The 72,089-nt window shown below is 39.1% G+C and overlaps 2 protein-coding genes across 2 annotated transcripts; one reads left to right on the forward strand and one right to left on the reverse strand.

The window, feature by feature from the left end:
- Nucleotides 1-1,217: 1,217 nt before the first annotated feature.
- LOC126354446 (glycerophosphodiester phosphodiesterase 1) lies at nt 1,218-33,695 on the reverse strand. The gene is made up of 6 exons (XM_050004134.1): nt 32,416-33,695; nt 32,073-32,248; nt 31,857-31,962; nt 25,795-25,887; nt 15,313-15,542; nt 1,218-2,671 (listed from the first exon to the last, which is right to left on the reverse strand). The coding sequence occupies exons 1-6, from the start codon at nt 32,800-32,802 to the stop codon at nt 2,521-2,523; spliced, it is 1,143 nt and encodes a 380-aa protein (XP_049860091.1). The 5' UTR covers nt 32,803-33,695; the 3' UTR covers nt 1,218-2,520.
- On the forward strand, nt 33,537-37,909 carry LOC126354445 (dynein regulatory complex protein 11). The gene has a single exon (XM_050004133.1). The coding sequence runs from the start codon at nt 34,300-34,302 to the stop codon at nt 36,727-36,729; it is 2,430 nt and encodes an 809-aa protein (XP_049860090.1). The 5' UTR covers nt 33,537-34,299; the 3' UTR covers nt 36,730-37,909.
- The last annotated feature ends 34,180 nt before the right edge of the window (nt 37,910-72,089 follow it).

The raw sequence follows: 72,089 nt of genomic DNA on the forward strand, positions 1-72,089 counted from the left end.
GGTACACACCCTTCCTTTTGTGTAAGCTTTTTAGACACACGACATACTGAAATTCTGTAAGTAACATTCGGCACTGTTATGCTGTACCTGTTAAATCAAACAAACCCCTTTTCAACAAAAATTAAGTAAACTGTATGTTGCAGATTGTTCTTTATTAATGTTTGACTAACCTGCTTTTGTTTGGTTAACTGCATTTTGTGCCTGTCAGTCACAGATGTCTTCCGACACAATCCACATATATTATAAAGGTGTGTGTGTGTGTGTGTGTGTGTGTGTGTGTGTGTGTGTGTGTGTGTGTGTGTGTGTGTGTGTGTGTGTGTGTGCAGATCAGTCACCTCCTAAGCTACTGGACTGATTTCAACCAAACTTTCTACACACAACAGGCAACAATTGTCATGGGATAAGAACTATCCACCTATCACTGTTCAACAGATATGACGTCAAAGACTGAGGATATGTGAAAAATGCCACATCATGCATGAAGTTTTAATATCTTTGTTCTTTACTACTAAGATACTCCAAGAGGCGAGTCAACTTACAGAAATCCCTGACACATGGCAACACTTGACAGCTTTGAACTGATAAGAGCAAATGGCTATAGGCAAAAACTATACCCATATATAGAGCTATTTAAAGAGGTATTCTATGAGACGTTTACAGAATCATGTTTTAGATACATGAAAGCACCTGTGCCCAGTATAAAGAAACTATCCGGGATTATGCTCCTTAATTTGGGTACTGTACCTGCATCATGCATATTTCTTTGTATGACTGTTTCATCATTTACGAGGCATTCCCATGAATGCAGGGAAATGAAATCTTATGAAAAAAAAGGTACATTACAATCAGCGATTAATGAGCCAACAAGTTATAAACACTGACCAGCTTAAAATTATAATGTTTCATTAATCTGACTGAAGCCTCATTAGTGAGAACATCCTCACAGATATTGAAAATTTTATCCTAAGTTGATTATTTAATACCACCACTAGAGAAATGCAACTGAACTCTCACTGCAGTAGTTCTGTGTTTGACGAACAATGAAACTTCCCTGAACTCATACACAGTACATGAAACTGATTGATTTACACTCATGTTATCAGCCCCAGCTGTCAGACTAAAGTAAATTAACAGCTTCAACATTTCTTCTTTACATCATTTTCAATTAAAAATTTTGGAAGAGGTATATGTCATAGGTCAATAATAATTAATAATGATTAAAGTTGCTCCAAAAATTTATTGGTTTGCTATAATAATAATAAAAAAAGAAAGACAGGCTGAATGCACATTTTCTCACAAATGCGATGACTGACGAAATTGCACTTTTGATGCTTTTTATATGCAGTTTAAATTGTTTTGAAGTAAGTTATGAAGTAATGAACATATTTAAAAGTAAGTAAGGTTAAATGCACATAATATTGCCAAACACGTGTTCTTAATTATAATGGTAACTTTTTTTGGCTTCAAATAAGTTAATGATGTCTCCATAATTGCTTTGATCTGCTGGAACTACAATCTTAATTTTAGCTTTGCAAGAAATCAATTTTCACAACGAAATTAGAACAAAAAAAAAAAAAAACTTCCACCCAGTAAGCAGCACAAAACTTAACCAGCCCTTCTTTGTGTATTGTATACGAGTACACTGTTTTTGTTGTTGATGCTGCTGCTGCTTGGTAAGTACAAGTTGTTCTGTTTTTTATTATGACTAATGCAAATATATAATAAATACTTAAATTCTTTCTTCCATAGGTAACTAATGGCAGTCTTTTGTACATGGTTATCTGTGCTTCTAAGCACAGTTTTTGTTCCGTAATTCTCCCTCAATTTGCTGAAGAGTTTATGTAGAAAAATAATCTTATACAGTTCCAAAGCCAGGACTATAATAATTTGTACTTATTGTAAACAATATCATTCATCACATAAAATGCAAAAAGCAGTCTTCTGCTTCGAAGACATATGATACTAAGCTCAGCTGTAAATTATAAATTAAGTATTAAAATTGAATACAATTCCATTCTTCCATTTGTGACAAATGAATTTTTCCTCCTTAAAAAGCCATACTGTTTATTATGGTACTTTAACACCATACTTAAAACAGATCTGAGCTGCCATATAAAGAGAAAGACACCTCACTCAAGAATAGATACTCACATGCAGAGTTCAAGGCACATCTCAAATGCATCATTTATAGCCTACAAAAATGCTTTTTAAGCAACTAAACATTCAAAATGAACATTTTAAGAGTGTAACTTAAAAAAAAACTGGTCCACCAAAGAATCGTGCATCAAACTGATTAGCCTTCTCCATCCCTATTAATAGGGTCTTTCCTTTTTTTCACAAAACTCTTTTTTTTCCCAATTTCTATAAGAAATAAACTTACATTTCATTGAATCACAGTTATATGGCTTCATAAACTAATACATGTGTATAATTATAAATAAAACAAAAAATGTGAAATCCTCTCACGACATGCTTAACTACTACCATGAAAACTAATGCACAAAAATCGGAATAGAAATATTAACTGGTCAGTCTGTTTGGTTCGCCATCAAGTGTATCTGTCATATATGTAACCTTCAGTATTCTGGAGAAAAATTGCTTCTCCAGTGGATGATTGACAGTCCATGGAATAACACGGACTCCTCGTTCTTTCCATTTGCGGACAGTCTCACTGGAATAATTATTAAAAAAATAATTAAATTTCTGAACAAGTGAGTCCATATAAACTTTCATGAAACACAGTTAGCTTTTTTCACACTCCTGAAAAAACTTTTTTCCGACTAATTTCATGCACTACTGTTCCCAAAATTACAGGAACAATTCCCAGATGTTTAAAAAAAAGATAAGAACAAAGCAGAAGTGTAGCCTTCATATACTGGTAAATGGCTGTTTCACTGTGCCTTACACACTACTCCACATTCCACACACAGCTAGCCAACTACCAATGCCATACTGTTCTCTAAGAACAATTGTAAAATAAGTCTGGAGCACATCACTCACACTGCATTTACTCATAATCTATCACAATTAATAGACTTCATCAACGGTAAAGTACATTGTCTCAATGAGCATCTGCAAGTCTTTACAACTGCTTCCTTCTGAGTAATGAGATCAGGAGAAGCACAAATTTATACATTTGTTCTTTCTACTGCAAACACAGTTAATATTTTAAGAATAACTGCCAATGATGGAGCAAGAGGAAAAATACTTAATGCGTTATGGCAACCATTTCATTTCTGAGGGTATCTAGGTTAAAATCATGTTAACAGATGAAACCTTTTGCACACCACATTTTTGCCACAAATTTTCTTATTAACCTTAGGTTCAAGATTTGCTCTGGACAATGGAAGTTTGGTCTGAATCCCACCCAATATTCACCAATTTTTTGTTCAAGTTGTTTATGTGCTCAATCGAGAAGAGACAGAATTTTGATACAACTGATACTAGTGAGATTCCCTTGCAGTTATTTACATCTGCTCCATCCGTCTTCTTGTGCAACTGATGAATTACCGCATTTTTCCAGTCTGGACTTTGTTGTTTGTCAAACATCTTGCGTGAATTTGGCAATTTCTTTTATGGCATTTGAGCTTGCTAATTTGAAGATTTCTGCTACAGTTCCTCCCTCCCCCAGTGCTTTATTGTTTTAGAGTCTTTTGATATGTCTGGCTGTTTTATTTTCATCTGATGAAATGAATTTGGATTAGTGTCTTCAGGTACTTGTTGTGGGAATCTTTATTTGGTTATGGGTGATTAAGCAGTTCTTTGAAACATCTCCAAAGTTTCTCACTATTTTCTTGATTGTTAGAAGCACAATTGTCTATTTCCTTCTTGAGGGAGACTATGGTTGATATCCTGCAAGCTTAGTTTTGAAGTTCTTACAGAAATTTCCTGTGGTACTTCTTTCAACGTATTTCTCAATTACAATCAGTTGATCCTTTTTCTTATTTCCTCTTGGTCTTTCCGATTAATCCGAGTGTCTCTTTCCTCACTTTCAAGACTGTTTGGTTGTTTTCTGTCTTACACGTTCCAATTGTTGCATGCATCCATTTAGACCGACTTTCATATTCACATTCCTCATTCCACCAAGGATGGTTTTTCCTTTTCTGCAGAGGAATTAGTGTTAGTGTTGTTTCTATCAACTTCCTTTTGAGCCACTGCCAACTGCTTGATTGCTTTTTCTATAATTCTCCTGTGAAATATGGTTGGATCCTGCTGGTATCAAATTTGAGTGTGTTTGTGTTATTAACCACTGAGGTTTTAAGCAGTTTTATTCTCACCAGGTAATGGTATTTGTCTGCATTTGCACCCTTTATGACTTCCAAGTTCGTAATTTCTCTGCGGTTTGAATAATAGATAGCTACATTGTCAATTTGGGAGTCACCAATGTGAGTTCAGCGACTTTCATGTCATCTTATATTGCAAATAAAAACTGGAGAGATGAAAATTCCTAACAGCTTAATTTATCTGCTTGAGCTGTATGTGACATGAAAGCATATTGCACAGCTTTTACCACAGAGTTAAACGTTTAAGCCACTGAAGTTATTACTTACAGCCAGTCATCTGGAACTCTGAAATCCCCAAATCCAACGACTGCATTTCAAGTACTGGACCTGTTATCAGCTACAGTGAGAACGAGAAAATCAAAACAATCCATGAAGGCATTCAAGCAGCATATTTTCTCCTCTTATGACCTGCTATTCTGCAACCCCTGCCTGCATTCCACAGTGACGTGACAAAGCTGCAAGTACTAGTTTCCGTTGTCTGACAGCTTAGATGTTATTTTTCCATGACAAATCTCGTGCCTCAGTTCCAGATCAGTTCCTACTTTGTTAGAATTACATGGGTAACCTAACAATGTGACCTGCAGCCTAAGCAGCTTCCCAAATACAATCTACTGGTCTATAAATATAAGGTTCATCCCACTGCTTCAATGACACCTTAAATGCATTACAATCTACACTGGCTTCCTATTCTACCAGCCAAATTTACGATGTCATTACTTTGGAAAATAGGTAATTCACTGGATCTATGACCATGAACTCTTTATTATACTGCTTACCATGTGTTTCACTTTAACAGCATCATCAGATCTTATGGATACAAGGTATCTAGTCAAAGTTAACATCTTGCACGACATCGAAGGATAAAATCTCTTTTTTCAAGATTATTTTTTGCAGCCTATGCTCAACTTTTGTGATGCCATGTTAAGATGCATTGTCCATTACAATAATGTGGAGGGCTCCAAACTGGAAGAATCTCTCTTGACCATTTAAAAATTTCGACATCCATTTCTTCACGATTATGTCCAGTTTTCTTCTTTTCAAAACCTAAATCACCACCTCCCACAAAACTTCAGTTGTTACCTGTATGCACAACCATTAAACTTTTCCTTTTTCCATTGTTGTTGTTGTTGTTGTTGTTGTTGTTGTCGTCGTCTTCAGTCCTGAGACTGGTTTGATGCAGCTCTCGAGGCTACTCTATCCTGTACAAGCTGCTTCATCTCCCAGGACCTACTGCAACCTACATCCTTCTGAATCTGCTTAGTGTATTCATCTCTTGGTCTCCCTCCACAATTTTTACCCTCCACACTGCCCTCCAATACTAAATTGGTGATCCCTTGATGCCTCAAAATATGTCCTACTAACCAATCCCTTCTTCTAGTCAACTTGTGCCACAAACTTCTCTTCTCCCCAATCCTATTCAACACCTCATTAGTTATGTGATCTATCCACCTTACCTTCAGAATTCTTCTGTAGTACCATATTTCGAAAGCTTCTATTCTCTTCTTGTCCAAACTAGTTATCGTCCATGTTTCACTTCCATACATGGCTACGCTCCAAACAAATACTTTCAGAAACGACTTCCTGATACATAAATCTATATTCAATGTTAACGAATGTCTCTTCTTCAGAAACGCTTTCCTTGCCATTGCCAGTCTACATTTTATGTCCTCTCTACTTCGACCATCATCAGTTATTTTACTTCCTAAATAGCGAAACTCCTTTACTACTTTGTGTCTCCTTTCCTAATCTAATTCCCTCAGCATCACCCGACTTAATTCAACTACATTCCATTATCCTTGTTTTGCTTTGGTGGTCATCTTATATCCTCCTTTCATGACACTGTCCATTCCATTCAACTGCTCTTCCAAGTCCTTTGCTGTCTCTGACAGAATTACAATGTCATCGGCAAACCTCAAAGTTTTTACTACTTCTCCATGAATTTTAATACCTACTGCGAATTTTTCCTTTTGTTTCCTTTGCTTGCTCAATATACAGATTGAATAACATCGGGGAGAGGCTAAAACCCTGTCTCGCTCCTTTCCCAACCACTGATTCCCTTTCACGCCCCTCGACTCTTATAACTGCCATCTGGTTTCTGTACAAATTGTAAATAGCCTTTCACTCCCTGTATTTTACCCCTGCCACCTTCAGAATTTCAAATTGAGTATTCCAGTCAACATTGTCAAAAGCTTTCTCTAAGTCTACAAATGCTAGAAACGTAGGTTTGCCTTTTTCTTAATCTTTCTTCCAAGATAAATCGTAAGGTCAGTATTGCCTCACGTGTTCCAACATTTCTACGGAGTCCAAACTGATCCTCCCCAAGGTCCGCATCTACCAGTTTTTCCATTCGTCTAAAGAATTTGCGTTAGTATTTTGCAACTGTAACTTATTGCACTGATAGTTCGGTAATTTTCACGTCTGTTAGCACCTGCTTGCTTTGAGATTGGAATTATTATGTTCTTCTGGAAGTCTGAGGGTATTTCGCCTGTTTCATACACCTTGCTCACCAGCTGGTAGAGTTTTGTCAGGACTGGCTCTCCCAAGGCCGTCAGTAGCTCTAATGTGAAGTAGCTCGAATTGTGAAATGATTTGGGTGAAGGTCACGGTTAAAGCAGGCTCAGACATGGTAATTGGATGTCTCTATAGGCCCCCGGGCTCAGCAGCTGTTGTGGCTCAGCACCTGAAGAATAATTTGGAAAATATTTCGAGTAGATTTCCCCACCATGTTATAGTTCTGTGTGGAGATTTTAATTTGCCGGATATAGACTGGGAGACTCAAACGTTCATAACGGGTGGCAGGGACAAAGAATCCAGTGAAATATTTTTAAGTGCTTTATCTGAAAACTACCTTGAGCAGTTAAACAGAAAACCGACTCGTGGCGATAATATATTAGACCTTCTGGTGACAAACAGACCCGAACTATTTGAATCAGTTAATGCAGAACAGGGAATCAGCGATCATAAAGCGGTTACTGCGTCGATGATTTCAGCCGTAAATAGAAATATTAAAAAAGGTAGGAAGATTTTTCTGTTTAGCAAAAGTGACAAAAAGCAGATTACAGAGTACCTGACGGCTCAACACAAAAGTTTTGTCTCAAGTGCAGATAGTGTTGAGGATCAGTGGACGAAGTTCAAAACCATGGTACAATATGCGTTAGATGAGTATGTGCCAGCAAGATCGTAAGAGATGGAAAAGAGCCACCGTGGTACAACAACCGAGTTAGAAAACTGCTGCAGAAGCAAAGGGAACTTCACAGCAAACATAAACATAGCCAAAGCCTTGCAGACAAACAAAAATTACGCGAAGCGAAACGTAGTGTGAGGAGGGCTATGCGAGAGGCTTTCAATGAATTCGAAAGTAACGTTCTATGTACTGACTTGGCAGAAAATCCTAAGAAATTTTGGTCCTATGTCAAAGCGGTAGGTGGATCAAAACAAAATGTCCAGACACTCTGTGACCAAAATGGTACTGAAACAGAGGATGACAGACTAAAGGCCGAATTACTAAATGTCTTCTTCCAAAGCTGTTTCACAGAGGAAGACTGCACTGTGCTTCCTTCTCTAGATTGTCGCACAGTTGACAAAATGGTAGATATCGAAGTAGACGACAGAGGGATAGAGAAACAATTAAAATCGCTCAAAAGAGGAAAGGCCGCTGGTCCTGATGGGATACCAGTTCGATTTTACACAGAGTACGTGAAGGAACTTGCCCCCTTCTTGCAGCGGTGTACCGTAGGTCTCTAGAAGAGCGAAGCGTTCCAAAGGATTGGAAAAGGGCACAGGTCATCCCCGTTCTCAAGAAGGGACGTCGAACAGATGTGCAGAACTATAGACCTATATCTCTAACGTCGATCAGTTGTAGAATTTTGGAACACGTATTATGTTCGAGTATAATGTCTTTTCTGGAGACTAGAAATCTACTCTGTAGGAATCAGCATGGGTTTCGAAAAAGACGATCGTGTGAAACCCAGCTCGCGCTATTCGTCCACGAGACTCAGAGGGCCTTAGACACGGGTTCACAGGTAGATGCCGTGTTTCTTGACTTCCGCAAGGCATTTGACACAGTTCCCCATAGTCGTTTAATGAACAAAGTAAGAGCATACGGACTATCAGATCAATTGTGTGATTGGATTGAGGAGTTCCTAGATAACAGAACGCAGCACGTCATTCTCAATGGAGAGAAGTCTTCCGAAGTAAGAGTGATTTCAGGTGTGCCGCAGGGGAGTGTCATAGGACCGTTGCTATTCACAATATACATAAATGACCTGGTGCATGACATCGGAAGTTCACTGAGGCTTTTTGCAGATGATGCTGTGGTGTATCGAGAGGTTGCAACAATGGAAAATTGTACTGAAATGCAGGAGGATCTGCAGCGAATTGACGCATGGTGCACGGAATGGCAATTGAATCTCAATGTAGCGAAGTGTAATGTGATGCGAATACATAGAAAGATAGGTCCCTTATCATTTAGCTACAAAATAGCAGGTCAGCAACTGGAAGCAGTTAATTCCATAAATTATCTGGGAGTACGCATTAGGAGTGATTTAAAATGGAATGATCATATAAAGTTGATCGTTGGTAAAGCAGATGCCAGACAGATTCATTGGAAGAATCCTAAGGAAATGCAATCAGACAACAAAGGAAGTAGGTTACAGTACGCTTGTTCGTCCAATGCTTGAATACTGCTCAGCAGTGTGGGATCCGCACCAGGTAGGGTTGATAGAAGAGATAGAGAAGATCCAATGGAGAGCAGCGCGCTTCGTTACAGGATCATTTAGTAATTGCGAAAGCGTTACGGAGATGATAGATAAACTCCAGTGGAAGACTCTGCAGGAGAGACGCTCAGTAGCTCGGTACGGGCTTTTGTTGAAGTTTCGAGAACATACCTTCACCGAAGAGTCAAGCAGTATATTGCTCCCTCCTACGTATATCTCGCGAAGAGACCATGAGGATAAAATCAGAGAGATTAGAGCCCACACAGAAGCATACCGACAATCCTTCTTTCCACGTACAATACGAGACTGGAATAGAAGGGAGAACCGATAGAGGTACTCAGGGTACCCTCCGCCACACACCGTCAGGTGGCTTGCGGAGTACGGATGTAGATGTAGAATGGAATGTTGTCTACTCCGGGGGCCTTGTTTCGACTCAGGTCTTTCAGTGCTCTGTCAAACTCTTCATGCAGTATTTTGTCTCCCATTTCATCTTCATCTACATCCTCTTCCATTTCCACAATATTGTCCTCAAGTTCATCACCCTTGTATAAACCTTATATATACTCCTTCCACCTTTCTGCCTTCCCTTCTTTGCTGAGAACTGGGTTGCCATCTGAGCTCTTGATATTCATACACGTGGTTCTCTTCTCTTCAAAGGTCTCTTTAATTTTCCTGTAGGCAGTATCTATCTTACACCTAGTGAGATAAGCTTCTACATCCTTACATTTGTCCTCTAGCCATCCCTGCTTAGCCATTTTGCACTTCCTGTCAATCTCTTTTGAGACATTTGTATTCCTTCTTGCCTGCTTCATTTACTACATTTTTATATTTTCTCCTTTCATCAATTAAATTCAATGTTTCTTCTGTTACCCAAGGATTTCTACTAGCCCTCATCTTTTTACCTAATTCATCCTCTGCTGCCTTCACTACTTCATCCCTCAGAACTACTCATTCTTCTTCTACTGTGTTTCTTTCCCCCATTCCTGTCAATTGTTCCCTTATGCTCTCCTTGAAAATCTGTACAACCTCTGGTTCTTTCAACTTATCCAGATCCCATGTCCTTAAAATCCCACCTTTTTGCAGTTTCTTCAGTTTTAATCTACAGTTCATAACCAATAGATTGTGGTCAGAGTCCACATCTGCCCCTGGAAATGTCTTACAATTTAAAACCTGGTTCCTAAATCTCTGTCTTACCATTATATAATCTATCTGAAACCTGTGAGTGTCTCCAGGCTTCTTCCATGCATACAACCTTCATTTATGATTCTTGAACCAAGTGTTAGCTATGATTAAGTTATGCTCTGTGCAAAATTCTACCAGACTGCTTCCTCTTTCATTTCTTTCCCCCAATCCATATTCACCTACTATGTTTCCTTCTCTCCCTTTTGCTACTGTCGAATTACAGTCACCCATGACTATTAAATTTTCATCACCCTTCACTATCTGAACTATTTCTTTTATTTCATCATACATTTCATCAATTTCTTCATCTGCAGAGCTAGTTGGCATATGAACTTTTACTACTGTAGTAGGCATGGGCTTTGTGTGTATCTTGGCCACAATAATGCGTTCACTATGCTGTTTGTAGTAGCTTACCCGCATCCTATTTTTTTATTCATTATTAAACCTACTCCTGCATTACCCCTATTTGATTTTGTATTTATAACCCTGTATTCACCTGACCAAAAGTCTTGTTCCTCCTGCCACCGAACTTCACTAATTCCCACTATATCTAACTTTAACCTATCCATTTCTCTTTTTAAATTTTCTAACCTACCTGCCCGATTAAGGGATCGAGCATTCCATGCTCCAATCCGTAGAACGCCAGTTTTCTTTCTCCTGATAACGGCGTCCTCCTGAGTAGTCCCCGCCCGGAGATCCGAATGGGGGACTATTTTACCTCCGGAATATTTTACCCAAGAGGACACCATCATTTAATCATACAGTAAAGCTGCATGTCCTCGGGAAAAATTACGGCTGTAGTTTCCCCTTGCTTTCAGCCGTTCGCAGTACCAGTACAACAAGGCCGTTTTGGTTAATGTTGCAAGGCCAGATCAGTCAATCATCCAGACTGTTTTGTTGCTCCTGTAACTACTGAAAAGGCTGCTGCCCCTCTTCAGGAACCCCATGTTTGTCTGGCCTCTCAACAGATACCCCTCCATTGTGGTTGCACCTACGGTACAGCCATCTGTAACGCTGAGGCACGCAAGCCTCCCCACCAACGAAAAGGTCCATGGTTCATGGGGGGGGGGGGGGGGCGCCCCTTTTTTCCATACGGCTTTTTATTCCCCGTGATAGACCTGCTACGAAAGTTTGCCTCTTACCGGTAACTGCTTCATCAGTGCATACTTTCTGTGTTCTGCATTAAACCAAGTCTCTTCGGAATAATAAAATTTATGTTTCTCGGGTCTCAATCTGACCACGATAATGTATTCTTCACAAAGAACGTCTGTCAAACTATTTCATTCCCTATTTTTGAACTGGAAACCAATGTCTCTTAGCAGTTTGTATAATGATGTCCTCTCCACAGTGGGGAAGTCCTGATTGTCATTTCCCATTTTAAATACCTTAATTACTGTAGTTGCCTCATTTTGCAACTTTTTGCATCTTCTGAAGCAGAAATTTTTTTCAGTATTCTGTTTTTATTTCTGAAGGCTCAATACCCTGGATGCACACATACCAGTAAACTCAGAAGTCATTTCTGCCATCTGCTGTCTCGTTACCAATGAAGATTTCTGCGCAAATTTTTGCAAAACATTAAGAACAAATCTGCTCTCACCACTTTTTAATGTTTTTCCATGCTTGTGTTTCACTACAGAGCAGGAAGCAACATCACCCATTTTCACAGTATGTATTAACACAACAACAATCAAGACACTGCATACAATAACAGACCATGAGACTACACAATATTTTAAAATAAAAACTACATAGCTAAAGTATCATTAAGAAAAATGTGGATTACTGTTTTAGAATATTTCTGATTTTCATTGACAGTACATAGTAGTAAGGTATCTAATACATAAGTAGGACTTACTTCCAAGGTAGTACCAACAACAATGTACTTGTGCTACAACTGCTGGCCAGTCATTGCATTTACATTTGTTCACATCAGGTTTATTCTGATGATGAACTAAGTGTAACCTAAGTTGGAGCATAGTTATAGTAGTACACCACTGATCATTTAGGTAGACTTATTTCATACAGTTCATGAAAATTTAATTGAAATTAGGAGCACACAATGATTAACACACATCCCTGTACCTTTTAGTAGGTAACATGCCTCTTACATAATACTCAGATATTTTTGGAGTGAAATTTAAAAAGCACTCCTTTTATATAAAAAATTTAAACAGTGAAATCTTTGCATGAAAATTACTTTCAAAGTATCAGACGCAACCAAAGATTTCTTTGATATGGAAACTTCGTACTTGATTTAGTTTGAGTCAATGTTTCAGCAAAGGCTTATTGGTGGAGGTGAACACTTTTAGTACACACCGCACAATGACACTTAACATTATGTTTTCCTGTAAAATGAAATTTCCTCAGCACAATTAAATGTAAGAAAGGAATCAGCAAAAATTGCTGCCTCAGTAGTAGTAAGTAGTAGTAAGTAGTAGTAGTAATAGTAGTAGTAGTAATAATAATAATAATAATAGTCAATGTTTCACATCCATACGTGGCTACACTTCACACAAATACCTTCAGAAAAGACTTCCTGACACTTAACTCTATACGCAATTTCTTTTCTTCAAAAAAAAGCTTTGACATTGCTAGTGTACATTTTATATCCTCTCCAATCATTATCAGGTATTTTGCTCCCCAGATAACAAAACTCATTTACTACTTTAAGTGTAGCATTTCCTAAGCTAATTCCCTCACCATCACCTGATCTAATTCGACCTCACACCATTATCCGCATTTTGCTTTTTTAGTTATTCATCTTATATCCTACTTCATAGACACTGCCCATTCCATTCTCTCCAGGCCCTTTCCCGTCTCAGAATTACAAGGTCGGCAAACCTCACACTTTTTATTTCTTCTCTATGGTTTTTAATTTCTACTCCAAATTTCTCTCGTTTCCTTCACTGCTTGCTCAATATACAGATTGAATATAATCGGAGAGGGTTGTACCCTGTCTCACTCCCTTCTCAACCACCGTTTCCTTTTCACGCCCCTTGACTCATAACTGCCGTCTGGTTTCTGTACAAATTGTAAATAGCCTTTAACTTCCTGCATTTTGTATTTGCCACCTTCAGAAGTTGAAAGAGTCAACACTGACAAAAGCTTTCTCTAAGTGTACAAATGCTAGAAATGCAGGTTTGTCTTTCCTTCATAGTAAGGCATAGGGTCAGTATTGCCTCGTGTTCCAACATTTCTACGGAATCCTAACTGATCTTCTCAGAGGTCGGCTTTTACCAGTTTTTCCATTCATCTGTAAATAATTTGTGTCAGTGTTCTGTAACCATGACTTGTTAAACTTATAGTCTGGTAATTTTCACACCTGTTGACACCTGATTTCTTTGGGATTGCAATTATTATATTCATCTTTAAGTCTAATGGTATTTCACCTGTCTCATACATCTTGCTCACCAGATGGAAGACTTTTGTCATGGTTAGCTCTCCGATGACTATCAGTTGTTTTAATGGAATGTTTTGTACTCCTGGGGTCTTTTTTGACTTAGGTCTTTCAGGGCTCTGTCAAAATCTTCACACAATATGCTATATCCCATTTCATGTTTACCAACGTCCTCTTCCATTTCCATAATTTTGTCCTCAAGTACATCGCCCCCTGTATACTCCTAAAACCTTTCTGCTTGGCATTCTTTACTTAGGACTAGTTTTCCATTGGCACTCTTTATGTTCATTCAGGTGGTTCTCTTTTCTCCAAAGGTCTCTTAGTTTTCCTATCTTACACCTAGTGATATAAGCCTCTACACACTTACATCTGTCCTCTAGTCATCCTTGCTTAGCCATTTTGCACTTCCTGTCAATATCATTTTTGAGACATTTGTTTTCCTTTTCACCTACTTCATTTACTGCCTTTTTATGTTTTCCTCCTTTCATCAATTAAATTCAATATTTCTTCCATTACCCAATGATTTCTACTAGCCCTCATCTTTTTACCCACTTTTTCCTCTATGGCCTTCACTATTTCATCTCTCAAAGCTACCCATTCTTCTACTGTATTTGTCTATCATTGCTGAATGCTGTCTCCGAAACACTCTACAACCTCCGATTGTTTCAGTTTATCGAAGTCCCATCTCCTTCAATTCCTATCTTTTTGCAGGTTCTTCAGTTTTAATCTACACTTGATAACTAATAGATTGTGGTCAGAGTCCACATCTGTCCCTGGAAATGTCTTACAATTTACAACCTGGTTCCTAAATCTGTCTTACCATTATATAATCTATCTGAAATCTTCAAGTGTCACAGGCCCCTTCCACATATACAACCTTAATTCATAATTCTTGAGCCAAGTGTTAGCTATGATTAACTTATGCTCTGTGTAAAATTCTACCAGGTACCTTCCTCTTTCATTTCTTACCCCCAGTCCACATTCAGAAACTACTTCTCCTCTTCCTTTTCCTATTATCGAATTCCAGTCCCCGCGACTATTAAATTTTAGTCTCCCTTAACTATCTGAATAATTTCTTTTGTAAGATCATACATTTTTTTTTTCAATCTCTTCATCATCTGCAGAGCCAGTTGGCATATGAACATGTACTACTGTGGTAGGCGTGAGGTTCGTGTCAATGTTGGCTACAATAATGAGTTCACTATGCTGTTCAATCCCTAATGCAATGCATATGCATGTATCATAGAAAAGAATCAAACCAAACTGCTGGGAGTCCCAGAAGACCAGGTTTAATTGTTTGTTATTTTAGTTGGCCTGAGTGTTTTTCTAAACATTTTTCCCCATTTCTCATTTTTCCCCATTTCTCAATACTAACTCCAATCTCTGCAATGGTTCATACTTTAGCTCCAACCCAACGGCAATAGCTTTCATATTGACATCAGTCATCATTTACGGGTGAAACATTTCAGGTCTTATATTCATGGCAATATCATCTTTTCAAATGCCGATTCACTACCTGAATACATAAGCTGCATAGCTCGCTCTAACTGGCTTCACTTATTGCAATTGTCCCTGCAACCTTTTTATAAGTGGATTTTGTGAGGCTAGCCCTGAAACCATTTGCCCGCTCACTCACACACAAAAACAAACAGATACTAGTTTACAACATGTGTTTCACATGTTAAAGTTACAGAGCAACACATCATTGATATTTTAAACGTAATTATGAACTTACAGTGTAACATTGTCCTTCTGCAGGAGAACAGCAGAGAGGCCAAGAATGTAATATGTAACATTATGAAGTGCCCAGTCACTGGCAGCATCAACTAATAAAGCCAAGATATGAGAAATTAGGCCATTGAAACGTGGATGGCTTTCACCAAAAGTGCCATCATATGATTGATACGCATAAAAATTTGGTCTCCAAGCCATGGAACAAACAATATTTGGGTCTGCTCGTCGTATCTGTAAAAATGAAGTAAAGAGTCTCAAACCAGAATAATAGAGGCTACACATATATGCATATACACTGATCAAAAGTATCCATACACCCCCAAAAACACGTTTTTCAAATTATGTGCATTGTCCTCCCACCTACTGCCAAGTACTCCATATCAGCAACCTCAGTAGTGATAAGACATCATCAGAGAGCAGAATGCGGCACTCCGCACACTTGTGGACATCGAATGTGGTCAGGTGATTGAGCGTCACTTGTGCCATACATCTGTACGCGTAGTATCCACAATCCTTAACATCACTAGGTCAACTGTTTCTGATGTGATAGTGAAGTGGAAATGTGAAGGGACACGTACAGCACGAAGTCATACAGATTGATCTCGTCTGTTGACTAACAGAGACCGCCGAAAGTTGAAGAAGGTCGTAACGCGAAATAGGCAGACATCTATCCAGACCATTACACAGTAATTCCAGACTGTGTCAGTATCCACTGCAAGTACTATGACATTCAGCAGGAGGTGAGTAAACTTCAATTTCATGGTTAAGCGGCTGTTCATAAGCCACACATTGCCAGTAAATGGCAAACGACGCTTCACTTGGTGTAAGGAGTGCAAACATTGGACGACTGAACCATGGAAAAAACATTGGGTGGAGTGAAAAATCACAGTATACAATGTGGCAATCTGATGGCAGGGTGTGTGTATGGCAACTGTCCAGTAATCGTCACCTGTCAGTATGAGTAGTGCCAGCAATAAAATTCAGAGGGGGTGGTGCTATGGAGTGGTCTTTTTTTTCGTGGAGGGGGGCTTGCACCCATTTTGAGAGGCACTATCGCAGCACAGGCCTACACTGATGTTTTAAGCACCTTCTTGCTTCTCACTGTTTAAGAGTAATTCGGAGATGGCAATTTTATCTTTCAACACGATCGAGTACCTGTTCATAATGCGCGCCCTGTGGTGGACTGGTTACACGACAATAATATCTCTGCAATGGACTGGCCTGCATGGAGTCCTGACCTGACTCCTACAGTACACCATTGGGATTTTTTGGAACGACCACTTCGTGCCACGCCTCACCGACAAAAAAAAAAAAAAAGACATTGATACCACTCGTCAGTCCAACACTCCATGATAAGTGGGCTGCAATTATCAAGAAACCTTCCAGCACCTGATTGAACATATGCCTGCGTGAGTAGAAGCTGTCATCAAGAATAAGTATGGGCCAACACCATATTGAATTCCAGCATTACCAATTGAAGACGCCATGAACTTTTAAGTTGTTTTCAGCCCGGTGTACGGATACTTTTGATCACATAGTGTAGTAGGTAATGACCACATGATGGTAAGTACATTAGTAAACACAACTAGTTCCACATTATTTGCAGGGAGACCATACATGTCTTCCTCCATAACTTGTTGGATTCACACAATATTTTTATTAAGTAAAGTTACAGCAGAATGCAAATAATTTATGATCAATGGGGGCAAATCACAGAACAGCAGAAGCATTGAGTCACTGAGGAGCACACACAAAAGAAAACTTGCTAGCTTCCAGAATATAAATCCTTTCTTTTAAGTAAACATAATAGAACTGTTACCAATATCCGTTGTTCCATAGCAGAACGTCTGCCCCCAGTAGATGAGTGGTCAGCGCGACAGAATGTCAATCCTAAAGGCCCGGGTTCGTTTCCTGGCTGGGTCGGAGATTTTCTCCGCTCGGGGACTGGGTGTTTTGTTGTTCTAATCATGATTTCATCCCCATCGACATGCAAGTCACCGAAGTGGCATCAAATCGAAAGACTTGCACCCAGCGAACAGTCTACCGACGGGAGGCCCTAGTCACGTGACATTTATTCACAGCAGAACAGTTCAGTTTGGGAAGACAAGATATTTTTTAAATTACGAGCTGAGCATTGTCTCTGCAGTGGGGCCAATGCAGCTACAGCCACGCATGCGTCTTAAGCAAGTACACATGGTAAGCAGGCCAGCAGAAAACACCAAGCTCAGCACTGCAGGGTATAAACGCAAGCAATTCAGCTGTAAGCGTGTTACACAGAGTTAGCCATGCCTCCATAACATTATGCATGAAGCAAGATTTGCATCTTCATTCACCACGAGTTTGTCATGAGTGCTAACATACCAGAAGAAAGCTTCCTGGCAGAGTAAGACTGTGTGCCGGAGTGAGACTCGAACTCAGGACCTGTGCCTATCGCAGGCAAGTGCTCTACCAACTGAGCTACCCAAGCACGACTCGCGCCCCGTCCTCATAGCTTGACTTCTGCCAGTACTTCGTCTCCTACCTTCCAAACTTAACAGAAGCTCTCCTGCGAACCTTGCAGAACTAGCACTCCTGAAAGAAAGGAAATTGCGGAGACGAGGTTCTGGCAGAAGTAAAGCTGTGAGGAGTGAGTCATGCTTGGGTAGCTCAGTTAGTAGAGCACTTGCCCACGATAGGCAAAGGACCCAAGTTAGTCTCGCTCTGGCACACAGTTTTAATCTGCCAGGAAGTTTCATATCAGCACACAGTCCACTGCAGAGTGATAATCTCATTCTGATACCAAAAGGAATTGTTATGCAAATGTAGTAGTGGGAGAGAATGCTGGCAATTAGGAATAGAGGAGGAATATTATGAATAACATCTAATAGCGAAAAACTGTAACAAATATGTCAGCTAACAGACAGGTAGTCACTTGATCAGAAGGATCAATAGTGTTTACCCTGTCACATGCAATTCTGTGCTTACTGTTAGATAACAATTGTGCAAGATTGTTCCAGTTCTCCTGCACATCTCCGCTACGCTAATGGGCAAGGATGACAGCATCTTCATGAGCTGCCAGGACACGTCTTTAAAGACCAGAATGATAACTGCTGCTACAAGCCACTGAGTAGACTGTCAGCACAATACCGAGCTGGAGCATGAGCTGCTGTAACACCGCTGCCTCCAATTTACCAGCAACTTGCTGAATGGCAGGATCACTTAACAGCATGACGACATGACATTAAGATAACGCTGTCACTTGATAGGCAGTAGTGCCAGTCAACAACTGACAAACAAACAACATGGCAACATGCAGTGCCCAATAGGGCAAAAGGATTGGGCATTATGGCAGCCAACAAAGCTTGTGAGAAAGCGAGAGGAGCTGCGGAAGGGATTGAGCACTCCTACATCCTCTCAAAGGTACACACGAAGGACCACAACAGCAGACAGATCTGAGGACCTTAGCAAAGTATATTGTCCAAGACAGTTACAAGTATGTCTGATGGAACAGGTCTGTCACGTTCAAGTCAAGCAAAGGAATTTAGTGTAATGCATTGCTTTACTTATACTGAAATGTCTGAAGTTTTATAACAACTAGGTTACCACCTCCTGTTGTAGAAGAACACAACTGAAGCCTCTGTGTGTGTCTAGATGTTGGGAGAGCTGAGGCTGGAGTGACACATTTGATACCCCTGAAGCTGTGAAAATCATTCAGAGAGTGATAGTGGAGACAATGAAATCGATATTGTCTAATACAGACAAACAGCATGTAACATTCGGGACAAGCTCTTCAATGTGATAAGACATCTGACAGGTTCACAATAACACCCTTAACAACTGTAAATAAGTACTCAATAAACTGAAAATAGCTCCATTACATAAACACCAGCTCAGTTAAGGTTTTCGCTAACTCACATAAGAGAAACAGGCAGGAAATGATAGGGAAGTCTAAACTGAAAAAGGACCATCATTCACGGTGGAAATTGCCTTTCCTGGAAGAACGCTAGTTACCGTACACGACAGAATATATTTCCCTCTAGCAGTGTAGAACAATGTGCAGCAATTTACATGTATTCTGTTTATAAGCTTTTCTTGTATTCCATGTATTGTTTTGCATTTTGGGGAAAATAAATGCCACACACACACACACACACACACACACACACACACACACACGTCTGCAAACTGCAACCCCTTCTCCCTCCCAGTGATTCACAATGGAGCAGCAGATGGTTGGCATAGTTTCATGAGACATGTAGATGCTTCTTGTGAGGCAGTCTGATAGAGTGGGGACTCCCATAATCAACATTCAGTAGCCAGACCTACAGAAGGAGGAAGTGCATCCCCCCCTCCCCTCTCCATCTGCACTTTGTTACAGCCCTGCAACAATTTATCCCTTAATACGGCTCTGCTGCACTTTGATACAGTAAACACTTTTTATACTCAGTTTTATCCCCTGCATTTGAAGATGAACAATTTTATATCATTAAACATTTCTAATCATATGCAATATTTCCATCCCCTGTACTGCGGAAACTGTTAGTCCTAGGGGGAAAAAATGAACAGCACCTTTTTGGTAAATTTAATGTTTGCCTTTTTATGTGAAACATTTTCACTAGAACCTGCAGTTTGAGTTATTTGAGAAAAATCGATAGAAAGTAACAGAACCCCCACCCGACTCCAGTGCTCACACCTCACTGGTCATGATTTTCCGTATGTTGTTCAGGACATGCCTTCCTAACACTGTGCACAAGGCCTCTCTTGGTCTTTGTTGATAAGGTTAAAGTGAAAATATCCACAGATCCCCATCTTATAGAGTGTAGAGACTTATAAGAAAATGTATCTACGGGTAATTGTAAAGGCAAAACTTCTTAGAAACTACAGCATAGTAAGAACGTCAGGCAACACATCAAAACCTATTGGGTGGTTTAAAAAGAAAAATGGATTTCAATTGTGTATTCAACACACACTTTGAAAGATAGAAGCACAACATTCAAGTCACAGGATAGTGAAAATTTCAAAGTTTTGTCAAAGCTGCACCATTTGTAGCAACATGGTGACTACAACACACGAGAAATTAACGTGTGTGTTGGAATTTGCATAAAGTCAATCCGCAGCTCAAGTGCAACATGTATTCCGTTGTTAATTCAGCAAGGGACTGCCTCTACACAAGGTTATTTGTGACTGGCATACAAGATTCTTGGAAGTTGATTGCATATGCAAAGGGAAGAGAAATGGTCAGCCACACACATACGAGGAAATGTCAAATGTACAGAGACACATTCACCCAGAGCCCTCTGATGTCCGCACGATGGGAAGGCCAGGAACATCAACATCCTCAAACAATGAGGTGTGGCGTGTTCTGGAATGATGCCTGCATATGAAGCCTTACAGGTTGTAGCAACTGCTTCCCGGTGACCTTAAATTCTGCATTTCAGTTCTCCAGGATACTGGAGGAGACACTTTTCCCAAACAACTCATATTTTCACACGAATCAATGTTTCAAGTGTCAGGTAAAGTAAACTGCCATAATGTAAGAATATGGTGTCATAAAATCCTGATGTCATTGCCAAACATGAAATAGACTCACCAAAACTGCATGTGTGTTGCCCCATTTCTGTTCACTAAGTTTATGGACCTTTGTTTTTGCAGAGGAATACCTGGATATGCTGCAAAAATTGGTTGTTTCTTCAACTTCACAAAGATTCAAACGATTATTTTTATGTACGATGATGCCCTGCCTCACTTTCAGCTCGCAGTGTGGCGTTATCTTAACAGCATCCCACAATGATGGCTTGGAAGGGGTGGACAGCAAGATCTTTTTCATCATTTTTGGTCCACCCTACCACCAGACCTCACAACTTGCAATTTATTTTCCAGGTTTACTTAAAAGACAGTCTTTGTCCCAACTATAGCAGCTACTCTTCAAGAGTTGAGAAATCGAGTTGTTGAAGCTGTTGATTCAATAAACAGGGACCTATTGATTTATGCCTGGAATGAAATGGACTATCATCATCATATATCTATATGGATATGGTGTCTGTTCTTTCGGATATATCTGGAAGAACAGACACCATATCCATATAAATATATAGTTCTGGCAATACCGGCCATGAGCTCCTTCTGTGCGGATGCACACATATTCCCCAAACTCTTACGGGGCTTGTGGAAGGCATTCTTTCCAAGTAATGAGTGTGTTGGGGTGGGACACTACAGACGTAGTGTGCGGATGTACAAGGTGAGAATGTGAGTCTCGCGGGAGACGTACGCGAGATAGTCCCTGCAGTCCCACTATCCTCTTCGCCCTTGGTGGCGTCTGCCATGTACGCAGGAGATCCCGGGTTCGGCTCCCGGTCGGGGCACACATTTTCACCTGTCCCCGTTGATATATATCAGCGCCCGTGAGCAGCTGACGGTATTATTAGAATTCTAATATCATTTCCATGTTTCTTGAGCAACACATGGTGTTCATGTTGAGTATAGTGTACTGCCTTTGCGAACATAGAGCTTTGAACCTTTCTCCATCCAGTGACGTTAGCAATGTGTTTCTACTTTCAGCATCTGTAATAAGCAACTGAAATCTGTTCTGTCTTTCTTAGTCATCATGTATATGGGAAACTGTAACAACTCAAACAGGAAAGAGACATGAAGAGCAGGAAGTTATACTTATTTGGTCTACAACTTTACTTCTACCGTCTTGCAATAGATGTCACTAGCTAGCTACAAGAGGTGATGGTGTTGGTGCAGATAATTGTCATAAAATAATCTTAGACATTTGTAAACGCCATCAATATAGTGGTTGATTTGTGGTTGCATCATAAAGTTATTCGCGATTAAATAAATTAGCTTACAGCCCCAGTTCTCATCGTTTGTGAGAAGTTAATTTTTTGATTTAACGTGAAGAACGTGCGACTGAGGGTCACAAAATGTTGGGTAAGACCTACGTCAAGGTACGTATTAGTGAAATAATACGCAGAGAATCATTTCAATGCTTCAAGAACGCTGGTTTTGCACTGAAGACTGGCACTGCAGTGGGAGAGAGGTTTTCGAAGCTCCTGAAACCGATAGAAACAGTCACAGGAAAGCAATTAATGCGCCTGAGTGAAGCACTGAAAGACAAACGGCTACAGTACAGCAATAGACATGAAAAAGCAATTTTGCAGCCCGACAGAGCTCAACCCCATGTCACAAAACCTGACAGAAGTGCTTGGAAACATTAAAATTGAAAGTCCAGCCACACCCATCAAATTCTCCTGCTGGCTACCACCTTTTTCGGGCAATGACATACGAGCTGATTGACTAGCACTTCCAGTCATATGAATAAGTGCAAAATCGGAACGTTTTATGGAGCTCCTTAAAAGATGCCCAGCTCTTCCGCAATGGGATTCGTATGCTGCCCAAAAGATGGGAGAATGTAGTGGCCAGCAGAAGCCAGTACTTTGAATCATAAATGTTTTGTAAATTTTTCACAATAAAGCCTCTAACTTCGAGAAAAAGTGGCAGAAGCAAAGTTATAGACTTAATACAAATGGTAATAACATTAATACTGGTAGAAACGATCTTTGAAATTACATTAATGATAACTTAAGAAATGCTTCCCTAACACAAATTTAATTTCACAGATCAGGATAAAGTTAAGTATCGCACAGCAGAAAACTACGTGATGTTAGCTCTATTTAGCAATTATGAAGTAGTAAAGTTGCTTACAAATGCAACATGTCAGCAGGGGAATATGAAGTGCCAGTGTAACTTAATCCCTCTTATTGCTTCACAAATTGCAACATCCTTGATGTACACTTCTAATTCATTGTTCACTGTACAAGTGCTACCCACCAATCAAAAGTTTTGAAAGTGATACCTTTATTCAAGAGTAGTAATTGATAAAGTTGAAAGTTAATGTACCATGTTGCCCCTATCAGCATCCTGCACAGTATCTCAGAATGATACAACAAATCGTGTACTTTACTGTTCAATAGCTGATCACAGTTAATCAACACAGCTTTCAATCTGGTAGTACAGGAAAACCATTAACGGTTTACACAGACGGAAGTACTTAGAGATGTAGACTACAACATTGTTGTACGAGTTAATTCAGATCTTTCTAAAGCTTTTGATACTGTTACTCATGAAATTCTTTTACATAGCTGGGATCAATGGGATAGTGAACAAGTTGTTCCTATCATATTTACAAAATATGTTCACAGGTTGTGGAACCAACTTCACCTCATTTTAATTACAAAATGATGTTAGTATCTTGAGCAACAGAAGTCAAAATAGAGGGTAATATGTTACACCTCCCATCCTCATTATATAAATGACATTAGGACTTTATAAAACTGCAGCTAGTATCACATTTGCATTTGATACTGGCATACTAGTGAGTGATGTTACGGAATCTCCGTCTACAACTGATTAAGTCCCTGCATCCATGGTTCACTATCACTCCGTGTTTAGAATACAAATTACATGCAATTTGGAAAACTTATCAAAACAAACATCTCCAACTGGCATGGGACAGAAATAAGTTAGAAACAGTATGACACACTAAACTTTTAGGAATATATGTTTATCGACACAAACTGATAAACCATGTAATAAAACTCTTCCAGGAATTCTATTCTGCATGTTGTGCTCTGAGAAACACTTCAAAGTATGCTCCTCAGAAGGGGCTACATTGGCTTAATTTTGTTACTTTCAGTCCCTTGTAGCTTATGCAGTAGTTTCTTGAGGTAGAACTAACAGTCATTTCATTTTTACATTACAGAGAAGTGCTATTCAAACCTGATCACATAGCTCAAGGGCTTACTGCAAGCCTCTAACTACAAAGTTATGTGCACTTATAGCACCCTCTCCTCAACAGTGGATCCCTTCAAATAAGGTGACCAAAAACTACTATTTCTCCAAGACATGTGAGCTATTTTGGTGGTGTTCTATGTAAGGCATTGCCACCACACAAAGAGGCTGGAGTAGGACAGTGTTTCTACAGTGTGAATATGTTAGCCTACAGAAATACTTTTATTGTTGCATATTCTTTCAATATTCTCACAGACGTGCCATCACCTATGCTGAGTGTGTCTGCACAAGTATGCTTCTGCTGTTGGTTTCCTGTTTTCTTGTTTGACATCAAGTGCGATACGTCACCTCAGAGAAACTATCTTTTGCAACATTAGTTGTGATCAATACAGTATTGGCAGGTGACCATGTGTTATACTTTTCAGCAGTGTTGTATAAGACATTCATGTGTTTACATGTTCCAGAAATGTATTACATCAAAGTTTGATGTTTTAGTTAAAACATTTATCTTACTACTTCTGCATCTTGTACTCTCCTTGTAGAGCATGTATAAGTAGCTTCCTTTTCTATCACATACCAAGTGAGGTGGCTATGTCAGTTTTAATGCAATCTACTCTCACTCTAAAGGAGTGAAATTCGTATCCCATCCTGCCACCATGACTTAGGTTTGCGTGGTTTTTTCTAGTTGCTAAGGTGAATGTTTTATATAAATAATTAATAAATAAATACAATTTACATATAAAACAAATGAGAGATTTCTCAGTTACTGCACAGATATCACTAATACTCACTTCCTTATACAGTGCCAGCTTACAATGAATGTACTTATGCCTCTGGCCTTTGCAGCCAGAGCTGGTTGTGTGTGTGTGTGTGTGTGTGTGTGTGTGTGTGTGTGTGTGTGTTTTCTGATGAAGGCCTGTTGGGCCAAAAGCTTTGTTTGACAGTGCCTACCCGTGCCTCAGCATCTCCGCTATACAATGAGTAGCAACTACCCTTTTCATAATTTTGTCTTTATTCGATCCTTTATTTTTTTAATGTTTGGTTTTGTACTTGTATACATTTATACAACAATGAAAATTGAATGCTCACTAATTTCTATAATAATGAAAAACTGTATTTACTGCATCACCATAGTATAAAACTGATCACATGGCATTACAATGATCTGTCTTAGCTTCTCTTCAACAGAACGAGAATGCTGACAACCACTAACAAATATGGTTTCCTCTGTAACTGCTCCAACAGCTAACCAGTTTGATTTTCGTTACATCAACAGTAAATAAATCATTACAAGCAGCACCAATAACTGCAGCATTGCGACAGATTTTGTAACAGGCTACAATCTGGTAAAATGCCATCAATTGTGCCTTTCCAAAATCCACATCCTCTCTCGAAGTTCCTTTGCTTGGATGTGACACTGTAGTATTACTGTTACGTCACTGGAACTGCTACTTAGTGTCAAGTATCATTTTCCAACTTAATAAACATTATACCAAAGATTGTAGAGGAATATTGCAAAGTCTTTAAAACCAATCGCAACACAAAATGTGTAAAATACTAGCTAAAGCTTTAGCTTACAGAAGAAAATGCATTGTTCTATTTTCTTACAGTCATCATGTATGAAACAATAATGGTTAAGTATATTGGATTAGCTTATTTTATCAAGCTCGAATTAAATACTGAGAAACAATATCAACATAATTTTACTTACCATGTAGATTAAGTATGGATTAAATGATGATACCACTGCAGTCTTGTACAGTCTACTGTTCTTATCAAATGCATCCAGCACAACTGGAACAAGCTGAAACATCAAATGTTTCCAAGTCAAATCACCATTACAACTAACTGCACCATTTCTTGATCAGATAACCAGGATAGAGAATCTAAAAATAGGAATAAGATGCAATTCCCTTTGTCTGCTGGGAGAATGAAAGTCTCAGAATATTCTCCGAGTTATTCTCCAAAGAAGAGAAGGAACTACTTAAACAGTTTTGGAAAGATTTTGAAACAGCCATCCTACTAGCAAACAAAGGGAACAGTATGGTCATGTTAACATAGCAGTATATATATATTTTAAAAAAAAAAAAAAAAGTACGTCCTATTTAAGTATGACACCTACAAGAGGACTGGAGATGATCCTGCAAACTAAATGAAGAGGACTACCTACCTACTCCAACACATATTCCCAGATCGTAAGACGGTGATGAGACTGTCCACTAGCCACTGCACTACCTAGACTTAAAGGACAACATAATGTCTACTAGCTACGAATATCACCCCACTCGACTGTTAGCAACACTGGTGCACCAACATATGAATTAGCAAAACACCGAACAGCAATGCTCAGCCCCCGTATGGGCCTACTGTCACCAGTGGTGACCACTATGTTTATGGAGGCATCTGAAGAAGCAGCCCTGGAGTTGGTAGTCAACACGACCTCACACTTTTCTCAATATATAGATGATATGTTCACAATGTGACAACACAAGGGGTCTAGCCTACAAGACTTCCTGCAATGCCAGAATTCAATGAACTATTACATATAATTCACATTGGAGTTCTGCATGAGCTCACCAATCTAAGACCAGACCACACACCAGAACACTGTGCCTACCATTAACTGATGAACAGATTCATATTTGTATGCCTTCAGCTGTCCTGCCCCTTCACAACACAAAGATGTCCAAAGCACCCTAGCGCACTGAGCATATGAAACCTCAGACCAGGATCATGTAGCAGCCGAATCGCAGCTCCTACAGGCTGTGTGCAAAAACAACTAAGACCATAAGCGCACGTCACAACTTTATATCATCAAGTAGTAAAAGAATAAGGACTTGCTCGTAAAGAAAGGCCCACAAAATATGCTGTAAAGACACCACAGGTCTGGTATCAAAGATTAAATGTCCTCTGCCATATTGCTACGACAGATAAAAAGTAAAACCTGGTCGACAGCCAGTGAGTCCTTCACTACAGCTACCTCCAACAGCAGACATACATGAGAATATAAGTGGTAAAAAAAAAAAAAAAATAAATAAAATAAAATAAATAAAAATCAGTCAGCAAATGGCAAACAAAGGTTGACAATGAGCACAATGTGGTGGGGGATCATCACTTAATAAATGGTAATCGCTACAATTTAGATGTCCAATACGCAACCTAGCTAAAACGATCTTGCGGCGAGAGGGCCGAGATGAAGTCAGCCAAGCCACTGGATGATGATTAATTCATCAGAGACTGTTCCTGCAAATAGAAAACCAGTGGTGATGCCACAGTAACACCACCTGGTGACAGACAGCAACACAGGTATCATCCGAAGGGACGGAAGAATTACTGGACAAAGTTAGAAGGACTGCAGCCTTGGCAGTAGCGTCAGCCGCTTCATTTCCCCATCAGATCGTTGTGACCAGGAACCCACATGAACATCACACTGGCTCCCTAAAGAGTGAGACAATGGAAGCTTTCTTGGACATGCTGCACTAAGGGATGGACTGTACAGTCCACAGGGGCTCTCAGAATCAGAGTACACGACAATTAAAAAGCCTGTGTCACCTGATGTACTGGGTGGCCTGATACGACAGCGAAGAGCTCTGCTGTAAAAATTGAGCAGCTTTCTGACAGCCAATACTGAAAATGGCCAGTGCCAAACACAAAGGCAAACAAATCACGGTCAGTCTTACAGCCATTAGTGCACACAAATGTACTATCACTATGTTCCGTGAGAAGATTGAGAAACTTACGACAGATCGAATCCAGAGTAGTTTCCTTAGGAAGCAGATGAATTACAAAATGTACATAAACCACCGCAGGATGAGGTGATGAATGATTCACAATTATCGAGAATGTGGCACGTAGTGTGAAGCAATAGTCAAAAACAAACTCCAGGAGGTAACAGAAGGATGGGCCCCATACTGGTGGTCACAGGAGTCATCAAAGAATGAGGCACAGGATGCGAGGCCGGGCATCGCAGACGAACAGCACACACATCTGCTCAAGGGAACTAGTGTAACAGAGGTAGTTTGGCAGCTTCTGCATAGAGACTCAACCAGGCTAGTGTAAAAGACATCAGTGGCTGAACAGATTCCAAGACTAAGATGGATGGACATGTAGATGCATGAACGAAACTGCCATAGCCTAGTTTTGAATGGACAATGGATCAGTACAAACAGTGGAGGGCGATACAATTCGCTCTCCAGGAAGCACCACTTAGAACATAGCACATCAGGTTTGGAATGTATGGGCGGACTGTGATGACTTCATAGCCTGCTTTGATCTTTGGTGAAAGCACTTCATCATCATACGGACTGCTGTAACACTTGGATCAGAGAGGTAAGTTTGGATTTCTCCGTCGAATCAGACCGTCGAGCAGCCTAGTGTAAGTAACACCACACAAACCATTCAGCGTTCGATGGGACTCAACACTAACAGGATAGCCACGCAGGAGCGAAGCTGCAAGCAGCTTCTGGGCTTGAAAGGTCACACTTGGTCTCGAAAAGCAAAGTTCTATTACTCAAACGAGAGCAGGATTTCACAGGGCCTGCAACTCCATCAACACCTTTCTGAATAATAAATGGATTAACCATAGGAAAGGACTGACCTTCAGTACATGACGCCATAAGGAACTAAGGTGCAGTTTGGAGAGTCTTGGAATCTTTAGCCTCACTCTGTTTATGTTTAGTAGACAGGGACGGAGATGGTGATTGGCTCAGTGCAAAAAATCCTCCATGACACCCGATGGTGTGCTCTTTCCAACTGAACCCTCACCCGTGCCCCCTCCACCCCAGAAGGGGCATCACCCGCCTTAGATGATTGTTCACACCTCAGATCACACCTGACCTCCTGACAGAGGGACCAATTGACAATTTGGGAAGGTAACAGCTCGGGCCATCACCACTCCCTTGGCCTGGCCTGTACCAGGGGTATGTGTGACCCTACCTATCGACCTGGGGCTGGGAATTCTGCATTACCCTGGCACCTGCTACACATCAGATGTGTCAGGCGGCCTTCATGAGCACACAGGGAGGACGCAGCAACACAGAGGAACCTCAAATGCCAATGCAGAGGAAGGATAGGAGACGTAGAACAAAAAAGAAAGAAAAATGCAGTGGAGGCACTGTTCTGATGTCAGGCTACTACAACTTCAGAACACATTCCAAAAAATATCCCAGACATGTTCTCCTGGGAGGGAAAAACAAATAGCAGGAAGATAGACATGCAGCATGCAACGGGAAAAGGCTGGCGCCCCTTGGTAGCCAAGCACAAAGTCATCAAAGAGTGGTGAGCCCCTTGACGGGGTGAGGTGGGGTGGGTGGCGGGGGAATCACAGTCTGATGAAGATAAAGAGAAACCTGTTGCAATGGATGGTGATTATCAATTTGTTGTGAGCACATTCAGGAGGGGTGGGGGGGATGGGGGGGGGGATGCTACTCTGGAAACCTAACACGGCAAGTGAGTATTCCACCCACCAGCCAAGGCAAAAACCTTGTTGCAATCAAACAATGACCTACATCATCATAAACTGAGTCTATCACATCTTTTGGCAAAGTGAGAAAAGTTGTGTAGACCGCACGACCTGTAAAGTACAAGCCTAAACACCACACAGACAACAGACCACCAACAAATGATGCTCTACCACAGAACGCTGCATCTCCCAAGGACATGACATGAGGTACGACGACACGAAGTCATTTTAACAGTATCACCTATTGGGATTTAATTCTGAAAGATCCTTTAGACATCTGACTACATGACAAAAGACCACAGCTTTCAATAAAACACGGCATGGAAACCAGCTTTGAGCATAGTCAAATCACAGTGTCAATCTACATGAAATCTGCTCCTGTCATGGCAATTTAGGAGGAAGAGAATGCACTGTCGCTATACTGGCCGAGACCCGCACCTGAGGACATTGGATCAAGCCCCAATTTCACTCTTCCACCACCACACCAGGTCCACATCCTTCAACTAGATGAATGGAGGCAGTAGGCGATGTGGGATATAAATGTGGTGCCAAGAGGAGACAAGTCATCAAGTACGTCTGAACATGGAAAAAATATCAGCTTGCTGAAATATCATGCATTTTGGAAGTTACCACCCAGCTGAATATATGAGAAATATTCCAAACACTCCTATGACAGGAAAACCTAAATATCATAGATTTGTGTGAATCTGTAGTTGACGTTCATATTCACATTCCATGTAAACACGTAAGGTTATTGATTAACTTTAAATACTGTGTGTTGTATCTTGGGGATCGGTATGGAGGTACCAACAGGTATACTGAATCACCGAATTTATCCAAAAAACTGATGGCACAACTTGACTGGAAAAAGGAATCATAAAATGTATTAATGAAGGAAGTTTAGGATGTAGCACTGAAGAGGGAAACAAAGAGTCAACTGCAGTAGGCAGGCTCAAATATGTGTAGGTTGCACAGAAAGAAAAATGCTTACAGAAGACAGTAGCAAGGAAAGTTGCAGGAAAACAGTCTTCAGACCAGCAACAACAACATTCTTATACTCTAACAACTCTGCAGCTTGGTGAAGCATAAAATGTGACTTATCCCAAAACATTACGAGTAACTTGAGTACAGAGTGGTGTAAGCTGATTGCTCCTTGGGGGGCGGGGGAGAGGGGGGCTGTGAAAATTCAATTTCCTTCCTTTAAGTCCAGAAAGATTTCAGATCCAAAAACACTTTAACATGTAGTTTTACAGGTAATTTTCTTAAAGTTTTATTATAGTAATTACTTATTGCCTTCCAAGCACACTGCCAATTAAAGATGAGGCCATACTGGAGGGAGTGAACACTATCAAATTGGTTAATGAGCAATGAAAATCTGAAAACTTAGCCAACTAAAGCTTTCTGCATAATTAGTTTTAAAAACTTATCAAATAAAAGTAAATTAACAGAGTTAAATTGGGATCAAAGTACCAGCAAAGAATTACACTAAATGATTAAAAGAGTGACTACATCCCCATGTCTTAAGTCATTTAAGGGGCTTACCTGAACTCAGGATCAGATGCACAGAATACAGGAACTATTTCTCTGTAATGATTTAACAACCTTTCCTAGATACACGTGAGAAAGTTGACCGAAGTTGCTAAGTCTTGAATGATAGATACAAATGCTGCCAATTCAAAGTTTGTTTCAATGCTACTGTTCTTAGCTATGTAGTCATATTATTCAGCATGCCCTTGCCTTCATTCAAGCTACAAGGGACCAGCTGTTTCATGGGGAACATAGACCAGGGACCAGCATCACACTTTCCTTGTATATAAAACTCACTAACAAGTGAGAGAACTGTCATGTGGCTTACAAACAATTACGAGAAAATGGGGAGGGGGGGGGGGGGGAGACTGACAGTAGGGATCTGTTATACAGAGAGTTAACATCTTGTTAATTCACAGTGAACAAAACACAGGTTACATATTTATTAAAAACTATGTTTCTTTTATTTTTCACAGCTTTGCATACCATTAAATGTGAAAGAATGGCAATTCAGTGTGTCCTCAGAGGCAAACAAAGGAACAGAAAGCCCCAGAGTAGAAAACCACGTGCCAATATTTTCTGCTGGTGTGGTGGACCAGATATTCACTATCACTTTATAATTCACATACGTTTAACTTTTACATACAACCAAGCACATAAAACTAACCTGCTACAATTCAGAGTGCACAAAGTACACATGTTTTAAAAATTACATACTGATCTGAAATTGTCACTGCAAAACACTGTTTGGAGGTTGTTTACTGAGGGCCTTAAACTGATCTTACCTTTAAATCGTCTCCCTTCAAGTCAAGAAATACTCTTAGTCCCAGTTTAATGCATTCCTGAATGGCTTCATCTAGCAAGGCAATTCTCTCTCCCTTGTATCTGTCACTGTAAATTTAATCAACTAATAACTATACATGAATCCACGAAAAAATCATACTTGTAAAATATCTATTACAGGTTGAGGATTTTATCAAGATTGTCTAATAGGGGCTCACCTGAATGGATGTTTTGAAGAAATATCCAGATTTTTCAGTTTGGCCCAAGTCATATCTTTCACTTCACCGGTGGCTGTCGTTATTCTATCCACAGTATCATCATGAAAAACAATAGGAACACCGTCCGATGTAAGAGCAACATCTATTTCTACAGCACTGCATCCTTTTTCTTTAGCCTGCAAAACATACAACGCACATTACTAGTCCAGAGTAAACATAATCCACAAACTGAGTGGACCATAATTGTCATTACGTCAATATGCGTATTTAATTTTATTAATAACGGGTAATCTGGAGTTTAGATATCTGCATATATACAAAATTAAGAAGTACACATATTTACCCTCCTCAAAGCAGACAAACTGTTTTCTGGAGCATCTAAACCCGCTCCGCGGTGAGCAACTGTTCTCATAACATACCGCTCATTATTAGATTCGTTTGTTCCGTTGCCGTTGCATTCAGCTAACGCCCACGGATCGCATCCTAATACATCTTCGACTAGTTTTGCATCAGGTGGGGGAATTCGTAAATACTTAATCCACAATGCCAACAGTATAGGGGCGAGAAACGAAATTGGTACTGTACAGCACACTGCTTCTGATAAACACAAATAAAGACCATACAAGTAAGTCCAACATTTAAAGCAACTCAATAACATTCCCGGCAAGCTCATGGTAACAACACAAACTGCACCGGCGTACTCTAGGCAGTGTGACAGTAATTGCCTCATACACGTGGATTCCTACGCTTTTATAGTTCTCGCCATCGACCACACGCACTTTGAGCGCAAATAATTAGTTACTATAAGATCACACTGCACTGGCTTCAACAAAGATTATGCACATAGAAGTTATTTATGGCAACCATGTGCGCTTTTGTATGTATACACATTCCACAACAGGCGCGAAATACGAAATATCCACGTAGAATAATGAGACCGAAACAACTTATGTAGTCCATAGAATCGTCAATTACACGTGTTATTAAACAGCAGGCTGTCTATCTTACTACAGAAAGTACATTTTCCGAGAGGTGGAAAGTAGTTGTGGGTTAACAATAGCACTAATTCTTTAGTTTTGTCATAAGTATCTGTATTTCATAAGTGAATTTTTCAGGGAAGATTTAAAGTTTATACAGCTAATGGCTTCCACGTCATAATATCGATTCTAGTACACCATCAATTTTTAGCACCTTTAAAATGTGGCCTAAGTTTTGACGGCACACAACATTATCAATGGAAACATTTTCGAACTAAGAAAATGTGCGCAAATTTAGCAATTCGCATAATTAGTATGTTTAAGCATTTAGTCCGAAATTTAACAATCAGCAACACATTTTACCGTCTTATATGCGTAGTAAGGTTAAAAAATCTTGGCACCACACTTCTTTCATCAAATTACTAGGTACTTCGCTAAATCTTGAGTGCCTTTCACGTTTAACAGCGACTATCGAATTTTAATTTTACAAAAACTTGGTTCCCAATGTTTGGTCAAAAACCTGCTGGTATCTGCCATGCACTATCACTCACATGTAAGCTAGTTATAAATTTAATAAGAAACGTTGGCGTCACTTAGAATTTATTATTGATCAGCAGCAGCTGGGAAGGGCAATGAACAGGCTACTACTCTTGTTACTGTAGCAACATGCGTTATTGATGCAACATAGCATCTGCACAGATAATGAACCACTGCTGTGATTGGAGACAGTGCTTTACTTGGTATGGTGCCATCAGGACATATGTTTAAGTATTGTCATAAATGTGTAAGCAAATCAGTAAATGTTGTGTTTAGTTTTTAATCTCTGTTGCAGTAGTTTGAAATTATCACCTGTCCAGTACTCAATTTACAACATTTCACTGGATATTTTCAACATTCTCTTGTACCACATATGGAAATAGAAAGAAAAAGAAACACACTTTTATGAATTAACTGTGTAATGTTACATCTGTGTGACTTTGTAAAATATGTAATATTGTGTAGTTCCGTGGCAGATCTTCAGAATTAGCAGGCGTTTTACAGTTTGCAGAACTCATAATCCAGTGTACATTTAGTTTCTGGTGTGCAGCTTGTTAAGAGTAATATTACTGCACACACATCTGCCATGTTGTAACTACAATCAATGCTACCACATTTCAGGAGGAATTTCTTTGATTCATAGTCATTTCATTGTGAAAACCTACAAAATTATCAATTTATACCTAATATGTATTTCATTGCAATATGAAAGAATGTCACATAAAACTTACAATTATCTGTGGTCTGAAACTCAGAGGACAGTAGATGAAACTACCCAGACAGATATTGTATTGAGTGCTGAGAAGCCACAGAAAGACAAGAAATTAGCACAAGTTTCTGTTTCTGAATTATACTTCAGGTATGTAACTGTGGTAAATAGATTAGACCAGTGTTATGATCAGATAGTACAGCCACAGAAGAGACTTGTCATTCGTAAATTGCTAGATGCTTCAATTGGGCGTTTGTTGGAATTGAAACATGAGCTTGTCAACCTGGACTTATCAGAATTCAGTTATAATGATGATGTTTTAATGAAATTAAAATTGTCTCCCACAGAAGCAGAAGTAAACATACCAGTACATTATAGACGAGAGAGAGAAAATGAGATTAAAAAGAGAAGAAAAGATATGGATGACATTCTTAAAAAATTAGGTTTTTATGAAGAAGAAGTAATTGAAGAACCAATGACAGAAATTGAAGCTGTTCGCCTGTTACAGAGACATGAAAGGGCACGGCAAGGACGACTTCGCTTTCAGTTCATGAAAGAAATTCGACTAATGAAAGAGAAAGGGAAAGTGGAACCACAAGAAGGAAAAGCCACTGATGGTGGTTCAGCCGCTCTGAAAATTCAGAAAGTATGGCGCGGTTACATCACACGGAGAAAAATGAAACAAAGAAAACTGGAAGAGATGCTCTTAATAGGGATGTTGCAGCCTAGTTTTACTGAGACCAGCGAACGACAGAGAGCCGAAGAAATTAAAGAAATTAGGCGTCAGCTGCAATCTGAGTATCAAAAGGACTATGAAAGGTCACTTGTGGAAGAGAAAGAAAAGATAATAAGTAAAAGAGGTGGCACTATGAAGGAGGAAATTGCAGATGAAATCCGTAATTGGTATATAGAGTATGAGAAAGAGACTGGGAAGTTTCCCGAAATTCCTTCAGAAGAATCGGGAGGCTCTGCACTGATATTCCAGCGCCAAGGAGCAGAAAGTGAAATTAGTAAATCCACTACAGCCTCTTCAGTAAAGAGCAAGAAAGGTAAGAAGGAAAAAGAAAAAGAAGGAAAGAAACCAAAAAAGGACGACGATGAAGAAGATCCAGGTTTTAAAATGACGCCATCCAATTTTCTGTCCGATATAATGTCTGCTAGTGAGGAGTACCAAGAAACATGGAAAGACAGAGATGAGTCAAACAATCCTCGCCAAACTGCTGACATAGATATGATAAGAATGGAGAAAACAGCTGAAGTGGAAAGTGAATTGCGCAAAATAGTTGACCATTTGATGAGAAAAGAACTGGAAATTCTTCAAGCTGCTCTAGACAGGGATCGTGCAAAGAAAGGTAAAAAGGCAAGAAAGAGTGCCAAAAAGAAAGGAAGAAGTGGTAAAAAGAGCAAAAAGAAAAAAGAAAAGGATTTAACACCTGATAGAACTTTGGAATCACTTTTTGAAGAATTGATAACAAATGGTATTATAAAAAAATATCCAGAAATTCCTCTTTCTTCATTTCATGGTGAACATTCTTTAGCTGCACACGATTTAAGGAAACAAGGAAAGGACCCACCACCTTCCCTTGGTGACGTTCGACAGATTATAAAGGAGTATTGCATTTTACCTCTAGGCTCAAATATTATTCATCAAATGGCACCACTGGTAAAATCATTAATGATAGTTGGGCCTCATGGAAGTGGAAAAGACATGTTAGTTCATGCAATATGTACAGAAGTTGGTGCAGTCTTTTTTGATTTATCTCCAGCAAACATTGTTGGAAAGTACCCTGGAAAATCAGGTCTCATCATGTTAGTACATTTAGTTAATAAAGTCTCTCGCCTGTTGCAGCCTTCTGTTATATATATGGATGGTGCTGAGAAACCATTTTTGAAGAAAGTTCCCAAAACAGATAAGACAGACCCAAAACGTTTGAAAAAAGACCTGCCAAAATTAGTAAAAGGCATTGCACCAGAGGATCAAATAATGTTGTTGGGTGTATCACATTGCCCATGGGAATGTGATCAAAAAGCCTTGGCACAAACTTACAATAAATTTGTCATGATTCCCCCACGCCCTGATTATGGTAGTATCTCTTCATTGTGGAAAGAGCTGTTATTTCAGTTCAGTGGAGTAAATCGTCAGTTTGATACTGCAGCAATGACTAAACTGTCTGATGGCTACACAGTAGGGTCAATATTAAAAGTAGTGCAAGATGTTATGACATGCAAAAGAGTCTTGCAACTTCGAATACGACCTCTTACACATGCTGAACTTATTAATGAACTATGCAAACAGGAGCCAGTGTACAAAGAAGAGGAAGAATCATTTATGCAGTGGTATGCCAAAACCCCTATTGGGAAGAGAAAAGCCCGAGCCCTAGAGATAGAAGCTGAGCTAAAGGCTGAGAATCAGACACAACAAACAAAAAAATGAAATGCAATAACGAGTTTCCTACAAAAAATTGATAAAACTGTGAGCCTAAAAGTTTATAATAATGTATGTGGGAAGAAAATAAGTCATCATTCATGGCCTAGAACAAGGCAGTAGGTAGTGAATTATTAAACTGAAAAAAAGTAGAAGTGTCAAGCTCATTTCTGTTTGGGACCAATTAGAAACCACCCACTTGGAATCCTACAGTTGATGTTCTGCATACCATTAACTATTGTAGCTAACTTACATGTTTCACCTTCTGATTTATGTTGCACAGTTCACGACTGTATCATTGTACCAACTTTTCATTTGAAATATGACCTCTTTTTGACATGTCATAGTGTATGCCATATGCAAGATTTCTTAGTGATTGTTAGATACTATTCTGAAAATCACTTTCACTGGATTCAGTACGTCACCACCAAAAAAAGACAGTATCATAAAAATACCTCCAAGAAATGCATTTTCTGTATGTAAAAACAAATGTCTAACGATAATAGATAAGTTTGCCGAACTGCAAACCATTATTAAAATGTTAGAATAACTAGGATCAGTTATTTATAAACCATTTGTCAATGTACTCTTTTTGTAACTCTTAATAATATGCTGTTTTAATCTGTAGACATTCTTGATTCTTAAATATTACTGCTGTGTTACAAATTACTTTTTTTGACATTACTTTCATGTGTGGCAGAGATGCAGTGTTTGATCTTATCTTCATTTGTATCACCAAATAACTGTGTCCACTTGTACTAACTTCATACTGGAATCTCATGTTTAAACTGTTGGATAATCTTTCTTAGGTGGCAGTCGAAGCAATACATACAGTGTGTCACAATATTATGTAATTTAAGTTCATTGCAATTTGTATTACCATTTTAGTGCATTGTATTTCTCATTATGTAAATTTGTTCATTAGTTCATTATATAAATTTGAAGTCAATCCACTTATAACTCACAACTGCTCATCAGAAGTAGTCCCAAGGAAAGGCTACCCACTAATGTGTATTTGATACAGTAATAGACTGTCTTAGGCTGTCTGACTGGAACTACTAAAGTCTTCTGTTTAGAAAATAAGTGGCAAATGGTATCTATAATGATTTAATTTGTTGGTCCTGTATGTCAAACTTTATTAGTTACTTGTATGTGATCTCATAGTTACATGCTTATTACTATATTTCAGTAAAAGATGATACAGGAATGAATTTATGTAATAAAAATGATTTTTTTTATTTATTCAATATATATTCATATGGTTTGAACATTAAGTTGTGCATGTTAATATTATACAAGGTATATTCAGAAAGTAAGAACTATTTCATATTTAATTGCTGACAGCTCAGAACAGCATTTTATAAATCCAGTGCCATCTATTAATTGATTATGAAGCCACAGAAGTGATTGTTTTGATTGAGTATTGGCTTGACTGTGAGTGAAAGTAAACAACAGTGGCTTCAAAACTCGTTGCTTATGCCCGCTGCAGTTTGCATGCTGTTATTCAATTTTTGTGTGCTTTAATTCATCAGGAGTTGACCTACAGCAATGAGATAATGATGTCAATATTTTAAAAAGTGGCTCTACAGGTGTTCATGATGCAGAGCATAGCACCAGGCCAGTTTCCAGACTAATGAAATTGTGTGACAATGAGACCAAAAGCTGCAATCTTGTCAATGATTTGTGCTTTGACTCATGAAATTCCTCATATTGGACACACCATTATTTACAGAACGTCAAGGGAATGCTTCTGTGGACCAAAAATGCTTACTAGCCAGCATAAAGAGCAAAGAATGTCAAGCAAACGAGCATTTCTATACCACTACTGGCCATAAGGAGATAAGTCATTTTCCTACATTCTTACAGGTGAGGAGACACAGATATCTTACACCAATGCTAAATCAAAACAGTAGTTAACACAGCAGCAATATTCAACTTCACAAAGCTCATAAATATTCAAGAAATCTCCTTACTCAGGCTGAAAAGATGGCTACTGCTTTCTGGTATGAAAATGGCATTCTTTTAGCTGATTTCTTGGGCCATGAATCAACAATTGCATCTGATGTGTCTTGCAAAATACTTATGAAACTGAGGAATGTCATCCAAAATTGACAACATAAGTAACTGTCATATGGGATGGCCCTCCCCTATGACAATGTGTGTCCCAACACCACTGACCATACCGAGAGCAAAATTCAATAATTATATTAGGAACTTGTTCAGCACCCGCCCTACAGTCTCAAACTCACACTTTGTGACTATTACCAGTTCTTGCACTTTGAAACAATAGTTTGGTGGATAACAGTTTGAAGATATCAGTGAACTAAATACTTCTGTTATCAATTGGTTCCATTCCAGCTGGAGAATTGTTATACAGAAGGACTGAGGAACCCAGTGCTACATTACAGGCAGAGCCAAAGTGCTTAGAAGTGAACAGCAATTACACAGAAAAGGGTAACAGGTTTGTTGGAAGCTAAAACCATCAACAAAAGCTTTTTCTAATGAATATTTTTTTTATGGTGTAATAGCCAGACTGATGTGTTTGCAAGATATTGAACTGCTTCATAAAGTAAATTTGCAACAGTTTTGAGTGAAATACATTTATTTTCTTTGGTTAGTCTGACTGTGGTGGTAGAAAATATTTAACCAAATATATTTACCATATTTAACCAAATTTCTAACATATTTGCATTTTGCTTATTTTAATGGATATAGTTCACAAGGATCCATAACATAGTAATTGACCTGCACCACCATGTTACAATTCTTTTCTGGAATGATAATTCATGAGCATAGGAACTATTATTTGCACAGATGATATATGTATTCAAATATATGTGAATGTAAAATGATTCATTCCACATTACTGTGATTTATTGTGCAAATAATCCTGAATCCTTGTAATTTTACTCAGTTCCTCTTAAATAACTATTGTCCCAAAACTTTTCCTAGCCACAAATGGTTTGTTTGTCTAACAATGGAAAACAGATTTCGATTGAATATGGTGGACGGAGTGATGTTCTGCAGTCTGCCAACAATTTTGTTAGAAAACTGAAAATTTAAGGCTCTCACACTGCAATGCACATAGCATAATGAATCATAGTTTTATATAAACAACAATAAAAGTGTATATGATTTGTGGCCAAATTCGAAGAGCATTTTAGTAAATATACTCTGTTTGGCAATAGGCTATGCATTGAAAGATTTACATGTGCAACCTCAAAGAGTCACCACAGAATGATGCTCCAATAGATTGGGTTGAGTTTTAAGAGGACATACATAGTTGTAGGGTCCAGGAGTTCTCGTATTCCATTAGAGAGATATTTCAAAGGAGTTGGGTAAATCAGCCTGGATGCTTGTTAGCATTGTTCTGTGAAGTGGAGTGGTAGTGACAGGAAATCATTACTTGTAACCATTTCTATGATGTAATTTATAGGTAGTGCTAAATTATAAAACATGCTATATGAACTAATCATCAGACATCTCTGTCAACTATTGCCTTCCGTGTCTCTTGTAGCACAGGTACAGAGGTCAGCATCACAACAGTTCATCAGAGTCAATAATACTTGGTTACCATATTTGTGTTTAAGCACAGAACTCATTCATCAAAAGAACAACATTGCTTTCTGGTGTATGCAATGCTTTCATCATAGCAGGAAACAGTGGAAGAGTTAAGCGTCTGCGTACCATGGATGTTTAGGTCGACAGTTTACTTCTTTTTCAATGTGCTCCTCATTTAGGCTGATGCACTTGGCCCAATTCTTTCTTTTTTTCTCCCATGTAGACTCAACATTTGTATTCAGCTAACCATTTATTAACTGTTAAAAATGAAAGTAAACCCTGTTTACAGACATTTACCAATTTCTGGTGAATTTTAATTGGTGATTTACCATGCAAAATAAATAATTTCATGTTAGCACAGTATTGCAGTTTACCTGTTTACTTGAAACACACACAATGGAACTAGCTTAAAAAAAACTATATAAAGTGAACTATTCTTCAGGTGAAGTTGACACTCGAATTACATTACATTATTAAGTAACATGTTCCAAAATTTTAAAAGAATGACATTGATATCAATGTCATGTCTGTGATAGTTGCAGGTAATTTTCATCTTTGCCATGGACCAATTAATTGAGTGAATGATATACTGTTAGGACCCTGGACTAACTTTTGAGAGGAATTAAGTTCAGATTCCCACGTGGTTGTTCAATTTATGTTTCCTTGGTTTCCCTAAAGAAAGAAATGCCAAGCTTGTTACCTTAAAATGATCTGGGCAAAGTTCTTTCCCTATCCATGTCCTAGCTGGGCTTGTGATCATTTCTAAAGACCATCTTAAACACAATCTTCCAGTGTATGTGCAATATCACAACCACACAATCAATTGGACCAAATAAAACAAACAATCAAAATCAATTGGTATTCAGGTATGCATCACTACCTAGTGTACACCTGTGTACTTAAAAATTTGTAACAAAACTGGTAACTGCACACACTGAAAATCATATTAAAAGGTGTTAAGGTGTTGGCTATTTACTGGTACTGTAGAATATGGTGCAGAGTTACAGAGCTACAAAAATATTGTTCTAAAAGTGAAATTGGGAGAGGACATTGAATTATGAGAGAGGCAAAACAGATACAGAGAAAAGTTATGACTTTAACCTATGCTCTGCAAGATATGATGATGCTGTTAGTTTTGTAAGTACTGAAGTAATTAAAATTACTGTAGCTTCTTATTAATATACACTACCATCCTTTTGTTACATTAATATTAATGTAAAATTAAAAAATAAAATAAAAATATAATAATAATAATAATAATTATTATTATTATTATTATTGTTAATACTCTTATCATTCCCATCATCATTATCGTGCCTCACCCAAAATAAACCAATAAATACCTATGGCTGTATGTAATTTTGGTTATAACTTAGTAATTTGGTATTTTAATCAATGTCTGTCTGTAGCATTTGTGAGTACTTAAAAAGAAATTCTGTTATCCATGTCTTCTGTGATGTTATTGATTGGAGACATTGCAGAAGCTAATTATTTGCAAAGATAATCAGTGGTATATATGTTTGCTTTTGCATCTTCCTCAAGTAATCTGCCGCATTAATCTGCAGTAGGGCTGGGATTTTTTCTTTCCTCTTTGAACAGTTGAAGAAATTCACTGTCTTCCAAGTTCAACCTTTCTTAAATGCTGTTTCCTTGAGCTGCAAGGAAAGCTGCATCTCCTGAAGATAAGTACTATTTTATTATTTGTTTAGTCATCCAGAGATGATCTTACAATGTTATAGGATTTGTTATCATAATAAAATAAAAACAGATCGCTCAAAATATACATAAACATAGAATTTATAAGTATGTTTTTACAAGATTGTCCAACCCGATAGCTGAATGGTCAGCTCTGCGGTCTGTCATGTCAAGGGGCCCGGGTTGGACTCCCGGCTGGGTTGGAGATTTTCTCCGCTCAGAGACTGGGTGTTGTGTTGTCTTCATTATCATTTCATCATCATCAGTGGAAGGCAATGGGAAACTGGGATCTGGTAATGTTACTGATGAAAGGAAATTGATATGCATAAGAAAAAGATCTTTACAAATGTCTGTCTGTGTATGTGCGGATGGATATGTGTGTGTGTGCGAGCGTATACCTATCCGTTTTTCCCCCTAAGGTAAGTCTTTCCGCTCCCGGGATTGGAATGACTCCTTACCCTCTCCCTTAAAACCCACATCCTTTCATCTTTCCCTCTCCTTCCCTCTTTCCTGACGAAGCAACCGCTAGTTGCGAAAGCTCGAATTTTGTTTGTATGTTTGTGTTTGTTTGTGTGTCTATCGACCTGCCAGCTCTTTTGTTTGGTAGGTCACATCATCTTTGTTTTAGATATATTTTTCCCATGTGGAATGTTTCCCTCTATTATATACAGGGTGTTACAAAAAGGAAACATTCCTCACACACAAATAAAGAAAAGATGTTATGTGGCCATGGGTCCGGAAACGCTTAATTTCCATGTCAGAGCTCATTTTAGTTTGTTCTTCCACCTACACTCAATGGGGCATGTTATCATGATTTCATACGGGATACTCTACCTGTGCTTCTAGAACATGTGCCTTTACAAGTATGACACAACATGTGGTTCATGCACGATGGAGCTCCTGCACATTTCAGTCGAAGTGTTTGTACGCTTCTCAACAATACAGATTCGGTGACCGATGGATTGGTAGAGGCGGACCAATTCCATGTCCTCCACGCTCGCCTGACCTCAACCCTCTTGACTTTCATTTATGGGGGCATTTGAAAGCTCTTGTCTACGCAACCCCGGTACCAAATGTAGAGACTCTTCATGCACGTATTGTGGACGGCTGTGATACAATACGCCATTCTCCAGGGCTGCATCAGCGCATCAGGGATTCCATGCGATGGGGGGTGGATGCATGTATCCTCGCTAACGGAGGACATTTTGAACATTTACTGTAACAAAGTGTTTGAAGTCACTCTGGTGCGTTCTGTTGCTGTGTGTTTCCATTCCATGATTAATGTGATTTGAAGAGAAGTTATAAAATGAGCTCTAACATGGAAAGTAAGCGTTTCCGGACACATGTCCACAAAACATATTTTCTTTCTTTGTGTGTGAGGAATGTTTCCTGAAAGTTTGGCCGTACCTTTTTGTAACACCCTCTATATATATAAGTTGGTTCTAAGAAGTTCATCAATGGAGTAGGAGGAGTTGGCTACCAATAACTGCTTTAGGTTCCTCTTAAATAGAAATTTATTGGTAGTTAAATTTTTTATGACTGCTAGCAGGTTATTAGAAATGTGTGTTCTTGAACAATACCAAAATGAGTGAATATCAGTGAAAATCACTGTGAAGATTATTCATATTTTTAGTGTGATATTTATTCTGTAAGCTGAAATATTGGTCTGAAAAAGAAATATATTATTAATGAGAAATTATGTTTTTTTTTGACAAATAACTGTATCAGGAAGCAGTTATTTGCATCCTCAGTTTCTTAAACAGACTTCCACAGGACACTCTTGCATTCACACCATTGCCCATTTCTGGACTCAGAAAACTTCAGCATAGCTAGATAAGTCACTGCAAAAACTGATCCCATATAACATTATGGAATGAAGGTAATCAAAGTATGCAAGTTTTTATTTATTTTTATATCACCTGCATCTGACAACATCTGTGTTGCAAATAAGGGTTTGTTTAAGCTCTTCAGCAGTTCTGTGATATGCTCCTCCCAGATGAATTATCATCAAGCTGCAATACCAAGAATTTAACGTAGACAACATTTATCTCCTGTAGTTATATTTTAGGTACCTACTGGGGTAAAATATCCTACAATTTCCAAACTGCATATAGCATGTTTTTCAAAGCTTAGTGACACAGAATGGGCTAGGAACCATATATTAATGTCCATGAAAATTGCATTAACCAGTCTTCCTAAAACTATTCTTGCTCTGCAATTTATTGCAATGTTTCTGTTAAATGCAAACAAAACAAACTTGGGATATGATAATGTTACTGATGAAAGGAAATTGATATACGTAAAAAAAAGATTTTTGTTACTCGAGACCACATATAAGTAGTTACCAACTGTATGATGCTTGATAACTTAATATATGTCTGTTTCGATTCACACTTTGTTTTTGTGTTAGATATACAATATGAACAATCTTGCAGCATTTCTCATTAAATTTTCATATTCTAATTTTCTTTAAAGAATTGGCAGAGTTGAATTCCTTTAACAGATCAAAAAATGTACCAGTAACCTGTAATTTCTTGTCTAACAAATTAAGTACAGTTTTACTGTATGTGTAGGTAGACTTCTCAGTATCAGAAGCCTTTAGAAATCTGAACTGTCACTTTAACGGTATTTTCTAAAAAAAAAAAAAAAAAAAAAAAAAGGGGGGCACCATGAATGAGTTACGTAAATTGGTCACAAACTGATGTTTGTGCAGGTATCAATGGAAAATACAAAAATGTAAACTTCAGTGGCTGATGGATGAATGTGTGACATTACAGCGCAATTTCACTGCTCAGCTGGCAAGGATAGTAAACTGGAGACTTATTGGTACCAGTACATAAAGTCTTTGCAAATTTCATTCTGTGTACTCTGCTGGACAGTAACTATGCCACACAGACAGATGTGTGAACAGTATATGCAAATGTCAGCATTTGAGAATGGAAGTCTCGTTGTGCTAGAAGAAGCCAGTTAGAGTAATTGGCAGTCACTCAACATTACAATAGGAGCAATGCAACTGTTCAATAATGTTGGTAGAAATGAGTGAACAATGGCCAAACACAGTATTAAGAAGGAAGCAGTCAACCTAGAGAGATGACAGAACTTAAAGATCACACAGTTGTTGGAGAGGCACTCAGAGTCCCAGATTCAGATTCGTCATTATCACCAATCCAAAGTGCAATTGGTGCTTCAGTGACTACAAGAACCATTAACAGGTGGCTCACAAAAGGGGGCTGAGTTCATGGTGCTACTGTGACCTCCACCAATGAGCACATTTGCAGTGGTGTTGGTCACATTTGTCCTGGAATCTGATTGACTGCAGTAGAATAGTCTTCAGTTATGAGCCCTAACTACTGTGATCAGTAATGACATGTCTGGAGATTCCCAAGCAGATGTGGCATACCAACCTGACTGTCACCCACCACATGGCTTGACAACTAGGAGTGATGTTCTGGGATGCCATTTCATTTTATAGCAAGACCCCTTTTAATTGTAATCCTTGGCAACCTTACAGCACAGTGGTACATTGATGATATTCTACACCCTGTTTTGTTGCCCTCTACACCCTGTTTTGTTGCCCTTCATGGCAAACCATCCTGGGTTTAAATTTCAGCAAGATAATGCCTACCCGCACACTGTGAGAAATTCTACTGCTAGTCTATATGCTTGATAAACCCTACCTTTGCCAGCAAGGTCGCTAGATCTCTCCACATTTAAGAGTCAAACATTATGGGCAGCAGGGCCCACCAGCTATCTCTGCAGTTTGACAATCAAATGTGCCAATGATACAGAATTTGGCAAAGGAGATCCACCAACTCTATCAATGAATGCCAAGTTGAATAGATGCTTGCATAAGAGCCAGAGGTGAACAAACACATTATGAAGCTTTTTGTCTTGTAGAAAGCACCCAGATTTTCTGAAATTGTAATCATCTGTTTGTACATGTACATCATATCTACAGATTTCCATCCCATCCCATCCCATTCAATTCCTTCATGGTGCATCATTTTTTTCTGCCTTTGAGTGGATTGTGTGTAGTAATATGGTTAAAAAGCTGACTGTGTGTTACCTTCTCTAAAATTTTTCAGAATCCTGGCTAAAAGTGAAAATGAATGGAAATTTGATGATGTAATTTAACTCATTTCTTATAAAAATGCTTAACTCAGTGTATTTCAACCATTTAGAAAATGTTCCTCTGATAAATGACTTGTTACATAAATAACTTAATATGGTGCCCTGAAGCACATTATTTAATTAACTTTGTTGACAATCTATCATAACTTAGAATTTTTTTTATTTTAAAGATTTTATGGTGAACAGTACTTCTTCTGGTGTAATTAGGATCATGTTCATATTAATGTGTATGAAGAAGATAGAAAATATGTCTTTTTTAAAAAAGAAAATTTAAAAAACCACTCATTCATTGTTTGCCCTTATGCTGTTAAGGAATATCTCGAAGTAAAAATTTAAATAGTATGTCAGTATGCATTGCAAAGGGTCACTGTCACAAATTTAAAACTGTATATAGAATCGCTTCCAATATGTGGGGACGTATGAAACAATATTTCATGTCAAAATGTTGATGCTGCTATCCTTTACCTTTTCTTTGTTTTCCTGGCAGTGCTGAGAGAAGATCAATGAATTACAGGAAAATGAACTATATTATCATTGGCTGCTTTTATAATATACTTTTAATGACATTTTTGTATGAACTCTGTTAAATGTAATTTTTTAATCTTTTTGTAACTGGTAGATTATAAATGTAGTCATACATTCTTGTGTGTGTGTGTGTGTGTGTGTGTGTGTGTGTGTGCGCGCGTGTGTGTGTGAGCGCGCGCGCGTGCGCGCATGACTCAGCATCTCTACTATATGGTGAGTGGCAACTTTCTTTTTGATAATATTGTTACATTCCAACCTAGGTTTTCCTTTGTTTAATTAGTTTCCTACATAAGTTTCTACAGAAATTCAAGAATACCAGTATGCCAAACCAATGAAGAGAAACTAAAACTTTCATGGTTATCACATATACACCGAAATATCACTGCTGTGTGGAAATAATTACATACAATGTGGTTTGTTTCAGAACGTCTAGATTTTGGACCTTTTGATGCGATATATAGAAAACAGTTCCAAATTTGTAATCAAAAACAGGTTTAAAAGTAAAAGTGCATTGTTTTACAGGTAGAACATTTACAATTTATACATTCTACAATTGTTGAATATATAAATTTCTATTTAAATTTTGAGACTATTTTCAGTTAATCCTTTTACAAAGTATCACAATTCTCCAATGAAAGGTTACGCCTGTTGGATGACATCATTAATCAACCAAGTTTTACAAATTTTTAGTCTCATATTCTTTGAAATCAAATTGATGGGTGCTCTAAAATTAAAAATGTCAATTAACAAATTGCTACACTGAATACTAGTAAAAGGTTAATGTGTTCTGTGGATGGCATGGGTTTGTGTCTTGTATTATTGTGGTATAGTTCACCTTTGTGGATTTGTTTTTATCTATTTATCCATCCATCCTAGGCAGATTCAGTACAACAGTTTGGACATACTGCTAGTTCTAGGATGATAAATAAATCAATAAAAATAATGGAGACGAACTGTACCACAATAATACAAAATACAAATGGCAGTGCAGAAAATTGTCTGTGTGGGTCGCAACTTCCTGCCACAAGCATATAACTTAACCAATGTTTCTCTTTTTGGTCTCTTGTCTGTTTGTGTGAGAAATTTCCCATTGACAAATGGCCCCTTCATTTTGTTGAGAAAGCTTTTGTTACAATCATTCTGAATGTTACCAACATATCTTCATCTCTACATCTATAGTTTGCAAAACACTGTAAGGTGTATGGCAGGGATACTGTTCTTTAAAGCATGTGTTACAGGTTTGGTATTGTTCCATTATTATTCTTAAGATATTATTTATTTTGCTACCCTCCCAGTTACTAGGGAAGTGAAAGCTACAGCAGCTATGGCAGAACATTCTTAAGAGTCATCCCTTGGAATGAATTTCTGAAATTTTATATGAAGGTTTTTGAAGTATAATAAGCACTTCCCAGTGCAATTTACCCATTGTTCTCTCAATGAACCAAAGCCTGCTCCCCTAGCCTTACCCACATCTGAATCCATCAATAGAATTTACAGAACACAATGCATAAATGGGAGAAACTGCTGTACCTTTTTAAATGCTGACAGCTTATGAAAAAAGAAGTAAGATGGAAAAGCAACATATACAGTAAACTTTTTCACCAAAATTGTACCTGACACCATGCCACAATCCATCTGTAGCTAATATACTGAGGCTTCGCCATGGAGATCCTTTGACAGTGTTCATAGGGCTCTACAGTTGCACTGACCAAACAGACAACAATGAAAATGTTTCACATGGATTGTTCCCATGTACAGCTTGTCCTACCAAAAGTTCAGTTTTGTTCACATTTTACAGTTTTTGTTTTGTTTAATATGCAACTTGGCACTTCATGACATTTACTCTGTAAGATTGAACACTATTCTAATAGTAGTTGAGTAGTTGTTGGTATAATTATGATATTAATGTACTTATACTTATGGCTGTTCCTTCAGCTACTCATCTCTCCTTCTTTCGCCAATAATGGCAAAGATGGTGATGACAATCTGCAAGTACGTGTCGTCCTCCCCCCCCCCCCCCCCCCCCTCCACGGAATTTGTTTGCACTGCAAGTGCAACTATTGATCAAGTGAGCACAGGATATGCTGTGTGTGTGTACCAATTGGCAACACGGCCACGGCCAGTGTGTGTACCAATTGGTAACACGGCCATGGCCACTGTGAGTGGCCAAAGGGGAGGAGGAAACAAAACTATTCTATGAACACTGTACTTTTGTCAGAAGCAGGTTGCCTATGTCATAAGTTGATGGCAGCTGAAGATTCACCTGTCATGTTTTTTTCGAACCTGCACAAATTCTCATACCTTGAAACTGCAGCTCAACCATTAGTGAACTTGTGGTGATTTATAATGTCTACAAATACATTTGCTTTCTATTCGCATATAATGTTAATTTACAGTGAAGTGCTTTGAAATGGGAGAGCTGCATTTATCTAGAGCCTTTTCAATGTCACATGAATGTAAGACATACAGTTTTTGTCACAGTTGATCAGTGATTGAGAGACATGGTCTCCTTTATTGCCAGAAAGATCAAATGTGATGCTCCAAGGAGACACTACATTCCTGATGTTAGAGTGCTTCGTGAACTGAAAAAGACACTGTCTATCAGTACATAATATGTTACATTCTGTGGGTGTATCTCAGGAAGTACTCTGACTATCCTTCATGAGCAACGACTACACCCATTCATCCACAGAAGACATTTGTCTACATCTTCAGTTGATTCCACTGTTGTTTTCTTTTTTGTGGATTTTAGGCCAAATTTTTTTCTCCGGCAAAGCTACATGATTGTGTCATTAGTTGAAATAATCTTGTCTAGACACAGGAAAACCCTCATGCAATAGGTGTTCTTAGGCCAGCATCAGTATGTCAGCTGGTGCTGTAGGTGTTTCTATGGTTGGGAGATATGATTCACTCTACACCATGAGGGTACATAGTTATCCTACCTCCATGATGTAGCACTGGGATTGTAGAATGCTGTTTGTACGAAATGTAATTTCAGAATGGTGATGCACCTAGTGTATTTTGTACTTCCCATATAAGGTCATATCAAGTTGATGATCAAATGGGGTGTATAGATCAAGGAAGACCAGTTAATTGGACTCCATGTCTCGATTTAAAACCATTTTCAATGGAGTGTATCTGCACCCATCCAGTCAGAAGATCAATAGGGATGGCTTGTGTGCAAGACAATGGAGATTTTACACTCACATGATGTTTTCAAGTCAGTGTACAAGAACATGCCACACACATACTATGCATGCAACGAAGTTCTCAGTAGCCATGTTGAGTTCTTTTTGACACATCTTCATTTAACAACTCAGTGCAGTTATAAGCTGGTTCTAGCGTATTATTCACGTGCTACTCATTTTGTTTCTCCTGGGATGCTACTTTCATGTTTGTAAGTAGATGTCAGAGGCAATATGGTTGTCATATGATATGAATGTATATACGTATATCTTAATTCATGTCCAAAACAGGAGAGATCAAAAATGATTTTCACAATAGTGTCACTTAGTAAAGAAAAATCATCTTATTCTCACTCAATAATTCACCAATTAATGTCAACAGTTTCAAGCCAGCAATCCGAGGTCATTGTCTTGAGTTATGGATGTTCTGAAATACTGATCTTACATAAGCCTGATTTTCGAAAATCATCTTTCACCTGAGGCAAAGTTACTGGTGATGCAACAAGAATTATCAGTGCATTAGACAGTTTAGGAAGAAATTACATCAAATTACTTTTTTTATTATGTATGAAAATAATTCTTAAGTAGACTGACCTATCTGCTACTCCATTATAAATTCTACATACACTATCTATCAAAACACTTGGAGGACATGGCCAGATATCAATTTTACTTTGTACATGTACACATCATTGGTGGGTATGTAAGTGATTTAGAGTTGCAGTTGACTGGACAAATGGGACTACCAACAGGGTGCTTTAGTGTTCTTCGTGTTTAATGTTGTTACCAGTCCTGGTAGATTGTTTAAGGGGCATGAACAGCGTCAGATGTTGACTGCTCACTCACTAACTTCATCAAGTTCACCCTGCGATGTCAACATGCTCAGATGTCATACTGTGGAGGGCCTGGTGGATCGCTGTCCAGCAGACCCTGCTCAGTCAGTGGGCCCATTTGTCCACACTCTTACCCCCCCCCCCCCCCCCCCCTCTGCTTATGATGAACCAAGCTACAACTTTGGACATTATTACAGAAATAATAAAGGCCGAATTAGAAGTTCCTCTCCCAGAATCATAGAACAAACACCTATCAACTTCATCCACTTGTGTGACAAATAAGGGGAGAGCCTCTGTTGATGCTGGCTTCCACTGGGGCTCAATGGAGGTGAAGGATTAGAAATGGATGCCTGTACCTGATGCTGTGGGTTTTGCATGGGCCACCAGGACAATGTATGGGTGGAACCTTCCATCACAATGCCAGTAGACACTGCTAATGCGTTTCAAATGCTAGACATGTCTGTTAGTGAGGTATGCAAAGAACAGAAGCCCCTGCCCATCACTGTCAAATTTGAGAACTTTTATACCAAACTCTCTTGTCTTCTGTTGCAACTAATGGGAACAGTTCAGTTTCTGGTGGCAATGTGAGATGATGCACCAACTGCTCTGGCTTGTGGCAGATGCTCCAAACAAAGCTCAATGCCAGGAGTGCTTTGGAGCCATCTTTCTTGATGTGCCAAGAGTGTCTGACTCTGACTGGCACCAGGAGCTTCTACACAAGCTGCCTGGCGTGGGAATCCCCTTGTCACAAGTATGGCTCCTTCATTCCTACCTGTATGGACACAGTTTCCATATGTGGGCAGAAGTGAAGTCTCCAGAATACTTATTCGTACTACCGTACACCAGGGTCATCCTTGGACTATTGCTGTATGCTTTGTACACAATGTACACTCTAATAACAGTATGAGCCCTCTTAGATCTCTGTGCCAATGATATGGTGCTCTACATCCACACCAAGAATGCCACCCATCTTCAATACTGGCTGCAACAAGTCATCAATGATTGATGCTATGTGCCACCAAATGACCTCTGGAATTAAATGGTGAGAAAACTCAAGTCACTGTGGTTGCTGGATGACCAATGACAACAGCACTGCCATTGACAACTGTCTGGAAACACAGAGACCACCGTTTCACTTTATCTAGCTGTCTACTTGACACTCATATATCCAATTTTCCAGTACACATCAGTTGTCTGGGGTAATGTGATGGATACACCATTGATCATCTACAGGAGCTTCATGATCATACACTCCACCTGGCCCTCTACCTATTCCTTTGCTTCCCAACAGATGATCTGATGTGAATTAGCAAAGTACCCTCCCTTTGTGAGAGATGTCAGTTGACTGTGAACCTCTTCTACAGGAAAATAGTGAAGTCCACCAATCTGCAAGTGCATGCACTTGGCACATGTGTGCTGCGCAATGCATGTTGGTCACACCTATGACCAAATTGTTGTCAGTACAAGAAGATGTCACAAAACCATTGCATGTTTTCACCAAGGACAACCAAAACCATTGGACAGCTCAACACCACCACTGCTTGGAGACATAACTACTCGAGTTTCAGCTCTGCTGATGCTCATGATGTGATGAAATTCCGTTGTGCTGTGTAATGATGAAAGATGTTGTTGGGTGGCTTGCGGAGTATAAATGTAGATGTAGATGTAGATGTGATCAGTACACCCACCAGCAGACATACATATGGATGCAGATGAGCTGGTGTGGTTCTAGCATTAAAGTAGAATGGACAGCTAACACAAATTGTATGCATACAGCTTTGTGTGAGCAGAACTGCTGACCTACGTGTTTATTTACCAGCGACGACAGGCTGTGAAACTCATTTCATATGACTAACACAGACCTGGCTTCCACATCGAACAGTGCTCTTGGTTCTGCATACTTGCTGATTGTCATTTGAGCTGGTTGTGTGTGTGATTTTCTCCGTGGCAGTCCCTACACAGACACTCTGCTCCACTATACATTGACCAGCACATTGACTTTTTTCTCTTTTGAGGTCCACTTCCCCAGCTTTCAGATCGAGCACCCACCATCAGCTGGATTAGTGATATCTGTGCTGACAGGACAGTTTCATGATGTTGTCAGGTCTGTAGTGGTACAAAAGTGCCAACAAAAGAGGTTCTTATGCATGTACCGCTTTTTTTGTTGGTATTAATTTGTGGCCATTTCTGCAATGATGGCAGGAGGAGTTATACCTCCGGAAGCAACACCAACATCAACTGGAAAACGAACAGCTGCAGGAATTGCTCAAATAGAATTCAGAATTGATCCGCTCTCATGCCACATTGGTGATGGGTCAGGCACCTGCAAAGAAGCCTTGTTCTAGCTGCCCCGGATGCCATTTGCCAGTTTTGATGAGTCTATGGAAAGATGGGAGAATTATCTGCCCTAATTCTTTTCACTGTCAGAAAATGGGTATTGTCAATTAAGCTGATAAGAATGCCTTTTTATTGTCAAATAGTGCTGAGAAAACTAACTTTGAGGAACTCTGTTAGTGGGTCACATATTATTTTAACCAGCAAACCCATGTGGTGGCAGCTTGCGAAGAGTTACAACACATAATTACGGTGCCAGATGGAATATTATGATCTCTGTAGAAAACAGTAGATATGTTAAGGTTGATCTTATTTTGTGATATTCTGGTATCTTTACATTTTTAGTGTTGAATAGAGCTTGGGCAGATGGGAGTATATCCATTCATTATTTAATAACAGCCATTCAAGTGAAGAAATTGATGTACACAATTGTTATTGACCTGTGGCACCTTTTGGTAAAGAGATGGTGAAGGAGTTTAAATGTTCTTTGAGGTTGTAAAAGTTGTAAGTGAAAATGGAATAACTCCTGACTGGCTTGCACTGCGCCAAAATGCCCAATTGCATGGTATGTAAAAATTAAGCGAGTAGAATCCTCACCCTTTTCAGTAGCTTGCAGTCTTTAACTTTCTGATTTCATGGATGGAACATAAAAGGAAATAATAGTTTTCTGCAGGTCAGTTCATCAGAGAAACCCTCTGCCTCCTGCATACCAGTCTGAAGACAGGTATTTTGTCTAGATTGTAAAATTAACCATAATCATGAAAAATGGCACTAGGAAATAACCTGTTCATACCTCTCTCGCTAATGTAAATCCCTTGTGTACTGCAACTAACAATTCTTTCGAGAATAATCTTCAAATTGTGGGCATATCTGATTTTCAAAATTATTAAATTATTTTTCTCTAACAAAGCAGTCAACAATTTTTCAATCCTTGTCAGCAAGCCAAATTAGACAGAAGGAGATTTTACACTGGGTACCATTTACACAGTGGAAATGTATACATATTTATCATATACATGTGTACAAAGCAACAATACTACTGTTACATAAATGTTTGTTTGTTTCATGCTATATGCAACTGATTGCATGATGCCAAGTAAGTCACAGTAATAAGGAATTTTTTCCAAGATTCTGGAGCAGTAAAACCAGAACAGAATAATCTGGAAATAATCCGACTATGAAATATTTTTCCGATGGCAGCAAAACAGCACACTACGTAAACAACATCAGTACTCATTCGTAGCACTTGTTACAGTTAAATTTGGGAGTACAATTTATTTTTTATGAGACCCATTGTGTGACATGGCCAGAATTTGGTTTATTTTCTAGTACTTCCACAATTTTTTATTTTTGTAGTAATCTGTCATTACATAACTGTTTGACAAGAAAGCAGAAATATTCTTGCAAGCACGAAACATGCTTAGCATGATGCAATTGCTTTGCGAGGAAATATTTTTCAGTGGCAGCAGTAAGTTACAGCTAACCATCATCTGTGAACTGTTTACATAGTGAACATAATTTCGGAAATCCATACACATTGTTATGCTTAAAATTAAGTTTGAAACAAAAACCATGGAAAGTTCAGAGGAAGAGAACACTTAAGATACATACAAAAGTAATGTTGAAAATGTTCAGGGTAGCAGTGACAGTGTGGTCATGCTGCCAGGTGACGCAACGTCACAGCCAGAGCAATATTAGTTCCAAAGTAACAAACCACTGAGCGGGGTGGCACAGTGATTAGCATACTGGACACACATTCAGGGGGAAGATGGTTCAAACCTGCATCTGGTCATTCTGATTTAGGTTTGCCATGATTTCTGTAAATCACTTCAGGGAAATGTCAGGACGGTTCCTTTGAAATGACATGGCCGACTTCCTTCCCCAATCCGATTGGACCGATGACCCCACTGTTTGGTCCCCTTCCCTAAATCAACCAAACCAATCAAGTAGCAAACCCTACACCTGATCCTTTTGTACAGTTATATCAATGGATAGAACATGTACTCAATCAGAAACTTGATGAGAACATCAAAAACTTGATAAAAGATGTCAGTAAAATTAGACGCTTTTACTAATGATGTTAGTAATCTTACTGATATGCATTACACTTTGAAAACAGCCATTGCATATCATATCACTGAAGTGATACATGGCAACTTAGAAGGAAAAACTAATGACATTTCAACACTGAAAGCTATAGTAAAAGACATATCTGAACAGATTAAAAACTGAGAAATAATTTTGATGCAATGCATTTAGAGCACACATTTCTACAGTCCACAGTTCAACAGGTAGTCAAACAAATAGATGACATAACAACAAAACACAAAAAAGAAGTTGATTATTTTTTATGAGCGAAAAAGACTTGAATTGAAAACAGGTTAGAGAAATAGCTACAGAAGGCTGTTGAGCAAATGATTACAGATGTGTACACAGAGCAGAGTACATCAGTATTTAAAATACAAACTAAGCTAGGTGAGATAAAAAGAACATTTACACTGTATCTAGCTACTGTAAGTGGAAGGATCATGTGTAAACAAAAATAGGAACAAAATTGGAGAAATTAGAAGAAAAATGGAATAACATTAAGGAGCAAGTAAGGGATGATAGTAGCTATTCAGTTAAGAGTAATGAAGAACGTCATAGTCCAGTTTTTCACGAAAATGTATGTGCACAAGGAACAGTAGCAGCACAAAAGTAGTACCACAAAACGCTTTTACATGAAATGTGAGGAAGGGAGGGGGGAGGTGGAGGCAGCCACCACATTATGGCTCCCCATTCAGATTCTGGGCTGTATTCAATTGCTGGTGTTTCGTCCCTGATTAAATTACACCAGAAGAAAGTCTTCAAAAAACAAAAAATTCCGAGTGTTCATCCCAGAAAAGAAATCTGCTCATCCATTTATTTTCATAACAGCTTTTAGAAGCATGTTGCCTAAAGCTTGATCTGTACATCAATGTGATACATAGGTATTAGGTTTTGTACAAGGTGAGGCTGCGCTTTGGGCATCCGAGACAGCAGAGAGCTGTCACACATTATCACAACTTGAAAACGCATTTCTTGCAAAATATTGGCAATATTGCAAGCACAAAAGATTAAGAAAAGAAGTATTTAGGCCAGAGCCAAACAACATCAGGCATGGAACGTTAAGCAAATATTTCAAGAAGTACATAAATAAGACTCATTTCTGTGATGAACCTGTAGCTCTTTGTTGTGTTCTACACATTCTGAAAGGAAAACTACAATTTCACATTAAAGAAAAATCTGGTACAAATCCCAGAAACTAACCCAGAACACTTTTTGTCTATCCTTGATTCTAAAATGAAGATATCAATGTTAGTAACAACAATAATAACCAAAATAGGTATCGTAATGGTGGAGACAGGGAACTGGCTACGCCCACTTGGTGCAGTATAATGGCAACAATCACAGGTGAGCACCTGAACAGTGTCCCACAATTGTTGGCACACAGCAGGCTATCTTGATGTCAGTGCTTGGCCCAACTGGCGGCAGCTCTCTGAGTCATAAAAGGAGACATAGGAATGATGATAAGTATGACCCTGGCTATTAGAAACTCATTAACGGCAACTGGAGTGATCAGAACAATAGATGTCAGTGGAGACCATCGCCAAATAGTCACTCGCAGTACAGTATGAATAGGAATTTTCAGAATCCACCTTGGCGATACCACCAGGGAAATCAGCCACAATTTTATCAGGGACGAAACACCAGCAATTGAATACAGCCCAGAATCTGAATGGGGAGCTATAATGCGGAAATCCAAATCGAGGTCACCAATAAGACACATTCGATGGCTACGGATACATTTAACTGGAATTGATCATCTTACACCCTCCGATGCTGACCATGAATGGAAGTGGGGGCCCTCCACATGTGATGAGTAGCCTGTTAAGGTATAACAGTGCTATCAGTATAAGAGAAGATTTGATAAATGAACATCATGAACATTCAGTGAAGTTAAAGGGGACTGTACAAGTTAGCATTAAAGTAGTAGTAGGAATTATACCCATAACCATTTTGCTCAACACAGGATCAATGATGATTCTGATCTCATACTACTTGTTCACAGAAATTAATGAAATTAAAAAGTTGTCAATATACCCGGTACAGAATTGTGACATGGTAGGAACAGGAGGAGGGAAATCAAAGGTCAGTAAAATTCTGTCTCTAATTCAAGTTCAGTTGCAAAGAATGGTGTTCAAATGTATTTTTCTTGATAGCCAAAGGATTAATCGAAACTCTATATTGCGTGAAAAGAACACGAAGATTGACCTACAGATGGGGAAATGCCATTTAGTTGTTAACAGGCATAAAAGTACCGTGGATCTGATCGAAGTAAAGGGAATATATGGGAAATTCAGTTGTAGTATACAGATTAAGCGCATAAAAGCAAAGCAATCCAACCTTTATGAGGCATCTGAACACTTCTGTCAAGGAATGAGCAGCAGTAATATTGATGATAAGGTATTCTAATATACGGAAATTTCACAACAGAAGTGCGAGTTAAGGTAACTCCTTTTGAAGTACAAATGGGTGTTCAATAAGAAACTAGGAATGATCAGAACATATTGATGTAACATGATGGTTAAATCCCTACTAAACATATTTTAAGACTATGTACCATGGGGAAAGTGGGAAATGGTAGGCAAAGAGATTATGGTAAACATATGTCTATGTTGAATATTATTGAGACACCAGAGCCTCCATACATTATTCTGCTGCTAGCTGAACCCAAAGCAGACAGAATGGTACGCCTTGTGCTCAATACATGCCAGATTAACAGAATCATAATACTGGCACAGACACAGCCAGACAATCTACAGCTAAAATTGCACAAATTCCATGGAGTACCGTACATGTCTACTATAGACCTCCGACTGGTCCTATTGGCAAATACCTCTAACAAAAGAATGTAGTAAGTATACCACCTTTATTTTTGCTAGTAGTTCCTATCAATACTGTTTTCTAACATTTGGTATTGAACATCAACACTGGTGTCTTTATAACAGCTCTCAACATGGTGCATGGCACAGATCTACTTGACCATATCACAATGTAGGTAGATGATATTTTGGTAGCTGCATCTACTTGGCCAGAACATGTAGAACTGCTGGAAAGGGCTCTGGGAAAATTTTCATCAGCAGGTGTAACAGTTAATTTAGCAAAATCAGAATTTGTAAAGGGTGAAATATAATTTCTTGGACATGCTATCTTACCAGTGAGAATAATACCTGATCTGGACGAGCTAACTGCAATTTGCAACTTTACAATCCTACATATGAGAAAACACTTAAAGGGTTTCCTGGGATTATGCTCATTTTTTTTTGAAAGTGCATTCCACACACGCTGTTTAACAGTGATGCCCTGTCGGGGTTATTGGAAAAGGTAAACAACAGGTTTAGTCACATCAGTGCCAGAAGGATTTGAGGATATAAAATATGCACTGGTGTACACAGGAACATTGGGCCACTCTAATATGACACAAGATTTTTGTGTGGCATCTGACATGTTGTTTTATCGACTGGGGGCATGCCTGTTCCAACTCTCTCAAGGAGTGAGCATCAGACTTAAGCCATTCCCTAGAGTGTTCTGTAGGAGAGTGGGTCAATGCCACTTATATCACCTTTAAGAGTGAGAGGGAGGTTTACTCAAGAGATGTGGTGTTAGGATGAAATTACTATATTATCCTATGTGAGCAAGACTACCTGAGCTGTGCATGGCTCGTGTTCCCGCCATCATGTATTTTACACCCTGTTTTCAATGTACTTTCATCTAACTATGTTAATTTAAATTACTACTGTCATTGCGCCCATGAACCATAGACCTTGCCATTGGTGGGGAGGCTTGTGTGTCTCAGCAACACAGATGGCCGTACCGTAGCTGCAACCACAACGGAGGTGTATCTGTTGAGAGGCCAGGCAAACGTGTGGTTCCTGAAGAGGGGCAGCAGCCTTTTCAGTAGTTTCAGGGGCAACAGTCTGGATAATTGACTGGTCTGGCCTTGTAACACTAACCAAAATGACCTTGCTGTGCTGGTACTGCGAATGGCTGAAAGCAAGGGGAAACTACAGCCGTAATTTTTCCCGAGGGAATGCAGCTTTACTGTATGGATAAATGATGATGACATCATCTTGGGTAAAATATTCCGGAGGTAAACAGTCCCCCATTCAGATATCCGGGCGGGGACTATTCAGGAGGACGTTATTATCAGGGAAAGAATACCGGCGTTCTACGGATCGGAGCGTGGAATGTCAGATCCCTTAATCGGGCAGGTAGGTTAGAAAATTTAAAGAGCAAAATGGATAGGTTAAAGTTAGATATAGTGGGAATTAGTGAAGTTCAGTGGCAGGAGGAACAAGACTTTTGGTCAGGTGAATACAGGGCTATAAACATAAAATCAAATAGGGGTAATGCAGGAGTAGGTTTAATAACGAATAAAAAAAATTATATAGGAGTGCGGGTAAGCTACTATAAACAGCATAGTGAAAGCATTATTGTGGCCTAGATAGACACGAAACCCACGCCTACTACAGTAGTACAAGTTTATATGCCAACTAGCTCTGCAGATGATGAAGAAATTGATGAAATGTATGGTGAGATAAAAGAAATTACGCAGGTAGTGAAGGGAGACAAAAATTTTATAGTCATGGGTGACTGGAATTCGAGAGTAGGAAAAGGGAGAGAAGGAATCGTAGCAGGTAAATATGGATGGGGGTAAGAAATGAAAGAGGAAGCCGTCTGGTAGAATTTTGCTCAGAGCATAAGTTAATCATAGCTAACACTTGATTCAAGAATCATAAAAGAAGGTTGTATACATGGAAGAATCCTGAATATACTAAAATGTATCAGATAGATTATATAACGGTAAGACAGAGATTTAGGAACCAGGTTTTAAATTGTAAGACATTTCCAGGGGCAGATGTGGACTCTGACCACAATCTGTTGGTTATGAACTGTAGATTAAAACTGAAGAAACTACAAAAAAGTGGGAATTTAAGGACAAGGGACCTGGATAAACTGACTAAACCAGAGGTTGTACAGAGTTGCAGGGAGAGCATAAGGGAACAATTGACAGGAATGGGGGAAAGAAATACAGTAGAAGACAAATGGGTAGCTCTGACGGATGAAGTAGTGAAGGTACCAGAGGATCAAGTAGGTAAAAAGATGAGGGCTAGTAGAAATCTTTGGGTAACAGAAGAAATATTGAATTTAATTGATGAAAGGAGAAAATATAAAAACGCAGTAAATGAAGCAGGCAAAAAGGAATACAAACGTCTCAAAAATAAAATCAGCAGGAAGTGCAAAATGGCTAAGCATAGATGGCTAGAGGACAAATGTAAGGATGTAGAGGCTTATCTCACGAGGGGTAAGATAGATACTGCCTACAGGAAAATTAAAGAGACCTTTGGAGATAAGAGAACCACTTGTATGAACATCAAGAGCTCAGATGGAAACCCAGTTCTAAGCTAAGAAGGGAAAGCAGAAAGGTGGAAGGAGTATATAAGGGTCTATACAAGGATGATGTACTTGAGGACAATATTATGGAAATGGAAAAGGATGTAGATGAAGATGAAATGGGAGATACGATACTGCATGAAGAGTTTGAGAGAGCACTGAAAGACCTGAGTCGATACAAGGCCCCCGGGAGTAGACAACATTCCATTAGAACTACTGACGGCCTTGGCAGAGCCAGTCCTGACAAAACTCTACCATCTGGCAAGCAAGATGTATGAGACAGGCGAAATTACCTTAGACTTCAAGAAGAATATAATAATTCCAATCCCAAAGAAAGCAGGTGTTGATAGATGTGAAAATTACTGAACTATCAGTTTAATAAGTCACAGCTGCAAAATACTAATGCGAATTCTTTACAGAATAATGGAAATACTGGCAGAAGCCAACCTCGGGGAAGATCAGTTTGGATTCCGTAGAAATGTTGGATCACGTGAGGCAATACTGACCTTACGAGTTATCTTAGAAGAAAGATGAAGGAAAGGCAAACCTACGTTTCTAGCATTTGTAGACTTAGAGAAAGCTTTTGACAATGTTGACTGGAATACTCTCTTTCAATTTCTGAAGGTGACAGGGGTAAAATACAGGGAGTGAAAGGCTATTTACAATTTGTACGGAAACCAGATGGCAGTTGTAAGAGTCGAGAGACATGAAAGGGAAGCAGTGGTTGGGAAGGGAGTGAGACATGGTTGTAGCCTCTCCCGATGTTATTCAATCTGTATATTGAGCAAGCAGTAAAGGAATCAAAAGAAAAATTTGGAGTAGGTATTAAAATCCATGGAGAAGAAATAAAAACTTTGAGGTTCACCGATGACATTGTAATTCTGTCAGAGACAGCAAAGGACTTGGAAGAGCAGTTGAATGGAATGGACAGTGTCTTGAAAGGAGGATATAAGATGACCACCAAAGCAAAACGAGGATAATGGAATGTAATTGAATTAAGTCCGGTGATGCTGAGGCCATTAGATTATGAAATGAGACACTTAAAGTAGTAAAGGAGTTTTGCTACTTGGGGAGAAAAATAACTGAAAATGGTCGAAGTAGAGAGGATATAAAATGTAGACTGGCAATGGCCAGGAAAGCATTTCTGAAGAAGAGAAATTTGTTGACATCGAGCATAGATTTAAGTTGCTGAAAGTATTTGTATGGAGTGTAGCCATGTATAGAAGTGAAACATGGATGATAAATAGTTTAGACAAGAAGAGAATAGAAGCTTTTGAAATGTGTGCCACAGAAGAATGCTGAAGATTAGATGGGTAGATCACATAACTAATGAGGAGGTATTGAATAGAATTGGGGAGAAGAGGAGTTTGTGGCACAACTTGGCAAGAAGAAGGGACCAGTTGGTGGGACATGTTTTGAGGCATCAAGGGGTTTTGAGGCATCAAGGGATCACAAATTTAGCATCGGAGGGCAGCGTGGAGGGTAAAAATCGTAGAGGGAGACCAAGAGATGAATACAGTAAGCAGATTCAGAAGGATGTAGGTTGCAGTAAGTACTGGGAGATGAAGAAGCTTGCACAGGATACAGTAACATGGAGAGCTGCATCAAACCAGTCTCAGGACTGAAGACCACAACAACAACAACTGTCACTGAGATGCTGCTTTGCTTGACCATGAGCGGCATTAGCATCGTGTACCGATATATCCCCTCTCGTAGTATCATTGCTCGACTGCTATTACCTCCCACTCGTTGTCTGTTGCAAGGTTGGTCGCAATTCAGATTGTGAGTTCGGGTCTGTCAGTCAGTTGGAATGCGTCTGGAGCGCAGTCTGGTCCTGCCAGGCAGGGAGTTGCAATGCGCACTAGTGCAGTCGGGTTGGAGCAGCAGTGAGGTCTGCATCAACATGGCTTGCCCAACCATTGCTGCCACGCATCACTTGAGCTGGGTCGCAATCTTGGTGGATCGTCCGTCGGTCGTCCTACTGGACGACGCACTTTGGCTCGCTGATTGTTCATGAATCAGCTGTGTGTGTGTGTGTGTGTGTGTGTGTGTGTGTGTGTGTGTGTGTGTGTGTAAGTGTGTGTGTGTGTGTGTGCGCGCGCGCGCGCGCGTGTGCGTGTGCGCGCGCGCGTGCACATCAACTATCAACTTGTCTTCATGCATGCTTAGTTACTGTTGTGTATCATTCAGGTCTTCAAGCAAGTAGTATCAGGTTGCGTGTGTAGTTGGAATTATTTCCACTGACGATGATTTTAGATGTTGTCGGCATTCTGAGGAATTGGTCGGTTGTTGCGGACAAGGGATGTTCTCAGCACAGTGCAGTTGGCTGGGGCCGCTGGCAGTCCCTGTGCAGTGTCAGAGCATGTGTGGAGCTGTCCGCTTGCCATGAACTTTGTGGTTCGCCAACTTAGGACAGCAAAGTTGGTTTCAACTAACCAAGCCTTGTCTATTCATGTTGTGGTGGTTCCTTTTTATTGTTTGCTGTTGGGGAGTTTTTCCGGTGAGCAACACCGAGTGGTTCTACTGCTGAGATTTAGCCACCATGCGGTGCAATTAACTATTTTGGTCTGAGGGCACCATTGTCTTGTGGCCGTTAGTGTTCTGGCTACCTGCAGGGTGGTTTCTGAGCAGGCGTCTGTAGCGAACTCTGATGTCAAATAACTATAGATTCTGTCCTCAGATGCATGCCTACAGATAATACACTTATTAAACTCCTCTCAGTCCAACACCAGCATCTCATCAGTTGAATATATTTCCTGCCGAAAAGAATAAAGATAGTACCTTAAACCCAAGCCTTGTTTTTGTCGCCACCTTGTAGGTGAAGGGTACAGTTTGAATGTGTCTGTCACTAGTTTCAAGTCGTACTGTGAAAATTTTCCCAGCAGGATAACTCGAGATGTATGGCATCTTCAATTTTGGAGCTGTACTGCGATTTTAGGCCGTCCTCGTGTAGTACTATGCGTATAATTGTGTAATTGGCCCAGTCTTTATGATTAATTGCGTAATTAGGACCGATCTTTATGACAGTTTCCCAAACAAAATAAATAAAGTACACTAACCTAACCTTCCAATCCCGCATCTGGACAGTTTCCATGTTGGGGTGTGCACTTAGGCTTTCTATCTGGAAGGACCAGTGTTCGAGTCCTTTTTAATTCGCCATCAATTTCAAGCGCCTCTGATGGTGTAATTGTGTTAGGGAGGTGCACTCGAGCTGTCCATCCAGGAGGATCAGGGTTCGAGTCCTGGAAAGAGTACCGCCAATTCGCGGATGGTGGGTGGGGTGGGACAAAGAAATTCCTACCAAAATTCGAAATTCCCGCCAAAATTCGAAACTCCCACCAAAATTCGAAATTCCTGCCAAAATTTGAAATTCATGCCAATAGGGTAGGTTGGGGGAGGGTGAAGGGTGGCGGTGATGGGACTGGGGCCCATGTGCAGGCTGAGACGTCATCCAGGGACGTGGTTAGGGAGGATTAGTTGATCAATTTAATTTGCATATCAATTTGATATCAAAATTGGGGTGGTATCCCCATCTCCCTACTACTAACGTTAATTCAAACATAATATTCTTTTTAAACATCCACGAATTCCAAAAGAAACTGCACATGGATTACTTTTATGAGTAGTTGTGGTTTTAGTTGTACAGTCCTTTTGGTTTTGTTGTTCAGAGCATATTGCAACAATAAAAGTGCAATGATGAAATGCGGAGGTGTCGTGGATTTTAAGCTAAACTGCAAGTTAGAAAGTGTGCTTTTGTTGGTATTAAATGTATATAAGTGGCGACTCATCACCAACAGCCTTGGCAAACTATTTGATCAGCAGGGCAGAGCTCGGCTACAGCGCTACCTTTTGCTTACAGTTCACTCTGAATTATAGCTGTGTGCGCACATGCAGTCTCTAGTCCACAGCAGGATTGGTAATGAAGTCCACGTTATAATCAATTGCTGCCCACATTATTCCATTACGATTATCACCATCCGGATCCTCACCACACATTGCTATACATGGCAATAGCTTGGAGTATTCAGACCTAAGGTGCTCGTAGTACACACTATGTACCTATTCAGATAATATCTTTCTCGTGAAACACAATATGCTCTTTATTCACACAAATTAATGAGTGTTAGTGACAGAAAATCTCAGGTTCATTCATTCCGTCTGTATTTCGAGAAGGCTTTTGGCACCATACGTTGCAAGTGGCTTCTAATCAAACTGGTAATCTCCCGATTATTTAAAAATTGAACTCCAGTATATAAAATTGTATCAGATTTCTGATAACTTTACAAATGAGTTCCTTTTTTCAGTAACTGGCCTTAAGCATGTAAGTGAGAAAAACTTCTAAAAAAGGTTTGAAAGTACCATATGTTGAAAATTTGTTGAAAGCTGCCAAGTGCTCTCATTATGAAGCACTGGGTCAATGTAGTCTGGGTATTTGTGGGTCGTGAGTTGTGCTGCTTCAAGAGGTGTAGGCTATACACAGGTTCCAACGCTAAGGCTACGTGGAAATTTTAATACTATTTCTGTGTGATAAATAACACAATAGATATGGATACAGTGTTGTGGTATTTAATATAGCTATATGGTCCCTTTCAAATTCTGAAGGTGGCAGGGGTAAAAATACAGGGAGCGAAAGGCTATTTACAATTTGTAAAGAAATCAGATGGCAGTTACAAGAGTCGAGGGACATGGAAGGGAAGCAGTGATTGGGAAGGGAGTGAGACAGGATTGTAGCCTCTCCCGATGTTATTCAATCTGTATATTGAGCAAGCAGTGAAGGAAGCAAAAGAAAAATTCGGAGTAGGTATTAAAATTCATGGAGAAGAAATAAAAACTTTGCGGTTCGCCGATGACGTAATTCTGTCAGAGACAGCAAAGGACTTGGAAGAGCAGTTGAACGGAATGGACAGTGTCTTGAAAGGACGGTATAAGATGAACATCAACAAAAGCAAAACGAGGATAATGGAATGTAGTCGAATTAAGTCGGGTGATGCTGAGGGAATTAGATTAGGTCATGAGACACTTAAAGTAATAAAGGAGTTTTGCTATTTGGGGAGCAAAATAACTGGTGATGGTCGAAGTAGAGAGGATATAAAATGTAGACTGGCAATGGCAAGGAAAGCGTTTCTGAAGAAGAGAAATTTGTTAACACCGAGTATAGATTTAAGTGTCAGGAAGTCGTTTCTGAAAGTATTTGTTTGGAGCGTAGCCATGTATGGAAGTGAAACATGGACGATAACTAGTTTGGACAAGAAGAGAATAGAAGCTTTCGAAATGTGGTGCTACAGAAGAATGCTGAAGATTAGATGGGTAGATCACATAACTAATGAGGAGGTATTGAATAGGATTGGGGAGAAGAGAAATTTGTGGCACAACTTGACTAGAAGAAGGGATCGGTCGGTAGGACATGTTCTGAGGCATCAAGGGATCGCCAATTTAGTATTGGAGCGCAGCGTGGAGGGTAAAAATCGTAAAGGGAGACCAAGAGATGAATACTCTAAACAGATTCAGAAGGATGTAGGTTGCAGTAGGTACTGGGAGATGAAGAAGCTTGCACAGGATAGAGCAGCATGGAGAGCTGCATCAAACCAGTCTCAGGGCTGAAGACCACAACAACAACAACATCATACTGAAATTAACACACATTGTTGAAGGACAGGCACGTCCTCAACATCTTAGCGCTGACATATGAGCCTAGGCCTAATTTCTTGCCTTCCGTGAAAAGTGGTAGCTTCCAGATCTGCATTAAAAAACGCAGTGCGGTGGCCAGCAGGTGAGCCATTCTGCATGCACCTTCGTACACATTGGTAGTCCAGCATTTACAATTAGTTTATTGACAGTAAAGTTCTTATGATGGAAGGTGAAAAGCGCAAATGTTCGAATGTTCCTGACAGTAATTACAAAAATCCTTCTAAGAAACAAGATGCTTGGTCAACCATATGTTAAACAGCTATCCAAAGGTGGCCAGTGATCATATGCTACGGTGCTACAGCACACTGTACATATCGCGCTAAAATAATGCTATTTCTCTTTGAAGGCAAAGTGAAAGGTGTAATAAAATTACGCCATCTCTCTTCGAATCCATGCTGGCATGCAAACAAAATGGACAAAAACTATCTTCGTGATAACTAAAAATTACAGTGTCAAATGCTGAAATCATTTCAGCCACGCTACGATCCACTTAGCGAAGGGATGCAGTTGTCTGTGTTTGACTGCGCATGCTTCGATGTGAGGTCATCCCTGCCTTCACTAATGGTGCTATACTCCTCGCAGCCACCACACCTGCAGAGCGCTACTGTAGGAGCATCCGATGTTTGGAGGAGAAAAAGAGAGTTAGAGAGATAGGCAAACCTACTTCAAATTTGAATCTGAGTTAAAAAAGTGAGCATATGAGGAAGTTTAGTTTGAATGTGTATGAAAGCTGTTGGATCTGCAGATGCACGTTTATGCTTTATATTGTTGTTATTTGGGAACAGTGATTTATTGGGTAGAAGGTAAACGGGAGTGAAACATCTAGGACATACGAATACATTAATTAAAAACATATCGGAAATCATAAACGTGTAAAAAACACACTCGATATGCGAGCATTGGGCAAAGCTAATATTGCTGCAGTATTAAGACATTCCGACGACATAGTGAAATACAAGCAGTAGTTAGAACAAAAAAAAAAAAAAAAAAAAAAAAAAAAAGGAAAAAAACAAGAATGTGTTTTCTACAATTATTGATTGTATAAAATTCAGTGGTGCTTTAGAACTGGCTTTTCGAGGGCACAACGAGACAAGAACTTCAAAAACCCAGGTGTTTTTTGGGGTTTGGGAGACTTTATTTCTGAAATAGACAGTGCAGTGAAAGGAAATGTATAAGGTGATCAGATTTGTAAGCGGATTTCAAAATCGATCCAAAATGAGTTGCTGGTCTATAGGTAGGAAACTTGCCACGAAGTTTTTTCGGAAAAATAAAGCAGACTGAGCTTATTGCTATAATGACATCTGAAACAACAGATGTTTCCGAAAGGACACAGTATTACCGTTCCGCTATGGAAAGAAAAGTGAGCTATAGGAATGTTCCGGGAGTTTTTCAATCTTGAAGGATATAATGCAGATGCTATAAAAACATGCAGTTTGAATATTATAGATCTATTGTTCAAAGATACATCACACAAAACTATCGTACAGATATCCAATAGTGTAGCTGTAGTAAGTGGTTGCACGTGGCAAAAATTAAAACAGAGTATCCTAATGCGCATTATGTGTTATGTTATTTACACTAATCAAATTTAAGAACGGAACACGCTGCTTCACAAAATCAATCGTCTAGGGAGTTGTTCTTAAATTTTTCAAGTTTTTCAATCTTATTCTGAAGGTAGCCGGAACGATTTTCCGCGTCAGAGGCATTGGCACCTCGGAGGTTTCCTAATAGGCCAGCTACTAGATGGAATTTAAATCAGGGACTGAGAATGTGGTGTATGTAAATAAATGCTTGCTGCTGGAATGTTCATCGGCGCTGGAGAAATTACCTTCCCACAAGACTTCTTGCCAAGCTGTTGGAGTCCGCCGCATTCTACAAGCGGAAGAATTCCTTTTTTAGTTAACATTCTTCCAAAACGTAACGCCTCATATGGACATCAGATACAGCCAGTTGCAGGCAACATTGGTCGATGCTGTAAAAGTGAAAAGTGCAGTATCCCGTTTCATACAGGTTGTTAACATTTAGAGAGGAACATCGTTTCACATTACTTTCTGGGAAACATCCACCTGGGAGGCGGTTAGGGCGTTGGAACATCCGCCTGTGGGGTGAATATCGCTTTTTTCTGACATCTATTAGGTCACTGTTGAATATTGGGGTTTATTTGAAAATTTAAAATAAATGAAGTGTTAAAATTCGAAGATTTTAATTTTTTATCCAGTTTCAGAAATAAAACATTTCAGTCTCAAACAAAGTTTTATCAGTCTTGTGCAATATTTTAGCTATACAGAAATATCAGTCACTTCGGTAGTCTTGAGGCAAATTAAGACAGGAATTTGGAACATATGGTGAACCTGGTGAGTCAAATTTCGTGTTTATCATATTTGGCACATTATCATCAGACTCGAGATCGCTCACTTTTTCAGTTGGCTGGTGCTGACCGACTTTGGTAGTTATAGCCGCATTCTCTACATGCAAAATGTTCTGATCCAATTCGTTATCGGATATTTCTCAGCCTGTGACGTGTTCTGCTGTTGCCAGATCATTTTCGTCAGGAACACATGAATCGACGCAGTCAAGTTCAGAGTCAAGAGTCACATCCTCCGTCATCTGCATAATTCGTCTGCTTCCGTTGAACACATTTGTAGGTACTTTTCCAGTCATTGCTTTTTTTAACAGCCTTTTACCATAATAAATGAAATCAAACTTGATACTGTGTAAAGTACATACCCATGTACAGAAAATATTTAGAAGCTTTAAAAGTATAGTTAATAAAGAAAGATAAACGCAAAAAATGAACGAAAACGTCGCTTAAAAATAAGTAATTTGGCAGTTGTGATTTTATGAACAAATTTACACTACAAATTCCTCTAAGAAAACCCACTGAAACATAAATTAAGCTGTATCATAGTCAGGTAACTGAAAATTTTATGTAGGTGTGAGGCGGTGTGGATCTGGAATGGAAGCACATTTGATGGGTAAATTGGCAAGACGCGGTACGTGCAAACCCTTCCTTACACTACGTGTAAATACCAAATGAGATTCGTAGCCTACTAGAACCGTACGGCGAATTTCATTACCTCTATCGGAAAAAACGTAAACCATACGCTCCTGTTAGACAGATGTTAAGTTATAAGTGTTAACAATAGAAGAGCCTACAGCCACCTTTCAGAGCAACCTCCGGAAGATAAGTCTCTGCCGACGTTCCGAAGCAAAGGGAGCCTGCGATGCCATTAACAGAGAAGCCAGTAATTGTGTCCAAGATCTAGACGCAGCAGTACTGTTGGATTCTTAAAAATTTGGAGAATACCGGTACTTAACCCTTTAACAAGTCTGGACGTGTTAACGCGCGCGCCTTTGTACCTGTCCCCTCTACGCGTAGACGCGTTCAGAGTGCCAGGTGGAAGGACTAGTGACGCTCGTGAACACGTTCAGAGCACACAGGGACAGGTGCAAAGGCGCGCGCGTTAACACGTCCAGATTAGTTACAGGGTTAAGAAGTATCCAAGCTTATACTACGTTGGAGACACGAGGGTTAAAGAGAGAGCTCTCGATACTGTACTAACGACCAGCCTTCAGGATTATCACTACTCCAATTCATTTCGACCAACAATCTACAGGACACCTTCTCTAATACAACAAAACTTATGAAATAATTGTGACAACGCCGATGACAACTGCTAAATCTGAAAGATTTTCTACATCTCTGATGAGGACCGAAACCTTTTTTTCGGAATATCATGTCAGAGCAATGACTTATGCCCTTGCAGTGCTCGCCACTGAGAAGAACATGGTAGCCAATGTTGAGGGTTTCAACTCCGAAGTTACAGATAAATTCTGCGGCAGAAAACAGCAACGTATGGACTTCAGTTTCGTCACTGAGTGAGTAATACTTTATATTCTGATGTATTTCTTGTGATTTTGTTTCCAGTTTATTTTTGTATTATTTTAGCACATTAGTAAAAAATTGTACAAGCTGCCTCTGCAGTTGTCAGAGATCGGTGGAGAAATATGGAAGCAGAAGAAAGAAATGAAATAGTGGGACCTTTGTAGGGTTATTTATTTATAGTTCTTAAAATAGCAAACAATAAGAACTTCATCAGCACATTAATGCTACTCGATTTCAATAAATACTAAGTGGCTATTACGAAGAACGCTTGACAAATAATTAGGTGCACAATGAAAACAGTATAAACAATTTTAAGGCTGTTAGTTACATCTCATTTTGTGTATAAAATAATTCAGATCTATTACCTATATGCTATCATTCTGCCTCAGAACTAATCCATGAGTAAAACTGACATTTGTCATAAAATTTTCTCTTACATCGATTCTCCTTAGACTTTTCCTACTTCCACGAAGTGGTACACATTCTGAAGGACTCAGTAGTGTGACTCTAAACTCGAATCCATCCCGTGGCTTCACAAAGAAAGCACTGTGACAAACACCACATTTTGTTATGGAACTGGCAAACAGCATGAAAGTCAACAGGACGGTGAAAAATGTGCCTCTTATTGCTTAGTATTCCAAACCCACATTCGACAAATCTTTGGGCTCCGCTGAGCCGATAATTGAAGTTTTTTTCAGTTATTAGATTTTTTTCTTGGATAAGCCCACATTACATTTTAACAACGTGCGAAAGCCTCATCAGCCATAAAGAGATACAGAGTTGGTTGGGATTCACTTTGAAGTGGATCGGCACAGATAAATTGAAGCTAAATAGATTTTCTGCTCTATGTAATTACCTTTCAGTACAACTGCATCACCGACGCTTCCTAACGCACTGACATCCGTGTACTTGAAACAATAATCAGCGCACACTACAACCATTAGTATTACAGAGAAGTACATTTATTAATTGAAAAAGACATTGCCACTGTACAATGACTGATTTATTTAAGTGTTTTTATCGTCAACACCTTCCACGCAGTTTGGAAAATTAGCCATTCATTCAAACCGATCGCTGATATCTTTCAGTTTTCCCTTGCTGGAGTTTTCATATACTCCAGCCATAATTCTTCGTGCACCACGCCCAATAACATATTCGAAACACAAAGCTCGAAAGGCTAAGTACGTACAAAGAAAAGACTGTCAGTTAATCAGTCATTACAAACAATTTTCTCACCTCCGTAGAATATTAACGTTAGCAAAAGCAGGTTTATTATGCCGTCTTGTGTCAGTGTAACTGGCTACCTTTTGCTTGCGTTAGTAAAATTTCGTACTATTCATATTATTCTGTACTTTCACATCACCAACGTCTAATCGTGTAATGAAATTCACAAAGAATATTTCAGTAGAAGATGTTCAGAAGAACTGAAGGTATCTGAAGGACGCACATGTACGTAAAATCTATGAAAATGTACCCTTTGGTAGCTCTGCAATGTCTAAAAAATGCATAGTTCGTAAACTAATGACATTGCTCTCAATGCTGGAACATCGAAGATAAGTTTTTGGACTGGGTGGTACATTTTTTGTACATGTATGCCTGCAAAAACAATTTCCCTTTCAGTGCGTGCGCCAACATGAAGGAAACCCACTGTGAGAAATCGACTTCTCAACTGGAAAATGGATCCCAGCTACACGAAACTCCAGCTGCAAGTGACGTTACGCACGCTACAGAAGAAGCTACAATTTTCCAAACCCAGTCAGCACAGTATTACAAACTTATGATCATCCCCATCCTAACTCACAATGTAATATCTTAAATTTTTCTTCTCGATAAGAATCGAATTCTCTAACGTACGTGCAGTTCACAGCACCATTTGCTTTCCCAATTACAAATGAAACAGTCCAATCCGAAGAACCTCCAGTGTCATATCTCGATCTGCCAAAATTACTGGATTGAAATGTACTGACGGTGTCTCCAAATTTTTGTTAAATACAATTAAATTTTCTTGGAATTTGTATAATGAATAGCAGTTCAGCTGTATTACACTATGCCCAA

Source organism: Schistocerca gregaria, chromosome 3 (assembly GCF_023897955.1).
Source record: "Schistocerca gregaria isolate iqSchGreg1 chromosome 3, iqSchGreg1.2, whole genome shotgun sequence".
NCBI lineage: Eukaryota > Metazoa > Arthropoda > Insecta > Orthoptera > Acrididae > Schistocerca > Schistocerca gregaria.

Excerpts from the sequence above, each read along its gene's own strand:
- LOC126354446 (XM_050004134.1), bottom strand. The coding sequence starts at position 32,802 with ATGAGGCAATTACTGTCACACTGCCTAGAGTACGCCGGTGCAGTTTGT. Across the intron at positions 15,543-25,794 it reads ATCCATACTTAATCTACATG|ATACGACGAGCAGACCCAAA; the intron begins GTAAGTAAAATT and ends TCATTTTTACAG. Across the intron at positions 2,672-15,312 it reads CAGAAGGACAATGTTACACT|TGAGACTGTCCGCAAATGGA; the intron begins GTAAGTTCATAA and ends TAATTATTCCAG.
- LOC126354445 (XM_050004133.1), top strand. The coding sequence starts at position 34,300 with ATGTCACATAAAACTTACAATTATCTGTGGTCTGAAACTCAGAGGACA.